Raw genomic sequence first — 69850 nt, forward strand, 5'->3', positions numbered from 1 at the left:
ATAGACGTGTGCCATGGAGTGCTATAAGTGTGCAGGTTTTCTCTCCAATCAACCACCACAGCAGCGATTCCACTATTTAACACACCTTCAGCCAAAGAGGACTGACTCGTCAGTAACGTCACCTGATGAAGTGACTGGTTGGATCCTCTTCTCATATATGCTCCTCCCCGGTTCCTCCATCATTCAGAAACATACACAGAAAACTCAGTGGAAAATCTAAATCAAGGCTCAGCGTCTTCTTCCAGCTCAGACATGTAGCGAAGATTCAGCCCTTTCTCTCATTTCACAACCTGGGGAAGAAATCATACATGCCTTCATCTCTTCCCGCATAGACCGTACCACCTTGTACACAGGTGTCAATCATTCTTCCTTGACCCGCCTTCAGCTTATTCAAAATGCTGCGGCCAGACTTCCGAGTAGCACCAGGAAGAGCGGCCTCATCCCTCCTGCGTTGCCTCTCTCCACGGAAATCCCAGTTAGTTTTATAATTGATTTTAAATTACAGTTTGTTTAAAGAATTGCATGGGCTAGTCCCGTCCTACATTTTCTGACCTCCCCTGCTCTCTTTTCACCTCTTGCTCACTTAGCTCCCCCTGCCAAATGATTTTATGTGTTGGCTAAGGCTGAAGGGAAGTTTTGCTGCTGCTGCTGCTGCTGCTGCTCCACAGCTGTGGAATAAACCACCTCTCTCCATTAGGCCTGCCCTTACCCTTGTCACCTTCAAATCTTGCTCAAGAGCCCATCTGCATCCCCTTGCATTTTAGTCCACCTGAGGTGCTCTATCGTTGTAATGTTTTCCTTGTAACTGTGCTTTGTTACCTTTTCTCTTATTTAGACAGCTATTGATACTGCACAGCATTCTGCGCTCTGTGTTCATTTCAGGTTGTGCAGCACTTTTGTCAAAGTTGGTTATTTTTCCTCCAGGGGCTCCGGTTTCCTCCCACAGTCCAAAGACATGTAGGTCAGGTGAATTGGCCATACTAAATTGTCCTTAGGTGTGAATGTGTGTGTGTGTGTGTGTGTGTGTGTGTCAGCCCGGTGATGGACTGGCGGCCTGTCCAGGGTGTCCCTCCCACCTGCCGCCCAATGACTCCTGGGATGGGCTTCAGCATCCCCTCGACCCCGAGTAAGGATAAGCAGCTTGGATATTTTTTAAATGTGCTAGATAAATAGGCTCGACTTGGTTGGAAGGAAAACCTGTAAACCCAGGACACCCCGTGCCTATAACGACACGTTATGATAGAAGCTCGTTGTAAGGTAAGAGTCTGGGTGTCATCCTGGACAGCACATTATCTTTTGAAGCTCACATCAACCATGTTACTCAGTCTGCATACTTCCACCTACGCAATATTAATTGTCTTCGTCCGTCACTTACACCTAACAGCACCGCCATACTCATTCACACCCTGGTTACGTCCTGTATTGACTACTGCAATGCTATGCTCTTTGGTCTTCCCCTCAAGTGTCTTCATAAACTTCAGTTGGTCCAGAATTCAGCTGCCCGTCTCATTACTAGAACTCCTTCCACAGATCACATCACTCCTGTTCTTCAGCAACTCCACTGGCTCCCTGTTAAATACCGTATTGACTTCAAGATCCTGCTCCTCACCTTTAAGGCCGTTAATAACCTAGCTCCTTCATATCTTTCTGAACTCCTTCATATCCGCACGCCCTCCCGCACTCTCAGATCCTCTTCTGCTCTCCAACTCACTACACCATCGGCCCGCTTGACTACCATGGGGTCTAGAGCCTTCAGTCGTTCTGCCCCCCAGCTGTGGACCTCTCTCCCACAAGACATTCGCAACACTGGCTCTCTTTCAACCTTCACATCCCATCTCAAGACATACCTTTTCAAACTGGCATATTCAGTCTGATCCACGCTTCACTGAGTTTTGTGCAGATGAGGATTTTATACTTATCTGTTGTGTTAACTTTCTATTGTCTACCCTGCTTTGTTTTGATTTTATGCTGTCTGATACAGTGCTGCTTGTTTTTTTTAACTGTGTTCTGTAAGGTGTCCACAAATAAAATGTATTATTATTATCATTATCATTATTATAATAATAATTATTATTATTATTACTATATTACATGTTTGCAAACAAGCCTCATATCAATGCCAAGTTGAACTCTTCACCACGACTGTCCCGAGTGAACGTGGCGTCGCGTGTGAAGCTGCAGCCTCTGTCCGCCGCGCAGCATCACTGGCCGCTGACCACAGCATCCTCTCCCTCTGACGTCACGGCAGCTGCATCAGCTGTCAAGGCCCGAGACCCGAAAAGCCTCTCGGCTGCCAGTATCCGCCGCTGCCCAGGGGAGAACGGAGATAACAGGACTCGCATGACTTAGACATTCCCTGCAAATCTCCGCAATGGCGACGCAAGAGGTTCAACCAAACGAGACTCTGGCTCATCTCAAGACGGAGTCGGAGACGCTGAAGAGCAAACTGGAGGAGGAGAGAGCGAAGCTGCACGACGTCGAGCGTGAGTGCGGGAAACGGGGAGAGGGGAGAGGGAGAGGGAGAGGGAGAGGGAGGCCCGGGCCCGGAAATCGCCGGGATTGAATGCGGACGATAAACAACCACAACGTTACGGCCTCGAGCGTTTACTGTTGTGATACCAGGATAGCTAATAATAATATTAATATTAATGATAACGATAATCGAATGACCGGAGACGCGAATCCCCCGCGGTAGAAAAGATGCAAATGGCCTCGGCTCGGATGCGACAACATGAGGCGACTTCTTATGGGTGTTTACTTGCCCCCCTCCCCCCCGCCATCCATTATTACCCCCCTCCCCCCTCATCTCTTTTGCCCGGTGAAGGCAGATATCTGGCGTTTGATGCGATTGCAGTGGGAATTACAAATATTGACTCGTAAAGCGTCGGTCATGTTTAGACGCTGCTAGATGCCAGTTTATAGAGATGACAGATTATGAACTACTGCCCCCCCCCCGTTAAAGCTCCCATGTGTGCAGCTGTCTTAACATGGGACTGGCTTGATGTGTTGCAGTCCATCAGGTGGCGGAGAAGGTGGAGAACCTGGGCCAGTTTGTCATGAAAACCCGGAGAACCCTGAAGGGCCATGGGAACAAGGTGCTCTGCATGGACTGGTGTAAGGACAAAAGGAGAATCGTAAGCTCCTCACAGGTGAGACATTTACCCCAGCTGACCTTATTCATGGTTCAGAGACCATGTTTCCCCCTTTGCAGCTCAATTGCGTAGCACGTTTGTGCCCTTGGATCGAGGGTAATATGGGTGCATGCTAGTTACGCCTTCTAATTTTTTGTTTTCAGGACGGAAAAGTAATTGTGTGGGATGCTTTCACTACCAACAAGGTATGTAACCCCAGGCTTACAGCCGCACCCGGTGAATAAGAGTTGTGTAAATGTTGTGGTTTTTCTTTATGCATCGCTATGCTTTGTGATTTTTGTCATTATCAGGAGCATGCCGTGACGATGCCTTGCACCTGGGTGATGGCCTGTGCCTATGCACCCTCTGGCTGTGCAGTGGCTTGTGGGTGAGTGTTTTTGCCTGACCGCCACTTGATATGTTATCCATTTTGGTTGTCCGACGCCGGCGTCAACGGCTTTACTTTCACAGGGGTCTGGACAACAAGTGCTCCGTGTACCCTCTCTCCCTCGACAAGAACGAGAACCTGGCTGCAAAGAAGAAGTCGGTCGCCATGCACACAAACTACTTATCAGCCTGCAGCTTCACTAACTCAGATATGCAGGTGAGTGAGACCAGCCAGACACCAACGATATTACACAGCAGCCAAAAAAAAAGAAGGAAGTTCTGCTTTGTTTTGGGAAGATAATGCATTGTATGTGTCCTATCTGTTTTTGTCAGCGTTTAAGGTGAGTGGAAACACAGCTGCCTCTCTTTTCAGGGTTAATAATTTTCTGTCTTATTCCCCAGTAATGGGAAATTAAAACGTTCTGTACTGTGTTGACAATTACCAACAACCACTTTTTTTTTTATATATATATCTCAGGTCAAATAATTTTGCAACAGCAAAACCCAATCCATTTATTCAGCCTTAGTGTATGCTGACTTTGTCTGAAGCTCGACACGGTACACGGTTTGATCCTCGGCTTCATCGTTTGTGTTACAGATCCTGACATCTAGCGGAGATGGAACTTGTGCATTGTGGGATGTTGAGAGTGGGCAACTCCTGCAGAGTTTCCATGGCCACGCAGCAGACGTACTCTGTCTGGACCTGGCTCCTTCTGAGACCGGAAACACATTTGTTTCAGGGGTGAGAATCTCTTTTCCACACCGCTAGTCATCACTTGTCATTGATCAACTTCAACAAAGTAGTGAAAATGTTGTATTTCATGAATGTCTGATTTATTATTGTGTAGGGTTGTGATAAGAAGGCCAACGTGTGGGACATGCGCTCTGGACAATGCATTCAGTCATTTGAAACTCATGAATCGGACATAAATAGTGTCAGGTAAGGTGACATCATGTCATGCACAGGTGACGTGTGAGTGTGTGTGTGTGTGTGTGTGGCTTTAGGAAATAGTATTCATCCCTCAAATCTTAGACCCTGTTTACACTTGGTTTTAAAATGCATTTTTTTGCGATCGGATCACAAGTGGACAGCACTAAATACAAGTGTAAACGACCACCAAAATGTTTTGCGAACCGGTTACTCAAACCACTTGCTGAGGTGGTCTGGGATGCATTTGACCACATATCTTTTGTAGTGTAAACGCTAATGCGTCCTGATGTGTCCCCAACAAGGACATAACAGGAAATCTTCTTCTTCTTCTTCGGAGTAATGAAATCTGATCACAAGTGGTCAGCAGGACACATTTGGAGATGCATGATAGACACAGGTGTAAACGGCGATGTGTCTCGCTGTCCACTTGTGATCCGATCGCCCAAAACGCATTTCAAAACCAAGTGTAAACAGGGTCTTAGTTAAATTGGATTATTTTCTACTCCAATAGGAGTAATTCTCTATAATGTCAAAATGAAATATAAAGTCTTGGGATGATTTTGGAACTATATAAAAATCCTGAACAGTACTTGATCCTTTAATGGTTGAACGGGGTTCGATCCCTTTATAATGTCTGACCAGACTAAAGATGAGCTCATGAGTTTTTTGACATGAAAGCAAAGCGCTATGTTTGGAGTAAACCACACATAGCCGACACCCAAGCAGCACCACCGCTACTGTTTAGCATGGTGGTTATCATGCTGTAGGGCTGCTTTACAGCAGGAGGGACTGGAAAACTTATTGCCATAAAGGGCAAGATGGATGCAGCCACAAAAAAAAAAGAAGGGGAAATCTTGCGGGGATCCTGTTTCAGTTTGCAGGAGATCACCACTTTGGGCAAGGATTCATGGTCCAAAAGGACACTGACCCAAAGCAAACAACAAAAACGAGAAAGGAACGGCTTTAAAAAAGTTAATATTTTGAAATGGACCAGCCAAAGCCCAGGCTTAAATCTCACTGAAAGCCTGTCCTTAAAATTGCTGCCCGCCAACACTCTCCATCTAATCTGTCAGAGCTGGAACAAATGTGCATGGGAAAATGGGCAACAATGGAGAACGTCTTAATGTGCAAAGTACATATAGACATGCCCAAGACTACTAACAGTAATTGTGGAAAAAGGCTCATCTACAAAGTATTTACTCTGGAGTGTGAATACCTCATAAACATGGTGAATTTATTGTATTAGTGAAGGGAGAAAAACACATTTTAATGCATTAAAATTTAGAAGATGAAAAGTGGTAAAGTTCAGATGGGGTGAATACTTTCTGAAGGCCTTGCATACAGTGTAGTTTTGAAGTGTGATGAGTATTATAGATTCTTATGGAGAGTTTGGAGAGCAGCAACAGTTAAACAGACAAGCAGGCAATGTAAGGAAGGCCATGACATTTGCTTAAGAGAAAGGATCTGTACAGCATAAGGTTGAGAGTACATTTATTTGAGTCAATGAGGGTTTTATTAGTGAAAAAAAATTATTGAGCAAGGTATAAGCTTATGGTTCTTGCTAATGTCTTATGCCTTTGAACAGCGTAGTATACTTTAGTCATGCAAACCTGTTGTTGACCTTAAGACCGGTCTCGATGTACAAGAGAAGAAGGACCCGAATTTGTGACGAGTCGCCTCCAAACACATTACATGTACACACAGTTCATAAAGATGAATGATTGGAAACATAGGCTAAGTGTATTAGATATCACTAAAGTATACCATAGCAGTTTGACTTATTATAAGACTGCAATTATGTGTGAAAACTATTCTGACGTTAGGTTACAGATATCCTTGTCTATTTATAGGTCGAAATTATTTACTGAACAATAACGTATTTTCTCCCTGTTAAAGATTTTTTTAGGGAGTTGTTCCTTATCCGATGAGAGGGTCTAACTAAGGACAGGATGTTGTGTTGCTGTAAAGCCCACTGAGGCTAATTTGTAATTTGTGATGTTGGGCTCTACAAATAAAATTGCCTTGACTTGACTTGGTACAAGCCCCTGTTAAAGTGATACTGTGGTGACCCACATCTATATAACTAGAGACATTCACCTAAGAGAGAATGCACTTCCGCTTCCGGTCCAGGGAGTTCAGTGTCGTTGTCGAATATATGACATGTAAAGTTGGAGCTAGTAAACTACCTCGACTACGTCTACTCTCACGTCTCCTGTCTCGTTGTTTTCTAACTCCACATTGGTGACCCCGACGTGATCGAACAACTAATACGAGTATGTTTGACAACGACGACGCCGGTGCTAACAACATGGCTATTGCTAACGCTAGCATTTACGCCGCTACTGTGAAGCTACCCGACTTTTGGCAGCATAATCCACGGCCGTGGTTTCAACATGTGGAAGCCCAGTTCCAGCTGAGAGGGATAACGCAGGATGCAACGCAGTACTTCCACGTAGTGGCGGCGTTAGACGCATCGACAACGGCGCGAGCAATGACGCTGTTGGAAGCTCCGCCAGCTGCTGGCAAGTACGATGCTATAAAGACATTCCTCCTGAAGCTATTTGAACTGTCGGAGCTGGAGAAGGCAGGCCGTTTACTGTCCCCGAATGGCCTCGGCGACGGCAAACCGTCTGATTTAATGGAAAAAATGCTGTCTGTGCTGGGATCGGCTGATCCGGCCTTTCTTTTCACACACATTTTTCTGAGGCAGCTCCCCGCACCTGTACGCACAGCACTGGCCAGTTCTCCTCTCACCGCCTCCAAGGACTACCGCTCTCTGGCTGCTGAAGCAGACAGGGTTTTCCTGGCCAACCGGCAACAGTTTGTGCATGCCCTGCTACCCCACCAGACCGCCCCACCACCACCTGTGTACGACTATATGGACACCGCGGCTGCGGTGACAGCCCGCCGCCAACCTGACGACGGGCTCTGTTATTACCATGCCAGGTTTGGGGCAAAAGCAAAACGGTGTCGCAAACCCTGCAGTTACAGGGTTCAGGGAAACGCCAAGGCCGGCGCTCGTTAACGGCTATGGGCGCCGGCCGTGACTGCAAGCTGTTGTTCATCAGAGACTCCTTGTCGGGCCGGCGGCTGCTGGTTGACTCTGGCGCCAACGCAGCATACTGCCAGCACAAGCTGTGGACACGATGACCGACAGTCACGGCCCCCAGATGGACGCCGCCAACGGCACGTCCATTCGGACGTACGGTATCAGACATGTGGACGTGTGTTTTGGCGGCCGACGTTTCGGCTGGGACTTTGTGATGGCTGCTGTATCCACCCCGCTCCTAGGTGCGGATTTCCTCTGTGCTTTCAACCTGCTGGTGGATGTTAAAAACTGTCGCGTGATTGATGCCGTCTCTTTTGCGTCATACCCCTGCACGCTTGGGGGCGCTGGAGCGCTGTGCCTCGCTAACACACTCTCCACCGGGGATCCATACCAACGCCTGCTCGCAAATTTCCCCGAGCTGACCACACCCACCTTCTCCTCGGCGGTGGCCAAGCACGGCGTGGAACATCATATCACCACAGTGGGCCCCCCAGTTTACGCCCGGGCCCGACGCCTCGACTCGGCCAAGCTTGCAATAGCCAGGGAGGAGTTTTCGACTATGGAGCGCCTCGGCATTGTCCGCCGTTCTGACAGCCCGTGGGCTTCCCCTCTTCACATGGTTACTAAGGCCAACGGGGGTTGGCGCCCGTGCGGGGACTACCGTCGCCTAAACAATGCCACGACCCCCGACCGGTACCCCATACCGCACATACAAGATTTCTCTACCCACCTGGCGGGCGCTGCCATCTATTCCAAAATCGACTTAGTGCGGGGGTATCACCAAGTGCCGGTCCACCCACTGGATGTCCCAAAAACGGCTGTCATCACACCCTTTGGGCTCTTTGAGTTTTTACGTATGCCTTTCGGCCTTAAAGGGGCGGCGCAGACGTTTCAGCGCCTTATGGATTCTGTGCTCCGTGACATGCCATTTTTGTTTGTGTACTTAGACGACATCCTCGTGGCCAGCGCGTCGGCGGAGGAACACATGACGCACCTCAGACAGCTGTTTGACAGGCTCAGCGAACACGACCTCATCATCAACCCAGCTAAGTGTCAGTTCGGGGAGTCGTCCATCACCTTCCTCGGGCACCACACCACTCCACAGGGGGCCGTTCCCCTCCCTGCCAGGGTTGAGGCTGTCACCATGTTCCCCCGCCCCCGCACTGTACAGTCGCTGCAGGAATTCCTGGGCATGGTGAACTTTTATAACCGTTTCCTGCCCCGTGCCGCCCACATCATGCGTCCCCTGTATGAGGCCCTGCGGGGTAAGAAGTCTAAGGACGAGCTGCACTGGTCTTCGGGGATGGACGAGGCTTTTGTGGCCGCCAAGACCGCGCTGGCCAACGCTGCGCTGCTAGCTCACCCGTCGCCTGCCGCCCCCATAGCCCTTACAACGGATGCCTCCGACTACGCCGTGGGGGCCGTGTGTGAGCAGTGGGTGGGGGGGGGGGCTGGCAGCCGTTGGCGTTCTTCAGTAAACAACTCCGTGAGAGCGAGCGCAAATACAGCACCTTTGATAGGGAACTACTGGGTCTCTTCCTCGCAACCAGACACTTTAGGTTCCTATTGGAGGGCCGACAGTTCACCGCTTTCGTGGACCACAAACCGCTGACGTTCTGTATGGCCAAAACCTCAGAACCGTGGTCTGGGCGTCAGCAGCGTCATCTCGCGGCGGTTTCCGAGTTTACCACGGACATACAACACGTGTCGGGCAAGGATAACTCCGTCGCCGACTGCCTTTCACGGGCGGTTGTTAACGCCGTTCACTTGGGACTCGACTACGCCGCTATGGCAGCGGACCAAGCCAAGGACGCGACCGTTCAAGACTACCGGTCGACCCCTACGGCGCTACGGCTGGAGGACGTGACGTTCGACGCGGCCAACACCACCCTCCTCTGTGACATCTCCACCGGTCAACCGCGCCCCCTGGTGCCTACTTCCTGGCGGCGCCGAGTTTTCGACACCGTCCACGGCCTTTCCCACCCGGGAGTGAAGGCCTCGACCAAATTGGTGAGCGTCAAGTTTGTTTGGCCTGGGCTCCGTAAGGATGTTAGAGCCTGGGCCGGCTCGTGTGTGGCGTGCCAACGCGCCAAGGTGCACCGCCATACCAAGGCCCCTTTGGCGCCGTTTGTGGTTCCAGAGAGGCGGTTTGACCACGTCAATGTTGACCTGGTGGGTCCCCTGCCCCCCTCCCGTGGTTATACGTTCCTCCTCACTATTGTGGACAGGGCCACCAGGTGGCCAGAGGCTATTCCCTTGTCCTCCACGACGGCAGCAGAGGTAGCACGGGCGTTCATCGGCTGCTGGGTGGCCCGTTTCGGCACACCGGGTGACATCACGAGCGACCGGGGCTCCCAGTTTACCTCGGAGCTCTGGACGGCGGTCGCTGAGCACCTGGGGATGAAGATCCACCGCACTACGGCGTACAACCCGCAGAGCAACGGACTTTGTGAGCGGTTCCATCGGGACATGAAAGCCGCTCTGCGGGCAAGCCTCACTGACTGCGACTGGATGGACCGGCTCCCATGGGTCATGCTCGGCCTGCGTTCGGCCCCGAAGGAAGACCTCCAGACCTCCTCCGCTGAGCTGGTGTATGGCCAGCCCCTGCGAGTTCCGGGGGAGTTTCTTCCGGATGCTACGACTCCCTGGTCGGCCGCCTCTCACCTCAGTGCGTCCCGGAGCGCTGCCGGTGCCTTCGCTCCCGTTCCGATGTCTCAACACTGCCTCCCCCGGTCCTACGTCCCCAAGGATCTGCCATCGGCGAGGTACGTCTTCATTAGGCACGACAGCCATCGGTCCCCGCTGCAGCCCCCATACGACGGGCCCTTCCGCGTCCTGGAGGCGGGGGATAAGAACTTTGTGGTGGACATGGGGGGCAGGCCGGAGCGGGTCGCTATAGACCGTCTCAAGCCTGCTCACTTGGACATTGGGGAGCCAATGCAATTGGCCCTACCCCCGCGGCGGGGACGCCCTCCTAGGTCGGCCCCGGCACCTGCCTCTGTTCCTGCTTCGGCCCCGCCTATGGCCCGGGTTTCGGCCCCATCTGTTTCCCCTCCTGTGAAGCGCAGCCGTTATGGCCGCAGGGTCCGCCCCCCGACTCGTCACTTGTTTTCCCCGTGACTTTGCACTATGTCATTGACTGTTCTGTTGTAGAGTCTATTTTTATGTTCATGAGTTGCGCTTTTGCTGTTTTGCATTGTTTTGTGTAGGTGAATTCTGGGGGGGCCTGTGTGGTGACCCACATCTATATAACTAGAGACATTCACCTAAGAGAGAATGCACTTCCGCTTCAGGGAGTTCAGTGTCGTTGTCGAATATATGACATGTAAAGTTGGAGCTAGTAAACTACCTCGACTACGTCTACTCTCACGTCTCCTGTCTCGTTGTTTTCTAACTCCACAATACTTGACATTGATGTTGACGGTGTTTTACATAGTTTCTTAATATGACCAAGTCGTCTTCTTTTTTTGTCGCCACCAGGTACTATCCCAGTGGAGATGCATTTGCATCAGGTTCAGATGATGCCACAGTAAGTAATGTGCAACGCTTTGCTGAGCTTTGCTTGGAGTGCTACGGATCATTATTCCAAACAACGATTTACATTCAAAACGGGCTGTCCAGCCATTAAGTTTCTTAATCGCGATTAATCGCCGACGTCCAATAGTTAATCGCGATTAATTGCGTTTTAACTCGCATGTTTAAAATTCCATTATTGTGTATTTCAAGGCAGTTTTTAAGTCGATATTGACAATGTAAAGCAATTCTGAGGTCTAAAATAGAGCTTTGGCCACGCGGTTGCCCGCTAGCTAGTCTGACGGACGTTAGCCGCACCTGTACGTTTAGCTTGTAAGTGACTCAGACTCGAACTACTTCCGGTTGACACAAAACCCACGTTACTTCCGCTTTGTCCTCTGAGCCGCCTGGGAGTCTTTTAAAGCGAGACGAGCCTTTCAAACGTCCAGCGGTGTTGTTCTTTAATCCGTCACCGCGGTCTCGCCGCGCATAGGTAACTAACTACACACTGCCACTCGAGTAGCCAATTAATGCCCCCTTTCCACTACATGGTACCGGCTCGACTCGACTCGCTTCTGTGTCGTTTTCCGTCACCGTACCAGTACCCCCTCAGTGTAGCCGGACGTCATAGCGAGGCCTGGTTTTCAATTTCAAAATGCACTTTTAAGGTAACTCCGCTTCGGCATTTAAAAATGCCGGGCGATACCCCATGTGCTCATCGATGACGCAAAATGACGCAATGACGCGTTTCTCTGACCAATCAGAGACCTGCATTGATTTTGGTGCCCGCTCCAGTCTTTTTGGACCCTCAACAAAGGTGGTACCAGAAAAGTGGTAACAGTTACCAAAATGCCGGTACGTTCCAGTAATGGAAAACAAAAAAGGGCGAGTTGAGTTGAGCCGGTACCATGTAGTGGAAAAAGGGCATAAGGGTGCGTCGAAGGGACAAAATGCGACTAAAAAAAAAGAAGCAAAACTGGCGCGTTATGTTCTGATATTTATCGCAAACGCGTTAATGCTGACAGCCCTAATCAAAACAATGCATTCAAACTCTAAAATGTTCTGTTTATCACAGTGCCGTCTTTATGACTTGAGGGCAGACAGAGAGGTGGCTATTTATTCCAAAGAAAGCATCATTTTTGGAGTCTCGAGTGTTGACTTCTCTCTCAGTGGTAAGACATATACACCTTCTCCAACATGGCTCAGTCGAACAGCAGTCAGCGCGACAATTTACTTCCTCCCGTTATATGTTACATGCTGCAAGTATGCTGTTAAGAAAAACACGTTTTTTGTTTTTTCCCCCAGGACGACTACTTTTTGGTGGCTACAATGATTACACAATAAATGTTTGGGACGTGCTGAAGGGGACACGGGTGTCTATTTTGTTTGGGCACGAGAACCGTGTCAGTACGCTGCGCGTGTCCCCCGACGGGACGGCCTTCTGCTCGGGTTCCTGGGACCACACTCTTCGAGTAAGAAATGCTCATTGTGACTTTTTATTGTGTAGACTAAAGTTTGCCACACACTATTTGAACTGGCTTTTGCAGTACTACTCTGGTAACAATCTCTGTTTCTTAATTCCAGATCTGGGCTTAATGGCGAAGATGCAGCGGAAGATTGAATGGTAGATAGAGTCAAGTAAAGAGATAATACAATTCGCTTGAGTGCAATCACAGAGACAGCGACTCATATTAAGATTGTATATAGAGCATAACAATGGCACTGGGCACTGTGTAGGCATATACCCCAGTCTCAGTCAGGGTAGATTTGTTGTAGGCAGTAATTAAACCAAATGTTAAACTCAATTGCAATATAAACCAAAAAAAAGCACTCTAGTGTTTAGAATGACTGAATGCAAGAGGCATATTGCAGACACAAATACAAATAGAGAATAGTATCAGTCTAGGATAGAAGAGGGGAAAAAAGTCCACTAAAAAGATGTTGGCGTAGTCATTTTTATATCTGCACTCCTGGTCACCACTCCAAAGAAAAACTGTTAGTGAAACTGATCAGCTCGCAATATTACCCTGTTGTGTAAGAAACAACTATATAGGAAAATGTAAAGTGAGTTGTTACATTTCCATCCATGTCAGCTCAAATTTGTTTTATATCTCATCTCTATTTTTTTTCAGCTGTGGAATCCACTAATTGCTTGATGTGCACATGCCATCACATCAGATGCCCTCACCCATGGTCCCCAAATAGTTTATCAAATACTGTGTAATATGTGAAAACTCGTTTTAAATCTTAGAATGTACTCCTTTTCATGCAGCTGTCTAATGGATGTAATTTCATATTTATTGAAATTATTTTATTGTAGTTTAGTGTACATACCAGTTATATAAGGGACAGTTTATCAAAATATCACATGCATAATAAAATGAGTTTGGGATATCACTTATGGTCTCTTTGCCTTTTTTGTGCTGAATGTCACAAATCCCCTTTTTGGATAAATGTCACTAATTATTTCAATCAACATTTGGTATTTATCAGAAGGGATATGTCCATGCATTTGCTGAAAGTTTGAAATAACATTTTGCATAGGAAAATAAGGAGAAAAGTAAAATTTTCCGGACCAGAGGTCCCTATCTAGTGCTATGTTAAGACCGCAAGACTCAAAACCAGTCTTTCGGACTGATGTCCACATTGCTGTTTACAAGTGATCAGGTGGCGTTTGTGTGCATCATCAACCTATCTGCATTGGTAGCTGTCGTAACGATGTAGGTGTGGATGCTAACGAGAACCACAACAGTAAACTGCAGACAATGAAGGATGGAGATGCGTCCTCCAGTTCTCCACGCCACAGCAATGTCTAGTCACGGTGCAGAACTCCTCCGTGGTATCATACAGCATCAGCAATGGAAGAGGTTGATGAATAAAGCCATGTTTCACGCCGCAGTCACGGCTGTCATCAGCGAGAGGTGGGGTGCCGTAATCATTGCGAGTTACATAAAGGACAGTGTGTTGCAGCCATTTCATATTAAGATCGAAGGTTGCCCCTACCGTTGGCCTGGGTGAATAACAGTTCACTTTCATTATGCGTGTGGAGCGGAAAGAAAAAAGATTTAAGCCGCACGCACGCACGCACGCACGCACGCACGCGCGAACACATCAACAAACATGCCAGAAAGTGTTTTGTTTCGAATGTTTATTTTGGTTTATTTGTTGATTTGAACCCGGATCCCCGCTGCTTTGGCTCGATTTCCCTCTTGATTTTGATGCGTCGATCATTATTACCAAACATACACATATTCCTGCCATGAAACCATCCACTTCGGTTTCATCATCGGAAAAATCTTCAACCAACCTCATCAAACCCCGAGTAGCCTATAAGCAATTATCTTGGCTTGAAGGCTGCTGGCGGAAAACAAGTAAAAGCCATAGATAGGCCTTACAGTTTGACGTCTGATCTGAGCGTCCACGCTTGAAACACATCCAGATATTCAATTTGAATAGCGTTTCCAATCACCTGTGAATGTTGTTTAAAATTGACTTGCTTAAATCGGTTTTTACTTGTTTTTTGTTGTTGTCCAGACTTGATACAAGCAAACCGATTCCAGACTGGCTATGCCAAAAATGAGTTTTGAGCTGCCTGTCTGAACATAGCCGACCACATTCCGAACGGTGGACCTCCTCGGTCCGCTACCCCTGCGTCCCAGTCTATCGGAATCAGAGAAGAAGAAGTTTGATAAATAAACGCGGAAGTGACGCCATTGGCCAGGCTGACTGCTGGATCAAAACAATGGCCGACTAACATGTAAATTTTTGGCATTAGTGTTTCCCATTAATTTCTCACGTGTATTAAGAAAACCTTGGGGCTATGGACAGATGATTTAGCATATTTATTTGTTAGAGAAGGAGCCGGCTGTCAAGGCAGCGCGTTTTGGTGCCACAATGAGCGATGTTGTTGAGAAGACCCTGACAGCTCTGCCGAGTCTTCTGTCGTTAGACACACAAGGCGGCTCTGGAAAGCTATCCTCCACTTCGAAATTAGGAAACCTCATCCGAGGCATAACGGAATTAACGTCCAAACATGTGAGTCTGTTTGCTTGAACTCACGGTCGGTTAGATGATTTTTAAAAATTTGGTGTTAATTTCAACTAGCTAGCTCCCCAAACTTGCCAAGCTAATTCAACCGAGTTGGCAACTCGAAGTCAGTACTGACGTCAGGAGGTATTGGTTGACTTGGTCATGTTACAGTTTACGTTTTCCACTAGTGCTTTGTTTATTGACATCGTCGTTCACGATTCTTTATCCAGGAGGAGGAAAAACTTATTCATCGTGAGATGGCTTCTATCAAAGAGCAAGTGTCCTCCCCAAACACCTCCATGGTAGGGTTCCATTCATGGTATCGTTTAGTCAATTAAGAGATTGCCATTTACGTTGAAATCTGAAGGTGATGATGTATAACGTTTTGACAATAGAGATCCTCCATCACACACTTAAAGAATTAACGCCTGTTCATGTGTTCCAATGTAATTCAGAGGCAGATGAAGGAGCTCATGGTGAGAGCCATCTACTGTGAAATGCTGGGATATGAAGCATCTTTCAGCTATATTCATGCTATCAAGCTGGCCCAGCAAGGCACCGTTCTGGAGAAAAGAGTGGGTATGTTCACTTGGATTCGATCATTTCTGCAATAAGTTTGTGTCTGCCTCCCATGGCATTGATGCAGCCTTTCGTCACTCTGTCCTGGGTTAAAAACAGGAACTTGTTTTGTTGACATTCATTAAAGGGACTGTAGAAAACTTTTCAACCCCCCCCCCCCCCCGCGTTTCCTAGTGTTTTTATTGTGTCGCAAAGACAACCAGATCGCTCTCCATATATTAGCAGCCTGGCTACTGTCCAAAGCAAGAAACAACCATAAGAATCCCAGTTTGAAACTTGATCATAGTGCTATGATAAAGACAGAGTAAAACATCCGGTACTGTTAATAAGTTGGCAGGTTGTGTTACTTACTGATCCAGTAGAAAGAATGCCAACTGAATGTCAGTTTGGAACCCTCTCAAGTCCCGAGTGTTGTATCGAACTCTGTTTCACTGTCGAGATCTGTTTCCCCCTAGCCAGATTTCAATACAACACCGGGATGCTTGATTAATTTAACCTCAACCTAGCCATAACCTTAACCTAACTTCAACTTAAACCTAAGCTTCGCCTAATGCTTACCTTAACCTAATCATAACCGATAGCTAACCTGTTTCTATGCGAACGCTTTCGTCTGGCAAGGGGGAAACAGATCTCAATGGGGAAACAGAGTTCGATGCAACACCAGAGCTCGCTCCATTGAGTGAATGCCTGACTGAGGTTCCCTCTTGTTTTACCTCTGTTCTATCACTCTCCCTCTTCACCTTCTTTGCCTCCTGCGTCAACTGGGTTCTTTTTCTCTTGCCGGGTAGAGTTACCGCTGTCACTTTGGTTGTTCCACAGTCTTTCATTTCCGCTACTTGGGAAAACAAAAGCACTATCCTCTTTCTATTTTGATTGTGCAATGGCTGATGCACTCCCTTTGTGCTGTAAATCGAGCCTTAATTTTCCCTACAAGATCGCACCCGGTGGCAGACAGTTCCCTATTAACCTGAAAGTGAGGTTTACAGGAAACCAATCTAAACACTGATGGTGTCATTATGCCATAGCTATTATATTATGCAATCAACATTTACTTCATAATTATGAGTTCAAGCAACAAAGTAGTCTACTTCTGCTTTAATGATTGTATCTGTTTGATTTCTAGGTTACCTGGCTGTGTCCTTGTTTTTGAATGAAAGTCATGAGTTGCTGCTCCTTCTTGTGAACACTGTATTGAAGGCAAGTGTCCATTTGGAAATGTTTTTCATCTTCAGTTTTAACATGGATAGTCAAGGGGCTGCCTAATACAAAAAGAGCAAAGTCTGTGTATCATGAGGCACCTACACTGCCATTTGTACTGTTTTGTGTAGTATTGCTTAATTATAGAACAGTTACACCTGTTGTAAGATGATGGGCTGTGATGCATGTCACTGAGTGCCAAAATCAGGCTAATGGCACGTGTTACCATTTACCTCATTGTAAAAGATAAGTCTTCAGTTTTTACATTCCATTTTATATTGTAAAAATAACCTGCCTGCTGCCCAATGACTGCTGGGATAGGCTCCAGCATCCCCGCGACCCTGAGAGCAGGATAAGCGGTTTGGATAATGGATGGATGGAACAGAGATATAAATATGTTGTAATTTAGTATGTCAGTATCCAACTATCTTAAAGAGGTGTTCTTACTTTTAGGGGGAAAAACACTAGGGATTGGTATTGTTAAGATTTTAACCGTACTACTGCTTTTACTGATACTGCTTATCGACCCGTGGATTAAACAATTATCTTGTCAGTTCTTTTTGTTAATTCTTAAAGAAAAAAACAAAAATAAATTAAGGACAGAATAAACTTTTCTTTATTTTCTCATGTCTGGACAGAGCGTTACTTTAAATCATTAACCCATGTTTGTATAATTTACTTAGCTCCGTGTGGGCTTTAGGCTGCTAGCATACATAACATACCTGAGATGAATGGGGCAGCAAGAGATGAACTACAAACTAGGCAGTGGAAAACTGCATTTCTTCGCCTGTATTTGATTCAGTTTCACTAAATGTTTTGAAAGATTAATTGTGTTTCCGCCCTCACATGGAAAAGACTTGTTGCACTTGTTGAAACGGGCGTTGTCATCATTGACTCTGGTGAGGTATAACCAGACTTTTGACTGTTTAGTTCTCTCCGCCATTGTCACTAAGAGCAGGTTCTGTGTGTGTGTGTGTGTGTGTGTGTGTGTGTGTGTGTGTGTGTGTGTGTGTGCGTGCGTGCGTGCGTGCGTGCGTGCGTGCGTGCGTGCGTGCGTGCATGTGTGTGCGCGTGCTTGCTCGCTTTTGTCTGAGAGAGAGGCAGAGAGAGCTTGCCCGCCCCTCGATTCGCACATGCGGTAGGCTCAGAGAGGGAGATCTCTCCTCTGGATGCATTGGGAATAGCGAAAGTGCATCACCGACGAATGTCTTAATTTTATTGCAAATTAGAAATAGAGTTGGTGAAATAAAAGGTGCAAGATAACATTTACGTAGCCTAAATAAATAAGAAATTCATTTTCTTAATTTCTCCAATACCGATAGCAGAACCATTAATGTCAGTTTATCAATACTATGGTCTTTATTAATTTAGCACCGGTGCCCATTTAATACCGGGTTTCAGTACCCATCCCTAGAAAGCACATGACAGTCAACACCCGCACACAATTTGGGGCATCATTATGTAGTTGACACGTGTGGGATCCAGCATGTTAGACAATGTGTGGGCTTCTGAGAAGCTGGGGCATGGTATTCTGTTACAGAACGGTCACCTTCAGCCACCCATACCACCGTCCTCTTGCTTTCCTCCTTTTTTTTTCCTATTTCAAAATGTGAGTGGGCAGAGGCAGACTAAAAACTTGTGTTCACTTGCCCCTTAACGCCTGCATCTAAATAATATAGAAATATTTTGGTTGATTAACAGAGAAATTGAAATTGTTACATAAAGCCAAACTACACTAATGGCGGTTCTCCAGCTGGGGTAGAGCAACAATAGTAATGTTTTCTGTCTTTACAGGATCTTCAGAGCACAAACCTTATTGAAGTGTGCATGGCGCTTACTGTTGTCAGTCAAATGTTCCCTAAAGATATGATACCTGCAATTCTTCCACTGGTTGAGGAGAAACTGACTCACCCAAAGTAAGAGTTGCTATGATGGAATGATCGATTTGCTTATTTGTTTATCTGTTTGTTTGTTTGTTTATTTAGTCATTTACATATTTATTCACGTGTTTGTTTGCCAGACGGCTAGATGTCTCTACAGTTTACCCATGCTCCTCTCTCTAACTTATTTGCAGAGAAATCATTCGGCGGAAAGCAGTCCTGGCACTTCATAAATTCTACCTTATTGCACCTAATCAAGTTCAACACATTCACAACAAGTTTCGGAAGGCTCTGTGTGACAAGGATCCCGGAGTTATGTCAGCTTCACTACACATTTACTTACAGATGATCAAGGTTGTCCTTTTTTAGGTCTTCTATTATAAACTTTTATGTTAAGGTTTAGGCGGCACGGTGGCGCAGTGGTTAGCACGGTCGCCTCACGGCAAGAAGGTCCTGGGTTCGAACCCCAGGGGTTGTCCAACCTTGGGGGTCATCCCGGGTTGTCCGCTGTGTGGATTTGCACGTTCTCCCCGTGTCTGCGTGGGTTTCCTCCGGGTGCTCCGGTTTCCTCCCACAGTCCAAAGACATGTAGGTCAGGTGAATCGGCCATACTAAATTGTCCCTAGGTGTGAATCTGTCGGCTCTGTGATGGACTGGTGGCCTGTCCAGGGTGTCTCCCCGCCTGCCACCCAATGACTGCTGGGATAGGCTCCAGCATCCCGCAACCCCGATTGGGATAAGCAGCTTGGATAATGGATGGATGTTATGGTTTATTCATAGGAGTGATAGTACTCTTTTCTAAAACTTAGTGTAGTCTAACAGTTGTGTTCCTTGTATCAGTGCGACCTTAGTTTTTGCTGTGCATCAGAAACCATTCATGTAACAGCTTCCATCTTTTCACCTTACAGGAGAACCCAGAGGGTTATAAGGACCTGACAGCAAGTTTTGTAACAATATTAAAACAGGTGATTGGAGGAAAGCTTCCCTTAGATTTTAACTACCACAGCGTTCCTGCTCCCTGGCTGCAAATCCGACTCCTCAGAATACTTTCCTTTCTAGGGAAAAATGACCAGAGGTAATTTTGAACTATATTATTAATCGACCAGCAGTATGTATACAGTATTCTTCAGTTGTGAGCCCAACGATATGCTATATTTTTTAGTCTTTGCAAGTTGATTTTCTGGGTCTTGTTTCCTGTTCACAGTACAAGTGAGATGATGTATGAAGTGCTTGATGAGTCTTTACGGAGAGCAGAGATGAATCACAACATAACTTACGGTATGTGGAATCTGTGATACATTTGGTTAGATCGATCCTCGACAAGTATTAAATGACTAATTCTCATTCTTTAATCAAAATCTCACTTTTTCTAGCAATATTATACGAATGTGTAAAAGCCATTTACACGATTCATCCAAGATCTGAACTTTTGGAAAGAGCTGCAAAGTGCATTGGCAACTTTGTTCTGTCTCCAAAAATCAATCTGAAATATCTAGGTAAGATTCAAATACTTCGTTCTATTTGTGTCACTGTTATGCCTTTGGTAAATAGTAATTTAGAAATGTACTACAGGAGTGCTGTTTCAATGTTTGATTGTAGGACTGAAGGCCCTCACCTATGTGGTCCAGCAGGATGCTAACCTTGCTCTACAACACCAAATGACCATTATTGAGAGTCTAGATCATTCTGACCTCATCATCAAGCGCGAGGTGAGGTGGGGGGGGGGTAGGAGCTCGGGTTTTGCTGTCCATGTAACCTTGACTCTGAAGTGACTTTCACGCCATCATTTGGTCTGCACTTCAAGAACATTTTGTTAATTTCCTACTTTTTTGTCAGGTGTGAATATTTCATGTGAACTCCTGTATGTGTCAGACTAGTTTGTTGGTTTTCACCAAAAATGAAGGGTCTTGAGCCACTTCGAATCAGGCCACTGTTCTTAGAATTTTACTTTTTTATGTGAAAGCTGTTTTAATAAGGTCTGAACCAATTTAAGGAAATAAAGACGTGATGTAGGTTTATGCCAGGATTTTTCTCGTTAGAGATTCAATACCTTGGGGCGTCCGGGTGGCGTAGCGTTCTATTCCGTTGCCTACCAACACGGGGATCGCCGGTTCGAGTCCCTGTGTTATCTCGGGCTTGGTCGGGTGTCCATACAGACATAATTGGCCGTGTCTGTGGGTGGGAAGCCGGATGTGGGTATGTGTCCTGGTCACTGCACTAGCGGCTCCTCTGGTTGGTTGGGGTGCCTGTTCAGGGGGGAGGGGGAACTGGGGGGAATAGTGTGATCCTCCCATGCGCTACGTCCCCCTGGCGAAACTCCTCACTGTCAGGTGAAAAGAAGCGGCTGGCGACTCCACATGTATCGGAGGAGGCGTGTGGTAGTCTGCAGCCCCTCCCGGATCAGCAGAGGGGGTGGAGCAGTGACCGGGACGGCTTGGAAGAGTGGAGTAGTTGGCCAAAATTCAATTGGGGAGAAAAAAAGGGGGGGGGAATAAAAAACAAAAAACAGAGAGATCTAATAACTTGAGCATCAGAACGAAAAAGGAATGATGGAGCATGGCTGGCCGTTAATGGCCACCTTGTCCATTTGGGTCCACAACTTATTCTACCAAACCTGTTCGCCGCTGTAGCCGGTTAGCAAGCAAAAGCAACAACAAACATCCTGCTTTCAACACAACACATTGTGCTCACATTGCGGTTTCCCCATTTTGGTTCAGATTTAACCTTCAGGTTTGCTTGTTGTTTGGACAAAATGAAATGAAGAGAATCTAATACATTTAAAGACATCGTAGCTTCTTTTTTCAACTTTTTAAAGATAGTTGGAAACACCCTTAAACTGGGTACTGTAAGACCTTGTACATTTGCTTTGCAGACTCTGGAGCTGCTCTTCCGGATCACAAATGCCCAAAATGTCACAGTCATTGTTGAGAAGATGCTGCAATTCCTCCACCTCAGTAAAGATGACTACACAACTATTGACCTGGTGGGGAAGGTGGCGGAACTAGCAGAGAAATATCCTTCTATGGTTCTGTCCTTTGGACCAGTTTGTCAAGCTGTGAAAAAGGATATAGCTTCTATGAACATATTGCTGTTATCATGTACCATCATGTCAAAGTCGTGATAACTGTCCTCATTATATTGCCTCATTCCTTTTTTTGTGTGCCTATATTTCCCACTCATTACTTGGTCTGTTGTTCCGATAAACAAAAATACATTTGCCCCAGACAATGGATGGTTCATTGAGACCATGAACACTGTGTTTTCACTGGGGGGAGACATGATGCAGCCTGACATCCCGAACAGTTTTCTAAGACTGTTGTCTGAGAGTAAGATAACCGCACACGCAATCTCTTCAGCAGTGATCCTGTAGGCTGACTATAGTTCATAGCTGTTTCGTTCTCCTTTTAAACTTATTAATTGTGATTATCATATTTTCTACAGGCTCTGACAATGTGGAGGAGGACTTGCAGCTGAGGGTTTTTGCTGTGGATTCATACGTGTCTTTGCTGCAAGGAGATCCTGGAAAACTGCCAGAGTGTTTCCTCCAAGTCATCAGCTGGGTGAGCCATGTCAAGTTTTGACTAGACGCCCATACAGTTGCATCATTTCTTCTTAAGGAAATCCACTATGCTGTCATTTTTTTTATCAGAGAAGTCCTCTCATGTCCCTTCTCTCCCAATGTACAGGTACTAGGTGAATACTCACATTTGAAGGCAGGACTCGAACCTGCCACGGTAATGAGACTCCTGGTCAGGCTGTTGGATAGGAGGCACACCAGCAGTGAAACAAAGAGCTGGGTCTTGATGGCCATGACCAAGCTGTGTGAGGGCCCTGCCTGTGTGTCTGTGGCCCAGGAGGTGTCTGAGAGATACAGTGGCTCCCTGGATACCATACTTAGGCAGAGGATCCACGAATTGCAGCACCTCAGCCAAGACTCACAGTTGCGGGTCAGCACACTGTCTCGAGACACTAGCTTGGAGCACCTGGAGGTAGGGCACAATGTCAGTAATTGTATCACTTATTCAGTTTCTGACAAATAAATACTGCAGAAATGAGGCATGTCGATATTTGAAACAATATTGAAATATGTCACTTGATTTAGAATTTCCGGTGCTTTTAAAAATTGTCTTGATGGTGATGGCGTGATCACTAATTTGCACTTTGTGATGGTAATTCTGCTTGACCCACTTTGCCATATGACCATTTCCATCAAAACTCATCCCAAGAGAAGTTAAAATTTGTTGTGATGATTTGCTTGAATTACTTTCTGCCGTGGTTAAGTGTACTTGGACCTGTGTAATGTGACAGGTGGATTCCTCTCTGTCATTTTTGGATGGATTTGTATCTGAGGCACTGGCTGCTGGGGCTGCTCCATACAAGCCTACTCATCAGCGGCAAGCAGAATTAGCCCAAACCAAAGGTAAACAAAATCACATTCAGTCTTTCTAAGGTTTAGCAAGATGGTCCACCTTTGTTTGAATTGTTCCAACACTTTTTCTTTTTCAGCTCTGAGCCTGGAGCCGTATGGTCTGTCTCTGCCAATCGGCATGTCCTCCTGTAGCATTGCAGACAGGCAGTCTCCTACACTGTTGTCCATGAGTTCAGGTTTATCAGGCAATAGCACCGAGCTCTCACAAAAAGGAGGGTACGTAGACACTAACTGCACATCAAGATTCATAACATTACCAATTACAGCTTTTTTGTTAGGATCACAATATTTTCAGAATGCTTAATTTATTTATTTGTAATACTGACCTAGTGAGTTATTTTTTTGAAGGTAGTTAAACATGTCATTCTTATTTTCTTTAGCTCTACCACTCTGAAACTTGATGGCATGAAGAGGGTATGGGGTAGGGAGGGCTATCTGGCCCAGAGAGAACCTGTGGATGAGACTGCCCAAGTTGAGGTTCCCAGTCCCCTGTGGTCACCCAGCCAGCTGGGTGGCGTTGATAACACGCACGAGCAGACTCCCAGCCTGACACCCACCCCAGAGTCTGAAAAAGAGAAACAGCAGCTGGCTTCATCACTATTTGTTGGCCTGGGCTCTCACAACGCTGTTAGTCTGGTGAGCTCTTCAAATTCTGTTAATTTGACTTACCTGCGTCTGCCAGATGTGAATAATGTACTGCGTCAATTTCATTCTAATCTCTTGTTGGCCTTTACCAACAGATGGGAAAAACAGAACCAATGCCCGGGCGATTCAGAAGAAAAGCCAGAGGTCAGGATATGTCCTCGGGTGCCAGTGAGCAACCACTTAACCATCCAACTGCCCTTGTCAATGCTGCTCATAGCACTGTGGATAGCCTGCTTTGTAACAGCCTAGTATACTCAACCACCACCTCAAACATGGAGGTTTCCACACCCAAACAAAGCCCCACACTCTCTCAGAGTCTTATTACTGATAACGGAACCTGTGATGTAGAGGGAGATTCAACAGAAGATACTGTTAAGGGAAGCGCCCCCTCTCTCATCAGGGACAATGGAATGATGACTGTCGATCCCATTATACACACAGACCCAGGAAAACCCAAGGACTTAGGGTACAACTCCCACATGCCTGCAGAGTTGCATGGGCTGTCCTGCTCAGAAATCGTTCCCCTCTGCTCCAACCAAAGCCTGACTCTCTCAGCATGTCATATCCAGAGGGAGGATGCCTTACTGCTCGTCATTTTCATTGCCAACTCCTCTGACTTAGATGTTCAACAGGTGCTGCTGCAGATGACTTCTGGAGAACTTGAGGTATTGTTTGGTGCAGAATGTTTTAATTTACTTCGATAGTTCAGTCATCCTATCGCACTCTCAGGGCTGTTGCTGCCATGGTTCAATGGCAGTAAAGCCAAATTCAGGTCGGTCAGGCAAGCAGGTAGGCAATCAGACCCTCGTCACAGTTTTCAAACTTCATCGCAGTTTCCAGCAGCAGAGAAAATCATTTCTATAATGTCGTCTGTTGAGCATGTATAATATATGCAAGGAAGAAAATGTTTCATTATTTTAATTGGAATGAGCAACTTGGTCTGTCTTAAACTGTAAATGTCAACATCTGAGGAAAATTTTTTGGGCTTTTCTTTGGCTGTATACAATTGGAAATGTATGTTATTTACTAAAAGGTTGGGCCTTTTGGTCACAATTCACAAAATTCTCTGGCCTGGACCTAGTATGTCTGTTACTGACACTTTTACATGGAATGTTGAAATAATGTTACTCAGCTTTATGCAATGTATGTAATATGCTTTGTTATCTTTGTAACATTTTATTATATCAGATTGAATGTCAGCGTTCTACAAATCCACCGAGAGAATTCACACCATTGCCAGAAAAACACAATTCGACAGTAGTGACGCTACACTTGTCTGGGTTTCCTTTCTTTCCCAGGTGGCCTGTATGTCTGACAGTCAACTAGATGTGGTGAGGAGCCACGGTGTATCGGTGTGCCAGTACTCGCTGTTCATGAAGAGACCCTCGGTTCATGTGGAAGTGGCTGGAGAGGTATCCTACCAGCTGCCCGACAGGGGACCTCAGACAACACAATTCTCGTACAGACTCTCTCTCGTCAACTTTGTCAGGTATGCTGTTTTCTGTCATCTTTATTTTGTTGACCAGGGTCTTGCAGGCTCAGATTGGATTGGTTGCTTGCTCTGCTCTCACATCACCTTGTTACTGTGCTTGAGCAGGGCTCTGGCTGTGTCCACAGAGGAGTATGGGACAATGTGGCTGGCTTACTCCCATGATACCAGACAGAACCTGGCACTCATAAATGATAGTGAAGATCCTCTCACAGCTACTTTGAGTGTGCTAAGGGAAAAACTCCATCTTCATGTTGTGGACATCATTGGTGAATAGACTTCTATTCTCTTTATGTTTCTGGCTCACTTTTTCTACTGAGCTTAGCCTGAATTCAATTCAAGTTGGCTCAACTGGCTGAATCACATTATCTCCTTATGTCCATTAATTGCTGTATTTTGTTTTATAAAATGTGTAGTGACATTATACATGCCTATTTCAAAATGCAGTGAAATTTACAAGTATGGAAAGTTTATGGCATAGGGGTCTTTATATGTTGCTTGTTATTAGCAGAGCAAATGTGTATTTCTAAGCCTTTATGTTATAGATTCCAAGTAAATAATCTGTTTGTTTTCCTCTATAGGATCAGAGGGTATCATAGCATGCCAGCTCCTACAGGGTCAGCCGTGTCTGATGCACTGCCGTGTCCATGCAGGCTCGCTGGCCGTGTGGCTGCGCTCCCCAGTCTCCGAGCTGCCCGACTGCCTGCTCTACCATTGTCAGAGGGCCTTACAAGAGCATTGAACTGTCATCACATCACTTACACTGAAACCCACTGACAACTAGACCACTAGACCGGCTGATAGCTGAAGAGGAAGGTACACAAGACATGCCTGATCGCAATGACTGAAAACAGTATTGAACAAAACATTGCAGGTTGCAATATTTATCTTATCCACTGAATGATTCACCGTTGGTTGTCTCTGTCACTATACGTTATTTATCTTGTTTTTTTTTATGCAGGAATGATGTTTTTATTCCTTTTCAATGGGTGGATGGACGGGTTATACTTTACATAATCACAAGCTCATCAAGCCTTGGATGGAGTAGTCTCAGGGGCATGTGTAATGTGTGTTTTATTCTTTACTGGCTGTGCAGTGTTTTAAAGTCACACTAACAAACACAAAGATGTCTTAAAATGGTGAGTGGACTCTGTAATGGCTCATATACTTTAAAGGATGAAAGAGCTTTACTAGGCGAAGTACATAGTTATTTATGAACTATTGCTTCTAGTCTCAAAGCGGAGTATCATTAACGGTATCAGTGAAATGTATTTCCTTTGTCCCATTACTGTTCCATGTGCGTTTACAGACATTTACTTGTTTATGACATCACCGGATGCAAGAGATCCTATTTTATGACATCATTGGAAAATGAATTTTCAAAACGATGAAGAATGCCACTATGTGTGCAGCTGTTCCTTGGGTAATTCAACCAACAATTTCTGATTTTGCAGTAATATTGTCACAACAAAGCTCATTTGGATGTAATGTTTTAGAGATTATTTTAATCAGCGAAGTAGATCTCTGGTTAGTTGAAGCCCGACCAGGTCTTTGGTGTACAGTCATATAGCATCTCATTTTTCTTCCACAGCAATACTAATTGAAATGCAATTAAATATGTAAATTCATACTGATTGGTATTGCTGTTGAAGGGAACTGGCAACGTGGCAATATTTGTGGAAAGCTAAGGAAGAGGTTAGCATTTAAGATGAATAACAACGATATCTACTGAAACCAAAGCAGTATCAAATCAATATTTAGATTTAATTACTGCTCGCCTCACAGCAAGAAGGTCCTGGGTTCGAGCCCCGGGGTAGTCCAACCTTGGGGGTCGTCACGGGTCGTCCTCTGTGTGGAGTTTGCATGTTCTCCCCGTGTCTGTGTGGGTTTCCTCTGGGGGCTCCAGTTTCCTTCCACAGTCCAAAGACATGTAGGTCAGGTGACTCGGCCGTACCAAATTGTCCCTAGGTATGAATGTGTGTGTGTGTGTGTGTGTGTGTGTGTGTGTGGGCCCTGTGTGATGGCCTGGTGGCCTGTCCAGGGTGTCTTCCCGCCTGCCGGTCAATGACTGCTGGGATAGGCTTCAGCATCCCCGCGACCCTGAGAGCAGGATAAGCGGTGCGGATGATGGATGGATTAAAAAGCAAGTTTGAATTGCTTTTATCACATTGAAGAACACACAGCAACATTACCAGCCTTAGTCAGCTGCTTTCAAAGGAGTCCCTCTTGGTTTTTGTTAGTGTTGTTTATTTCAACCACGGGGTGCAGCAGTTTAACTCTTGTGCTTCTGGTCTGTGATGGGGTCAGCTGTGTATTGGCTGTTCATAGCCTGTGGAGCACTGGTGGTCATTTTAATATTCTTCATGTTTTGATGATGACACCATTGTCTATGTAACCTAATTATCTATGCATTCATTCATCTGGCTCACAGATTCAGAGAGGTGGATTCCAGTGGTCTTCAATTCTATTTTTGTATGCAGTAATGCAGTATTTCGAGCATATTTATTGGATATATATTCTTACAGAATAAATATTTTGGATAGATTTCGTTGTGAGAATATCGTAAAGAACATTCACGGAGCTTCACATGCTTCAGGTGTCCTGTGCCAGATTCTGTTTACAAATTGTGGAACTCATCCGGAAATGTCTAATCCAACTTTAAGGGAAGTTTGTCTTTTGTTTTTGTTTTCTTTCTGCTTGACTGCTGAACAACATGAAGCACAGCATGAAACTAAAGACCGGGCTGAAAAACAAATTGAACCAAACGCCTTACGTTCTAATGCCAAAATGGCGTATTTAAGTTGTACCTATGGTACAGAAAGGATCAGTGTTCTCTTAGAGTGCTTGTCATTCTATACTGCTAACTTGTAAATAAACGTGACACGTGTACACTTAACTTGCTTTTGACTGGCTGACCATTCGTTCAAGAGGGGCTGTGTAACCCTGTAATATCTGTGACGAAGATGTGTTGGACTTCAGGCAAAGGGTGAATTAATTCAATAAAGACTTTTTTTTATGCTTGATTATTGATAGTCTATTTTTTTAAATCATTGATTATTAATTATATTTTTTGAAGCGGATACAATAACTGCTACTTGATGCATGAACTGAAATTCTAGAACATCCTTTACATCGAACACAAAATGTCCCATACTGCACCATCCATCCACCCATTATCCTCACCGCTTATCCTGCTCTCAGGGTCGCGGGGATGCTGGAGCCTATCCCATCTATCACTGGGTGGCAGGCAGGGGGACACCCTGGACAGGCCACCTGGCCATCACACAGGGCCTACACACACACACACACACACACACACACACACACACACACATTCATACCTAGGGACAATTTAGTACAGCCAATTTACCTGACCTCATGTCTTTGGACTGTGGGAGGAAACCAGGAGCACCCGGAGGAAACCCACACAGACACGGGGAGAAAATGCAAACTCCACACAGAGGACGACCCGGGACGACCCCCAACGTTGGACTATCCCCGGGGCTCAAACCCAGGACCTTCTTGCTTTGAGGCGACCACGCTAACCACTGCGCCACCATGCCGCCCCAATACTACACCAGTGCATTGACAATGTTTCATACAGATAGCTGGTAAGGCAAAGAGCAATGTAAATAAGGATTACAAGCTTTATTTTGGCATGGTTCATGGTTATTCTGTTGAAGTGGTTATGGCCGACTCACCATTAAAGAGCAAGATGTGTTTAGTAATCACGTCATTCTATAGTGACACCTTTCAATTGCCGTCGCTGTGGTCTCCATAATGAGTTTTCACTGAGTGGTATGAAGAACAGTGTGAACCGTGTGCCACAGACGTCTCAGTCCCCAGAACACAATCCTATTTAACACACATGTAACATGATGGAGTTGCACCAGAGACTGAAGCTGTATGTCCAGAATGGTGTCGCATCTCTGCAAATCAAGACATTTTTGATATACAGTGGGCTCAAGAAGTATTGGCACCCCTGACTGGCAATGCTCTAGAAATATATATGTATAAAAGTAATAGCATAACTGACATAAGATCAAAATGCCAACATGTGAGAAATACTGTACTGATGTTTCAATGGAACCAACCAAAATCATGAATTTATTTCATTAAAATCAATTTCCTCAAAATCAAGGTTTCACAATTAATGGTACCCCTAAAAGTTATTGTAAATAAAATCTACCAAAGTTAAGCTGGACATAAAATTTCACTTATTGAAATTCATCTGTCTCTTTTTTTTGAATAAATTTATTTCTAGTTTTTCCCCCCCGATTAACCCAATGGCATATGGCCGGAACTTTTGTTGAATAACTCCCCTGGCTCATGTTTCCATAGGAAGGAGATAGTCGTAACACCAGCTTCCTTCAAGCTAATGTCGGCTGCTCTCGCTATTTTACACGCTGAAACCTCGCATGGATTGCATCACCTTCAGGCTGCAAAGGAGGCGTAGGAAGAACGCTTTCAGTTGCTTGGCTGCAGGCGCCCGGGTGGGCCAGAGGGGTCGCTGGAGAAGGACGAGCCCCCGATCACTATACCGATCTACACCCACTATCCCTCGGGTAAGGGGGGCCTAATGAACGCTTTACCCCGTGGACGCTCTGGCCGTGACCGGTTACGGCGAGTCTGGGATACGTACCTCATGACCAGTCACATGACGAGCGGGTCGCAAGAACGGCGGTTTATTCCGCTCGGCCACCAGAGCGGCCTAAGTTCATCTAAGTCTTAAGGAACTAAATTGTGTCGTTCCATCACTTCCTGTTTCACTAGCATCATGCAAAATCCCTTTGTCATGCAGCGCCATGAAGCCAACCAAAGAACGGACTCTTCAAAAGAGACGGATGGTCGTAGACCTTCATACATCTGGTAATGGCTACATGAAAATACACAAACGACTGAATATACCACTGAGCACTGTCAGGGCAATTACTACAAATATTTAAAAAAAAATATGGAACAGTTGAAAACTTGCCAGAAAGAGGACGCAAATGCATTTTGTACCCCAGGATAGTGGGGAGGATGGCGAGAGAATCAAAAAAAGTCCCCAAGAATCACTGTAGAAGAATTGCAGGCCTTGGTGGCATCTTGGGGTCACAAGGTTTCAAAAGGCCCCATCATACACAGCCTCCTTAGCCACAGGCCCATTGGAAGGGTTGCAAGAAGAAAGTCTTTGCTGACCTCCAGACACAGACACAAGCACGTGGAGCTTGCCAAACATCATTTGAATTATGACTGGACAAAGGTGCTGTGGTCAGAAGAGACCAAAATTGAACGTTTTTAAAATTGAACAGGGAGCTGAGCCAGGAGGCAAAGCTCTCAATTTACCAGTCAATCTTCGTTCCAGCCCTCACCTATGGTCATGAGCTTTGGGTAGTGACCGAAAGGGTGAGATCGCGGATGCAAGCTGCTGAAATGAGTTTCCTCCGTAGGGTGTCTGGGCTCAGCCTTAGAGATAAGGTGAGGAGCTCGGACATCCGGAGGGAGCTGGGAGTAGAGCCGCTGCTCCTTCACATCGAAAGGAGCCAGTTGAGATGGTTCGGGCATCTGATTAGGATGCCTCCTGGGTGCCTCCCTTTGGAGGTTTACTGGGCGCGGCCAACTGGGAGGAGACTCCGGGGTAGACCCAGAACTCGCTGGAGGGACTGCATGTCCAATCTGGCCTGGGAACGCCTTGGGATCCTCCAGGAGGAGCTGGAGGGCGTTGCTGGGGAGAGGGACATCTGGAGGGCCGTACTTAGCTTGCTTCCACCGCAACCCCACCCCAGAAAAGCGGCTGAAGATGAGATGAGATGAGACGATTTTGGAGGAATTTACTTTTTATTAACAAATGTACGATTTTGATTGGTTCAATCGGCTCATTAATAAACTACATTATTTTTCATTTTTCATCTTAATGACATTGTTTGTTTTTTTTTACATTTTTAGTGCATTGCCAGTCAAGAGTGCCAGTAATTCTTGAGCCCACTGTAAATGCTAGTCATATCAGATGGCATTTTCCTGTAGAAATGTTTGATAACAAGCTTCAGCTTATACAAAGCCTATAGATGGTGCTAATATACATCGATAACACTGCCTTTGTCTCTCAGAGCTGTTTGCGGTGCTCTGGGGATGAATCGCATGGCAAGGCTGTGCTCATACTCCGCCGGCTGCTGGGACAGGTTGTTGGTCTGCTGGATGCCGCTAAGCACGCAGCCATGACGAGGGCACACCACGAAGCGAGACAGCATCGTAACTAAGATGGCTTTCATCATGACCATGGCGATGTGCTTGCCCACACAGGAACGAGGTCCAGAACCAAACGGCTGGAAGTAACGACTGGGCACCTGCCAGAGAAGAGGAGGTAAAGAATGACTTGTGCTCCTCCAGACTCTACTATGTATGTGCATATTTGAATAATATCTATCATACTTACTAGTTTGTCAAAGTTTTCCAGGCTGAATTCGTTGGGTTTAGGAAAGAATTCAGTCTTATGCATGAGACCAACGTTGAGGATGATGTTGGTCCCTTTTTTAACGTTGAGTCCGTTGATCTCGTCGTCCTCCAGAGCTTTACGCATTGTGAAGTCAACCACGGGGTGAAACCTCATCGACTCGTTGATAAAGCACTCCAGCACTCTCAGGTTTTGATAGTCAATATTTTCTGCGTCTTTCTCACCTGGCAACGTGGAGGCAACTTGTATGATTGTTGGAACAGCTATTCATCTATGCTGAAGAGTCAAGCTTTAGTTTGTACAGCAGTGGTAATTCTGCCGAGAGTCACCTAAGTAGGTGTTCATTTCCTCCATGATCTGTAGCTCTACTTCGGGGTTCTGCTTCAGCAGCATGAGCATGAAAAACAGACTGATGGACAGCGTGTCAGGGGCGGCAATCACCATCTCCAGCACACACTGCCTGACATTGTCGCCTGTGAGTTCACCGTGGTGCTTTTTAACAAGGGATGAAACACACTCAGGGTTACGAACAGGATGCACCGTTAGTGTAGTTTATACTCATGGGTAGAGGCATACCTGAGCAAAGAGCAGCTCTGTGGTGAAATCAAGATCGTCATCAAGCTTCTCAGACTGACTGATAATCCTTCTTTTCTTCTCAATGAGGTTTTCCATTGCGTCCTGTAACTCCTGTCTGCTGACACAAAACCAACATGTCAACACCGAGAGAAGAAATCAGAAACTTATAATCAGTTTACTGTAGCGTGCAAAAGTCTTACGCCGCTTTCTTATGCTTATTGCACAGCCATCCACATTTGAAGAAGAGATCCGGCTTGATCAGAACTGTTTGCCAGGTCTGAAAGTAGTTTTGGATCTTCATGAGCAGACCCTTCTCTGAATTGGGGAAAAGCAGAAGATGAATGCAGCTGCAAAGTTTCAGTACCAGAGCTGGGAACATTTACCAACAGAAAACACACACAGTTTTGTCCGGCAGCAGAGCATGAGCAACATCTCTGACCGTTAACAGGCACCCTGAGGAACAGCCGGTTTGAGATGTCCACCACTATACACCTCAGCAGGTTGAGAACGTCCACATGGCCGGACGGGTCAGTCATCTCCTGCAGACTGTCCAGGTGCTTGGTTGTGGCGCTCACACAAACACCCACTGTTCTTTTTAGACCAGGACCTGTGAGCGCTTACAAAGTCAATAAATAAATAAATAATAACAATACCATGGTCAATACAATACAATTCAAGCCAGATCTGGCATTTATGTCACTGTTAAATGTCCTATTTGTTATTTGTCTGTGATTTTTAGCAGTGTTTTAGTTGCACAGTAGCAGTATTGGGGGAATTAGAAGTGAGTCATTATTACAATGGCAAGAAACTGGAAAGTATTAAAGAGGTGTGTGCAGTCAATGTGAGTTACTGCTGACTCACCACATAGTTTCCTTGTGTACAATCATCTTTTTCCCATTTTTATAAGACATCTCTCTCTATCCGTCCATCTATCTTTTTTCCATCTTTTATAAGACATCTCTCTCTATCCATCCATCTTTTTTCCATCTTTTATAAGACATCTCTCTCTATCCAGCCATCTTTTTTCCATCTTTTATAAGACATCTATCCATCCATCTATCTTTTTTCATCTTTTATAAGACACCTCTCGATACCCATCCATCTTTTATACGACATCTCTCTATCCATCATCTATCTTTTTTCCATCTTTTGTAAGACCTCTCTCTCTCTCTCGCTCTCTCTCTCTCCATCTATCTATGATGTGATCTTACCTTTCATAAAATACATTCTCCCTTTTTTCCAGAGTGGGACGTCACTGTTGAAAATTACACCCCTCCCCTCCATCCCAATGCACTCCAGCCCTTGTTTGCTCCCAAACCTGGCTGTGTAGTGAGCACTCTTCAGGACATGGTAGATGGCAGACGACCTGCAAAAGAAGCCTCTCATTGACTTCAGCAGGTATCTCATTTCTGAATAAACTGCAAGCTATGCAAATGTGTGGAGGGAGTGTAGAGAATTATTTTGGCGGGACGCACTTGCTGAGAATAAGTGTTTCCTTGCCGCTAATCCAGACACGGACAGTGCTTCCATATTTGTTGTTGTAGTAGTTGCTCGCTGTTCCTATCCCAGTCCAGGCGAATCTAGCATAGGAAAGAATAGGGCCAAGACCTGCCAAGTAGTGAGGACCTGGATAAGACAAGTTTAAGAAAACAACTTTATTCCATTCAGGGAAGTTACCTGAACGAATGTGCCCTTCTTCAGCGACACCCTCGCTGGCATTCAAACTTAAAACTCACCCGTTTAAAACCACGGTCCTCTTGGGTTGGCCATTACTTCCCCTTTTCCCCTGAGTTTGATATATTCTCTGCAACACTGCACTTTATTGCCTCTTATTTCGCCTGTATATAGTCAATCCTTGTGTATATATATCTGAAGATTGTTGTGTTGTTATTCAATGTTAAGTACACTGAGACAGCCACAAAACCGAAGTCAGATTCCGTGTGTGTGTGTGTGTGTGTGTGTGTGTGAGTGTGTGTATTATAATATCAAATATAATACCAATCAGGGTCACGGGATGCTGGAGCCTATCCCAGCAGTTATTGGGCAGCAGGTGGAGAGACACCCTGGACAGGCTGCCAGGCCATCACAGGGCCGACACATTCACACCTAGGGACATTTCAGTACGGCCGATTCCCCTGACCTACATGTCTTTGGACTGTGGGAGGAAACCAGAGCACCCAGAGGAAACCCACACAGACACGGGGAGAACATGCAAATTCCACACAGAGGATGACCTGGGATGACCCCCCAAGGTTGGACAACCCCGCGGTTCAAACCCAGGACCTTCTTACTATGAGGCAACCGCACCTCTCACGACCCCAATTGGGATAAGCGGCTTGGATAACGGATAGATGGATGGATGGATATAATACCATAATGATGGCCCCATTTTCGTTATCATCATGTGTGTACAAATAAAGCCTTACTGTAGATGCAGTCTTTTACAGTATGGTGGCCATTCCCATAATGCCCTGTGTCTGACATGGAGCCACACCATCTATTCCATGCTGTATGACAGCCACTGGTGAGTTATGACAACGAAACAAAGTGAAGTCTCTCACCTGGTATATAAGCTGCACTAGCTCTTCTCCAGGTGAGCAAAAGCAGAAGACCGAGCAGTAAAAGCAGTAGGGCAGTGGTTCCACACACAGTGTCCACCATGGCAGGGCTCATGGTGAAGGAGTCTTTGGGGACACATCCGTCTCTTTAGAACCCTGCAACCTGGAACACACCTGAGCGAGAGCACTGCGTCATCATCCCAGAGAAAGACAGCGTCTCCTATTGCTCATGAAAAGTAAGTGTCTTTTTTGGCCCATAGTCGCATCAGGCTCATTCATTAGTCAAAACATAAAGGGAGAAGAACATTAAACTCTGCGCGGTCTTGCCTTTTCACCCCCGCTGGGGTGACCTTGTCCTTCAGTATTTGGATGAAATGTCATGTTGGCATTGTGAAACCAAAACACAGCCACACAAAGCTTTTCGAGATGATCTGTTTTTGGTACCATGAAAGCTGTGTGGTAAAGGTTCAGTAGTTAAATTCCACATCTCGGATCAAGACGGGAACACCGGCCTCGCTTTTCTTTGACCCTTCAATTTTATTAAGAATGTCTTTTTTTTTTGCAGCTGAAAGATGATCGTATCTTCCCTAACCATCAAATCCACCATGAATAATTTGTACCTTTATAAGCTCATTATGATTATGATTATTATTATTATTATCAATATTACTATTGCAACATTTCATATCAACAAGCCAGGGTAAGCTTAAGTAAGAATTAAGTTTTAATTCTTCATTATTATGATTATTATTATTATTATTATTATTATCTCAACATTTCATATCAACAAGCCAGGTTAAGCTTTAGTAAGAATTAAGTTTTAATTCTTCTTTTTCTTCTTCTTCTTTTTCTTCTTCTTCTTCTTCTTCTTCTTATTATTATCATCATAGTTATTATCTCAACATTTCATATCAACAAGCCAGGTTAAGCTTTAGTAAGAGTTAAGTTTTAATTCTTCATAGATAAACCAGCAAAGGATTTCACTTACTTTCCTTGTCCTTGACTGCTTTCTACCACCCAGAATGCCGTTTGTGTGGCACATAGGAGCTGCTCTGCTCACACAACTGCTTTTAAAGATGATCGGCACTCTTTCAGTTAATAAATCACAATGATTCAAAGGAGTCCTTGGAAAAGTGTTCGCTCAGCCAGTTGCTAAGGAACACCACCAATTTGGCATCACAAGGGCCATCGCATGGCAGGGAATTAAAAGGGGGACAATGGGGCATGGTTAAACCAAAAAGCAGCCAAAATTGAAAAAAAGAAAGGAAAAAAACCCTTTTTATAATGGGAATGCAAAAACCTCAGGTCTGTCACCAATTATTTTCATTCATCTTTTGTGACAGGCTTAGTTCGTAGCTCAAAAGAAATAAAACCACAATGTCCAACTATGAAGAGGCTGCTCATGAGGAAATTAATTAGCCGGGTCGGGCCGACCCATGTCAAAGCCAGCAGGGCTTTACCCGGCAATTCAATGACGGCACTAGACTCGGGCATGTAAAATGCAATGCAATTGATCAAAATTAGTTTAATCTATATTATGTTCAATGACTATGCATGACTGATATGATGATACAATATGGGAAAAAAATTAGATTTAAATTTGGGACGATTTGGTGCTCAATGCCGAAATTGCAACGATAATATAGAAGAGGTCACTCCCGTTCACCCCCACAGGCTAGCGGGTACATTGTTTGTCAAGATTTTTGCTGCACTTGGTGGGTCTGCAATCACAAAAAAGGGGGAAAAAAAGAAAATGTTTTTTCCATGTTGTCATGGAGTCTAAGCTCAAGCAATGAAATCATCTCAAGTCTTTATTCCTACTAGTGCTCACTATCTATCTATCTGAATAGTGAATGTAGATTTTTTTTTTACACATAAAGAAAACATTGTAAAAAAACTAACAGGTTTTGAGAACGTCACCAAACTTAAAAGTACATTTAGGGCCTGTATGCCTGATGGAGCCTGTGCACCTATGCAACATCTTTATATGCACCAGTACAGCTATGCAACATCTTCATATGCACCAGTACAGCTATGCAATATCTTCATATGCACCAGTACAGCTATGCAACATCTTCATATGCACCAGTACAGCTATGCAACATCTTTATATGCACCAGTACAGCTATGCAACATCTTCATATGCACCAGTACAGCTATGCAACATCTTCATATGCACCAGTACAGCTATGCAACATCTTCATATGCACCAGTACAGCTATGCAACATCTTCATATGCACCAGTACAGCTATGCAACATCTTCATATGCACCAGTACAGCTATGCAACATCTTCATATGCACCAGTACAGCTATACAACATCTTCATATGCACCAGTACAGCTATGCAACATCTTCATATGCACCAGTACAGCTATGCAACATCTTCATATGTGTAGCAAAATGTTTTATATTTTTGAGGTTTTAACTTAAAACATTTCCTCCCCAGACCCAGGTATGATGGAATACAAGGAAAGAATGTCTTTATGCATGCTCAAGAAGCCAGGTAAGGAAATCACAGAAAGGCGAATCGGTTCATCTGGACACAATGTTGTGTCGAGATGAACCGATTGGCCAAGGAAAGAATAGCAAAAAGAAAATAACTGACATCAAAATGTTTTACTAGGGCTGCAGCCAAATTTTTTAGTACAATGAGTCATTTTATTTCCATAATCCAAAAATACAAAAAGTATCTGCCGATGAAACCCATCAAATGAGCATGGCACACAGTGTTCTGTAGTTCTGGCAACTTCCTTCTCTTCCCCGGTACACATCGTTTATCTTGTTTTTGCATTGGCAAAACTAACGACACTGTGCAGCTCCCTTTTCCCCCTATCTATCCACAGCTTCCTTCCCTTTTTTGTGCTGAGCTACTGCGTCATAACCTTTTAAAGAAGCAAGATCCTTTCCCTTTACAAACACAATGCAGTCTCTATGGCAGATTAATACAAACAGATGTCAGCATGTTTGTATAGAAATGTAAACGTATGAAAATGCACATAAATGTGCACATTCTCTTTCTTCGTTCCTTTGGGATCGTCCCTGATTCCAGGTCGCAACACATCTTACCCGTCAATGTTTTTGATTTTACAGATTTGACTTACAGAGCAAAAGACCCACCACCCTGATATCATAACCTGACATCTTTTTCACAGTACAAAAACACATATTTCAGGGGACTGTGGCGATATTGGTGCCAAACGTTGACGATAACATGATGGTTGTCAAGCTAAACCATGTCACATTTTATGTGGTATCTGTCTTAAAACTGCTGACCCTATCATTAAAACTCGAAATGCTTTCATTGCCTATGGGACACTGGATATAATTGATATCGAAGAAAAGAAAGATCATATGCAGTTGATGTAGAGAAAGAGGACTTAGTGGATCCAGCTTCTGATTAAAGGTCTGCTTGTGGCATCTTGGCTATGTTATCATACGACTCGCCAGTCCAGCTTCTGTACATGTGGGATAACAGCAGTGAGAAAATGTGCCAAGATTATTTAACACCGATTTAAAGAAAGACCACAGTTAATTAAATGGGATATATCTCTAATATAACGTGGTCTCTGGGGGTTTCAAAAAACAATCCTATTATTTGTGTTTTTCCCTTTTGATAATGAACTGCTTTCCCTTTGCAACTATATCAGCTCTGACCCCCAGCAAATCTTCTGGCTTAGTTTCTAGTGGACTTTGGCAGGATGGTTGGTCGAGGGAGGCAGCAATACCGAAATGGTGTTATAGTGAAGGAAGGAAGCAGTTTTTAGTGAAAGCATTACATCAGGTATGTATTTCCTCCCCCGCATCTTTGCACTTTATTTTACATACATTCATCTATAGTAGACTCATTCCAAGCTGAGAAGTGCTTTACCCAGCCAGAGAGGGGCGGCAGACGCGGCCTTGCTTGATGCAGAGAAGGCCTTTGGCCATGCTGAATGGCCTTATCTGTTTGAGGTGCTTACCCTCTTTGGCTTTGGGGATACATTTTGTAAATGGGTTATATTGCTTTGCACTGGGCTCACTGCAGATGTTTTGACCAATAATGTGGTCTCAAAACCTTTTAACGTCTCTAGAGGTTGCCCGCAAGGGGGTCCTTTATCACCCCTGCTATTTATTCTTGCAGTAGAACCAGTTGCTATGGAGGTGAGGACGCGTAGGGACATTTGTGGAATTCGTGAAGGTCGTTTAGAGCATGGAATAGCACTCTTCTTTTTTCTTTTTTTTCTTTGGATTTAAAAAAAAACTTTTTTGGTTTTTCCCCCTCCTTTTTCTCCCCACTTGTATCCGGCCAATCACACCTCTCCCCCGAGCTGCCCTGGACACCGCCCGCCCCCCCCCGCCAATCTGGGGGAGGGCTGCAGACCGCCATATGCTTCCTCTGATACATGTGGAGTCAGCAGCCGCTTCTTTTCACCTGACAGTGAGGAGCCCCGCCAGGGGGATATAGCACGTGGAAGGATCACACCATTCCTCCCAACTCCCCCTGCCCCCCGAACAGGCACCCCGACCGACCAGAGGAGGCGCTAATGCAGCAACCAGGACACACACCCACATCCGGCTTCCCACCCGCAGACACGGCCAACTGTGTCTGCAGAGATGCCTGACCAAGCCGGAGGTAACACGGGGATTCGAACCGCCGATCCCCGTGTTGGTAGGCAACAGAGTATATCGCCATGCCACCCGGATGCCAGAATAGCACTCTTTGCCGATGATGTAATCGTGAGTGACTGTTTCCTTGGCTTCTGCCCCAATGCCTGCTGGGACAGGCTCTAGCTCCTCCAGACCCTGAATTGGATTAAGTGGATATAAATAATAAATAGATGGATATTTATTTTGGGCTGCATGGTGGCGTGGTGGTTAGCGCAGTCGCCTCACAACAAGAAGTCCCCAGGTTCCAGCCCTGGGGTAGTCCAACCTTGGAGGTCGTCCCAGGTCGTCCTCTGTGTGGAGTTTGCATGTTCTCCCCGTGTCTGCGTGGGTTTCCTGTGGGTGCTCCGGTTTCCTCCCACAGTCCAAAGAAGGTCAGGTGACTCGGCCGTACCAAATTGTCCCTAGGTGTGAATGTGTCGGCCCTGTGATGGACTGGTGGCCTGTCCAGGGTGTCTCCCCGCCTGCCGCCCAATGACTGCTGGGATAGGCTCCAGCATGCCCATGACCCTGAGCAGGATAAGCGGTTTGGATAATAATGTTCTATCCCTGCACTCCTTGCTCTTATTAAAACATTTGGAAAAATATCTGGATACAAAGTTAATCATTCAAAATCCTCTGTAATGTTACTTAATGACTTCGAGAGGAAAAATAGCCATGTTTATGCTTCTATTTTCAATCCAATGAGCTCGCTCGTTGTGAGCCCACTGCAGTGGGGTGTCGAGGCTTTGCTGGCTGCTCACTGTGCAGGCTCTGCACTCTACTTGGCATCACTGGGGATGCTAAAAGGAAAGCCATCAAGTCTTCCATGGAGGCTCCAGATGGCTTTGGATCAGAAAGAGGGATCTGTGGGCCAACGCTGCTGGGACACAAGCCAGGGCCTGATCAACCCTGGCTGGGTTGTCGGAGAGGGGGTGTATGCTGTTGAAAGACCCGAGGACCTCAGAAAACATCGCTGATGATGTGTCCCAGTGCATCCTAGGTGTTATCTTCCAGTCATGACCCATTCCGGAAGCCACCAGCTCATTGAACATCTTTACCCGTCTCCATGATTAGCAGGATACATAGTCTAAAAATTAACGTACTCCCTAAATTTCTCTATTTGTTCCAGAATATGGGAACAAGGGGATGAGTTATGGGAAGGGGAACAGGGTGGAAAATGTTTTCTGTGTTTTATATAATTGTTATTCATTGTATAATCTGATGTGATTTGCAAACTGAAAACCAATAAATGTATTGTTAGAAGAAAAGAATTTAACGATCTAAGAGATGTGCAACTTTCAACACGCATATCATTGTGCCTCCTTGAGTCTTTAACGCATTCAGACTTTGTTATGGATTTATTTTCCTGTAAGCGGTGTTTGAGTGGTGACATCTAGTGATAAACTCGTAAACACTTTCACCGTTTTACTGTGAAAATAAATAAAGCTAACGAACCTAAAACAAAAGCTAAACCTTGAAGACGAAACCTTTCTGATCGTAGCAGCAAGGGACGTAGTATACGGGTTGCACGCCTGCCGCTCAGTCAGCAGTGGTAGTTGTGGTGTGTGTGTGTGTGTGTGTGTGTGTGTGTGTGTGTGTGTGTGCGTGTTGGTAGTAATTAATATCATCTGCACCTGCTTGTGACTCGGTATTTGTTTGTAACAGAGAGGGGGGTGAGTTGTCCAGTTTTGCCACAATATCTAATCAGAGCATCTTGTAACATAAAAACGTGTGTGTGTGTGTGTGTGTGTGTGTGTGTGTGTGTGTGTGCGTGCTTACAATAAACAATATAACGCAGTTACAGACTCATGCTTGATTGGAGCGGTTAATTGTTACATTTCGGTAGTCGTTACGACACTAATCAATCCACCTTTTTAGTATATTGAGTCCAAACATCCATCAATCCATTATCCAAACCGCTTATCCTGACTCAGGGCTGTGGGGATGCTGGAGCCTATCCCAGCAGTCACCGGGCGGCAGGCGGGGAGACACCCTGGACAGGCCGCCAGGCCATCACAGGGCACACACACACACACACACACACACACACACACACACACACACACACACACACACACACACACACACACACACACACACACCTAGGGACAATTTAGTATGGCCGATTCACCTGACCTACATGTCTTTGGACTGTGGGAGGAAACCGGAGCCCCCGGAGGAAACCCACACAGACACAGGGGAGAACATGCAAACTCCACACAGAGGACGACCCGGGACCACCCCCAAGGTTGAACTACCCCGGGGCTCGAACCCAGGACTTTCGTTGCTGTGAGGCGACCACGCTAACCACTGCGCCACCGTGCCGCTGAGTTCAAACAATCTGTAAAATGATATGTTTGCCAACAGATGTTCATCTTGTAGTGTAATTTTTCTCAGGTCAAAGGTTAAACTTCTTTATGAAGCATCTTTATATAGGGTAGATTGAGAGAAACCGAGTTTTTTTTTGGATTAGCTTGAAGATTTAATTTTCCTGACTGTGGCCTCTCAGAATGTGATCTGGGAATTATGATGTATGGAGCCACAAAACGCTTTCGGGGACTGTGTGTTGTGCTGGTGACTAATGTAACGGAGTTAAAAAATGCACTTAATTAAATTCTTTATTTCCAATTAGTATTTTTGAATTTATTTATCATTTAATGATTCTGTCAAGTACTTGTGAATGTTATCTTATTGAGTTATTATCTTAATTTACGGTTATTAATATTCCTTGCAGAAATGATGTTGGCTCCCGTCACTCCTTCTGTACCTCCTACGCTTCCGTAGCTGCCGCCTTCTCCTCACAGATGAGGAGCAGAGGTGCAGAAGAGATACAAAAAAATGTGTTGTGTTTGTCTTCTGCAGGAGCAAATAAATGCTGTAAAACGACCCCCTTGCGAAGTCACTTTTCATGCCCTGCCCACATCCGTCACACTAACGCACAGTAATTGTTTTGCATCAATTATATACAGCAGAGTCACCGTCTGTTTCATTAGGCGAGTAAGTTTGAAAATAAATTATTGTGACACGCCGAGCTTGCTCCCACGAAACATAAATAGGTAGTATGTTTTTAACAATATTGCAGATGAAACAAACATGGAAATACCGGGTCTCCTCTGTTCAGTTGGTCTGTCCACACTTGAAAGTAAAGTCAATATAAGAAAACACGTTTAAATAAATAAATATGTGGGCTTTCAGATATACATCTAGGAATCATTATCCCGAGTAAGTTGTACTAATATAGTACAAGTTGCACATACGCATTGCTTTTATGCTAGCCATATGGCCTGTAACTATCACAACATTACAGATTTTAGGACATCTACAGGACTCACTTGTAGGTCATGCTCAAGTGGTCATGAAATGACCTCAAAAACCATGATAAATACACCATAACATAAGGAACAGAAGGGCAATAAACTCTGAGAGGAGAGCATCTGGTTCACCTCACATAGCTTTTATTCAGTTTTTAACATTATGTTTCATGGAAGAAATAAACTATGACAGAGGCGTACATACTGTCACACATGTGCGCAGCTAAGCAGACACAATGTCCACAAAACAAGAGGTTATGAACTAAGATGCAGCGGGGGAAGTCTGTTCATTTCTGCTGCCGGAATGTTAATCTGTTGCAAATAACATCAGATTATACAATGAATAACAATTATATAAAACACAGCAAACATTTCCCCACCCTGTTCTCCCTCCCATAACTCATCCCTATCAACTGAGGAGAGACATCAAAGAAAAAAAAAGGGGGGGAAATTAATGAAAAGTAAATAGATGAATAAGTAAGTAACGGGCAGCAATAGGCGAACATAAATCGTCATGCGCCATGGGTTTGGCGGGTCCGTTTTGTTTTGTTTCCTTCTCTTTAATGCACTGATCAGAACCAGCACTCTTCTACACAACGAAAATAAAGGCTTTCATCATCATCATCATCATCATCATCATCTTCTTCTTTGCTAGAGTTAAATAATGCAACATGTTAAGTTCAGTAAAGTTACAGGTTAAGCAATATAAAAGCAAGACAGCTTTTCTTACTATTCTGCCAGAATTTAGCATGATGACCCTAGATTTTCAGCCCTGTGATAGCCTGGCAGCCTGTCCAGGGTGTCTTCCCGCCTGCCACCTAATGACTGCTGGGATAGGCTCCAGCATCCCTACGACCCTGAGAGCAGGATAAGCGGTTTGGATAATGGATGTCCGGCAGCCTTCCTCGCCATCTGATCCAGTTCACCACCAGGTGGTGATCAGTTGACGGCTCTGCTCCTCTCTTCATCCGAGTGTCCAAACATACGGCCGCAGATCTGATGATACGACCACAAAGTCTGTCATCGATCTTCGGCCTAAGGTGTTCTGGTACCAAGTACACTTATGAACTACCTTATGTTCGAACATGGTGTTTGTTATGGCCAATCCACGACTCACATAGAAGTACAGTAACAAGGCACCGCTCAGGGAGGCCATTCCTCCCAATCACACCCCTCCAGGTTTCTCCATCATTGCCCACGTGAGTGATGAAGTCCCCCAGCAGAAGTTTAGAGTCCCCAGATGGAACCCTATCCATGACACCACCCAGAGATGCCAAGAAGGCCGGAGGCGACCCTCTCATTCCCTGGGGAGAACTCCAATACAGTGACGCTCAACCAGGGACTTGTGAGTATCCTCACACACACCCGGTGCCTGTCACCTTGGCCAACTCCAGAAAAGTAATGAGTCCAGCCCCTCTCTAGGAATTTGGTACCAGAGCCCTTGCTATGTGTGGGGGTGAGCCCAACTATATCTAGTTGGTACCGCTCCACCCCCTGCACCAGGTCAGGCTCCTTCCCTGCCAGAGAGGTAACATTCCATGTCCTGAGGACCAGTCTGTGATGCCAGAAGCCGGCACGCCCCGGTTCATGCCTTTGCCCACCACCTGGCCTGTATTACGCCCTACCACGGAGTGTAAATCTTTTTATTATCTTAGCAAAATGTTGTATTCACAAAAGTAAATTCTACAACAGAAAACCTTTATTTGAAAATGTTATAAATGAAATGCAACAATACATAAGAACCATTCAGCACTCTGCAAACCCCAAACCCATAAATATTCTGGATATCTGTAAATTATAATTGTCTGAATTGCTGAACCTTTTTTCATTGTACTGTTTATTTCCCCTTTAACCCTTAGCATATGTGTCTACCGATGTTAGTACTGTTCATTCTTGCAATAAATAACGATAACAGATAATTGATTGATTGGCTTGTCATGCAATTCGGATATGGTTGTTAATTGGCTAGGCAGGGAGTTGTTATTTTTTAGGGAGAAATAGTTTCCTTAATGCAAACTATCGCTGTTTGGTGCTTCATTTTGCATTACAGCGTTATGCCTTCCATTACCAAATTGTATGACTTAATTTTACTTGTAGCCTTAAAAGTATTTCCGTCTGATTTTTTGAATGCGCCACAAAATGACGAGAAAAAAAACAACCGGAAATACACCAAAATACTAGGATCCGTTGAACGCACCGCAAGTCCTCACAGCGCGTCCTTATCCTTATGGGGGGGCTGCGAACTAGTTAGATCTTAAATATCTGGATAGGTATCTAATAATAGGTCTCTCCACATTTACACCCTTCCATACTGGTCCGAATTGCCGAGACAAACTTTGCAATCGCCATGTTTTAGGCAGTGGTACAAGCAAGAGCCCGAGGCGGCCCAGTGGCTGTGGATGTGTTTGGAAAGCGCTCAGTGCGCCTCTGTACGTAAGTACGTAATAGGGCCGGAGCATGGGGCCAGAGGCGAAGGCTAACATAACTAGCCAGCTAGTTTAGCCGACCTATTTCATAGCAGTTAACGTTACATCACTTGGGTCTACCCACCTATGTAACAGCAACAGAGGGGCTAGTGGCGGCTAATTCGGCTAATTCACCTAAATAAGCGCATACTGCGTCGTGACATTGGTATGACACGGCGGGGCAGTTAACTAGACCAAGTTAACGGCAGTGAATGGTATAGTGACTTAGCGAATTTGTTGTTTGGAAGGCGCTGTCAAGACGTGTTTGGTTTCACTGGGCCCCGTAAGTAATGCTAGCTTGTTCCGTGTAGCCGTGTATTGTGAAATTAGTCGAGCCTCTGGCTAGCCCGCTTAGCATAGCTTACAGCGTAACCGCTGTCTTGCCTTGCTCGGCAGAGAGCAGGTAGCCGAGCGGCTACCAGCAGCTTAGCAACTCCGCGTTCTGACGGGGCTGTTTGTCGTGTTCACCCCGCCTTATGTCGGATGTTAGCGGAGTCAACATCAACCTTGTCCTTGCTTACTTAACTAGCCTGTTTAATATGCTGAGTGTTAGACATGGCGTTAAACAGTAGCGGATCCTGGTGACAAGTACGTCTGTTGATTTATTAAAGTTAATTTGCTTGCAAAAAAAAGGAAAAAAAAGTGTTTATCCAGCCTAGCGCACGCCTCCCGTGGCCATGTTTTGCCCAGCTAGCCGCTAGCAAGTTAGACTCGCCAATATGAATTCTTGACATTCCGTCACTAGTTTATTTTTGTGTGTGTTTGTGTTACTTTTTCAGGTTGTTGAGTTTTGGCGTTATGTCCTGCCCGTGTACTTCGGCTTTGAGATTAATTTTGAATTCTACTCAACGAGGTAAAAAAAAAAATCACTTGCCAGCTGGCAACAACTACATGACATGGTGATACGTTAAGCCAGATAGCTAAGCTAGGTCTCCGATTGTTATGACATTCCCACTATCATCATGACAAGTCCACAGCTGATTGCAAATTCACAAGTCTCAGACGTTATTTAAGTTACGTCAGGCTTTCCACAGAGCGAGGGACACATAAAAGTTATCGATAACTGCTAAGGTGAAACCTCTCTCGGTGCATAATTGATCATTTCAATACTTGCGTCTCAAATTTAATGCGACAGTGCACTGGAAACGTTGTAACCTACAGCAATATGACATCATTTCAAGGCCAACTGCTTGTCTTCTAGCTATTAGCCGGGAAAGTGCTTCTGGGAAATGTTCATTTCACATCCTGAACAGCAGATTCCTGCTGACTTCTAACTCTGTCACACAGTTGTGTTTTACCCTTTACTTTTAATTTGCCCAACCATTTTCTTGTTGAATTCTGTGAAGTTGATAACCTGTTTTGTCGGCTAAATGTTGCAAATGCAATTTGGCTTTAATTGCTAGTTGAATTGAAAAACTTAATTATGAAACCTCTGTCTGGTTAGTGCTTTGTCGGGATATTTTTGTGTTTGAGAGGTAGAAAATAAAAACTTTTGAATAAGAATTGTAGTATCATGTCCATATAAAGATTTCCCTGAAGAAATACTGTTCCTCTTGCAGGTTTGTCATGTTCCCGGATTCAGTTGTTTTCTTTGAGTAGACATGGGTCCCGTGAAACTCATCTACCTCCCAGGGTCCGGGTGAGGTCCTTCTCAGAAACAGCTGTCTGCTATTCCTCAAAAGATGGGACAACAAAAGATGGTGGAAACGATGGTGGAAAGGTACTTTTGTAGAGGAGCCAAAGTTATTTGTTGTATGCGAGACCATTTTGGATGCACATAAAATAATAACGGCGAAACGTTGCTAATGTAGTTATTTTTTTACTTTGCACATCAATATAGAAAAGCATCAGTGAGGGGAAGAGGCTGTCTGGCTCTGGAGGATCTGGCAAAGGGGGAAGCCAACTCCGCTGCCCGAAATGTGGAGACCCCTGTACACATGTAGAGACGTTTGTATGTGAGTAGCTCTTTTGAATTTGGACATTCCATTTACGTTTGCGTCAAACAGAATTTAAAAATAATTTTACAGTTGGTTTGAATGCACTGACATGCCGTAGAGAAAGAGTTTGAGGCAAAATATGATCAAATGGGTAAGATAATTGGAAATAGTTAATATCTTTTCTGTCATTTAGATTTTTCCTGACACTTTGAATCTGGGAGCCAAGCAGTTTGAACAAATGCTGAAATTGTGTATTTACTTTTTTGACCAGGGTCTGTTTCAGCTGTTTTCTTTCCAAAGCTGACTTTGAACACCCAGTTTGTTTTTTTGCTTTTTCGTAGCATCAACACGATTCGTCAAATGTGAGAAATGCCATCATTTTTTTGTGGTTCTCTCTGAAACTGACTCTAAGAAAGGGTTAAACAAAGAGCCGGAATCGGCTGCTGAGGCTGTGAAACTGGCATTTGCACAGAAGCCTCCCCCTCCTCCTAAGAAGGTAAGACGGCTAAACACGAAACCACCATGCAACAAACAAACATAGACTTACATACCATGAAACTTGCTGTCACTTTTGTCAAAAATGACTTTTATTATGTATGAACTGACATTTATTTCAGATTTATGCATACCTTGACAAATATGTTGTTGGCCAGTCATATGCAAAGAAGGTGTTAGCAGTTGCTGTGTACAATCATTACAAACGCATCTACAACAACATCCCTGCTGGGAGTAGACAGCAGGTGGAGGTGGAGAAACAAGCTTCGCTAACACCACGAGGTCAGTATTACTGTGGCTTAAATTCCTAGGTTGGATTTCTACAGTCTCTGGCATGAATTTGCAGTCTACAATACACACTCACCTTAAGAGAAAAAAAGTTTGGTTGGCATGGGGTTTCAATATATGTCCCTATACCATGGTTGCATATCTTGTAACGGTTTGTAGAATATTTCTTCACACTTTTGGATTTGGCCTTTCAGAGAAAGATTTTGTTTGGGAGTTACCACTCAAAATAAAAAAAAATCCTCAACCATGTCCCATTGAGGTCAAACAAAATCTATAGCTGTAAAATACTACATAAATCAGTGAGATAGATGTGAGTTAATCAATTTCATGCCTGTTTTACCAGATATTAATGTAGCCCTGATTTTTTTTTAAAAAGAAAAGAAGAAACGATCCTTAAATAACAAAAGCATAATTATATTATGACCATTGCCTTTTTTAGTTTGCAAATGTCTACAATTTTGGACAATAAACCCCAACCTCATTAATGATTTTACAAGGTTAAACCCCTCCCAGACGGTAAACTAAAAGGTGTTTAAAATACAAACTAAACTACGACATCATCCATATGACAGTATTTGCATTGTTTTAATATAACTCAAACGAACTAGTTTAGTGTGTATATCATCATGTTGTGAAATGTCAGTGAAAACAATTATAAATGTTGTTTTTACCTTCCAAGTAAGAATAATGTATGCAATAACATTGAGGTATTTTTTTTATTTTTAACCATTATGTCATCGTATTGGTAATATACTAAATATTGCTTGTTACAATTGACAGCTATTGTGATCGGTGTTTGTTATACAACCTGCGTTAACGGTTTTGTACTCACCCATGATAAAGCAAAAGTGTTCTCGAGATTGTTAATGTTTGTTAAATCAAAACAACAAAATAGTGGAGTTTATAGATGAAGGCCCTAGATTCCCAATGGTATAGATTATGGTGTCAAGAGCCAACTTTTATAAAAATATGCACCAACAATTAATGCGAGTCAGTCTAACCAAACTCAAAGCATAACCTGTCTGCATGATTTGGCATTTGTTCAGTGACTATCAACAGTTTTTCAGGATGGCGTTGTTAATGTAAAGGTAATGACAGTGTGGATTTTTTTTTAAGAACTTTCATCCCTTCCATATAGAACTAGAGATGAGAAGACGGGAGGATGAGTACAGATTCACAAGTAAGTGACTGGTCCTCCTTACTCTTGTCTTGATATCGTTGGCTTTTTGAAAGTCATGGCATAAGTGTTTTATGTGAAAATGTAATGTCAACAGTTGCACAAATGCCAAAATTTACAGACTGGTTAGGCTCTTTGCTTGTTTATAAATTGCTGCCTCAGGTAAAATCACACATCGAAAAGATCATCGCTGCTTTAATTCTACCCCTTTCAAGGGAACTGCTTGACACCAAATTCAAACATTAACAATGATTGAGTTGAAAAGCCTTGAGTTACATTTGAGTCAGCTGATCACCCTTTTACCATGAACTATAGCAAACATACAGCAGGTCCTACCTGTTATTCATTTATTGACCAAACAATAAGATCGCCTAGTGACCTAGATTCACTTATCTGCACTTTTTCTATTTCAGTCCAGACCTCTTCACTTAGTAACTCCACACTGGTGCTGAGCAGGGCACATGTATTTTTAGACTGTACTTAGAAGTATTGCTACCCGCGATTTGGGAAATTATTTTGCTGTTTAAATTCTGCTACAGCTTAGCGTATCTTATGCAAAAAACAAATCGGCTTGACCCTTACGCCTATCAGTGTTTTCATAATCAGTTTCTCTATGTAATCAACCATAAAGATAAACCTATGACTTTGTCATTGCAGAGCTGCTGCAAATTGCAGGGATCAGTCCTCATGGCAATGCATTGGGAGCTTCCATGCAACAGCAGGCTAGCCCACAGACACCCCAGGAGAGGAGGGGGGGTGATGTTCTTGACTCCACCCACGCAGATATCAAACTGGAAAAGAGCAACATTGTACTTCTGGGCCCGACTGGATCAGGTTAGTGTTATATAAAAATTATTCCATACTCAACTATTCCATAGTGCCACTTGCTGGTTTGTGAGAATTGAAATCTAAAGTTCTACTTAAAGTGAATGTTTAACTGTTTAATTAACCAAACTCAAATAATTAAGATGTTTTATGTCTTTTATATTGTTTTCTTTTCTCTTTTATAGGAAAGACATTATTGGCGCAGACACTGGCCAAATGTCTTGATGTTCCCTTTGCCATTTGTGACTGCACCACATTAACTCAAGCTGGATATGTGGGAGAAGACATTGAGTCTGTTATTGCCAAACTGCTGCAAGATGCCAACTATTCAGTGGAGAAAGCACAGCAAGGTGGGTGGCAAGGAAAAAAAATCATGTTCAGATCATGCAGTATTTTTTATTAACTTAATTTTATCAGAGCCAGATAACAACTAATAAATGTCTGAGGTCAAAGGAGAACAGAAGAGACAGGAAGTCAAACCCAAGCAACTGACTTCCTGTCTCTTCTGTCCTCCTTTGGCCTCAGACAGGTCCCCACCCCACCCACACACAAAGCGGGCAATACTCTTGATCTGAACTTGACACGGAACTGCTCCGCAGCAAATCTGACTGTCACCCCCCTACATGTGTCAATTCATGGCCTCCTTACTGGAACATCCTCACTTTCCTCCACAAAGGGTCTCCTTCTGCCGAAACTTGCGGTCTCTTACACCGACCCAGCTCTTCAATGAGGTCTTCGCTTCTGTGCCTCCTCATAACGAATTCTCTTCGCTTCCTGTCAACAAGGCTACAGACACACTCTGTTCCTCACTAGCCTCCTCTCTTAACAATCTCTGCCCTCTAGCATCCAAACCTGCTCATAATGCCCCCCCTCTAGTCCATGGCTCACTGAGGTCATCAAGGAGCAAAGGTAAGGGCTCAGAGTGGCAGACGGAAAATGGCATAAAGCCAGAGTCCACTGACCTCAGTGACTATCAGCGTCTCCTACTGTCATTCTCCTCCAGCTTAAAAACTAAGACCACTTACTATCGGAACAAGATCTGTAGCACCACTGATGCTCGAAAAATGTTTTTTTGCTTTTAACTCACTCCCCAATCCACCTCCTCCTCCTCCTCTTCCTCCGACCTCCACTCTGTGCACTTCTGACATGTTCACCTCATACATTACTGATAAGGCTTCTGCCATCAGTAACCAGTTATCTGAGCCTGAACAACTCCATCTTCCGCTGTCAGCTAACAGTGCCTCACTCACCTCATTCTTCTCCTGACCGCGGAAGAAGTCTCCAAGCTTCTGCTGGACTGTTGTCCTACTATCTGTCTGCTGGATCCGATACCATCCAACCTCCTACAGACCATTTCCCCCGCAGTCACACACATCATCAACTCCTCGCTTACAATGGGTGTGTTCCCCACTGCATTTAAGCAAGCTTGGGTCACCCCACTGCTCAAAAAACCTGCACTCAACCCAGCCCAGGTTGAAAACTACAGACCGGTTTCACTCCTACCTTTTCTTTCAAAAATACTTGAGCGCATGGTCTTTAACCAAGTCGCTGAATTCCTCTCTGAGAACAATCTGTATGATCTGAATCAGTCTGGCTTTAAGTGGGGTCACTCTACCAAGACTGCACTTCTGTCAGTAATAGAATCACTGCATTTGGCTAGAGCTGCTGGTCAGTCCTCAGCTTTATTGCTGCTAGATCTGTCAGCTGTCTTTGACATGGTTAACCACCAAATCCTCCTCGCCACACTCACTGAGCTTGGTATCTCAGGATCTGCCCTCCGCTGGTTCAAGTCCTACCTCTCAGGGAGATCTTTTAGAGTGTCTTGGAGGGGAGGAGTGTCCAGACCGCATGGCTTATCCACAGGGGTACCTCAAGGGTCAGTGCTCAGTCCTCTCCTCTTCTCAGTATACACCACCTCACTTGGTGTAATCATCCGCTTCCATGGTTTCTCATATCATTGCTATGCTGATGATACCCAGCTCTTCCTATCATTCCCGCCAGATGACCTCACAATCTCGGCACGGATATCGTCATGCCTTGCTGATATCTCTGCATGGATGAAAGAACGCCACCTTCAGTTTAACCTGTCCAAGACTGAGCTCCTTGTCATCCCAGCCAGTCCATCCTTACACAACAGATCAATATCCAGCTCGGATCAACCCAGCTGATGCCCACAATGTCTGCCCGAAACCTGGGTGTCATGATTGATGACCAACTAACCTTTAAGGTTCACGTGGCCTCGATTGCTTGGTCGTGCCAATTTGCCCTGTACAACATCAGGAAAATTAGACCCTATCTGTCTGAGCATGCAACACAACTCCTGGTGCAGGCTCTTGTTATATCACGCATTGACTACTGCAACTCCTTACTGGCAGGTCTCCTGCATGCACTTCCAAACCTCTGCAGATCACCCAGAACATAGCGGCCTGTCTGGTCTTCAACCAACCTAAAACAGCACATGTCACTCCCCTGTTCATATCCCTCCACTGGCTCCCAGTTTTCTGCCCGCATCAAATTCAAAACCTTAATGCTCACTTACAAAACGGCAACAAAAATGGCTCTGGCCTACCTGAACCCCCTCATTCAGGTCTACACTCAGTTCCGCTCACTACGCTCTGCCAATGAAAGATGCCTGGCATTTCCGCCACAACAGGGCCCTAAGTCACTAGCTAGACTCTTCTCTTCTGTAGTTCCCCGATGGTGGAACGAGTTACCAAACTCCATTCAATCTGCTGACTCCCTCTCCATCTTTAAGAAGAAGCTAAAGACCCAGCTCTTTCACGAATACCTCCACACCTGATGGTATTAAAAAAAAAAAAAAAGAAAAAGAAAAATCGCTTCTATGTACCTTTGCCTTTGTGCACTGCCTGTTGACACCTATGTTCTATCGGACTTGAACCTAGTTTTTTTTTTTTTTTGGACACTCGTGTTGTCGCCTCCTGACTAGATCCTTGCTTGTGTTGTATTAACGCTCAGATGTATGTTGCTTTGGATAAAAGTGAATGAAATGAAATTGTAATTGTAGGATGAGATTGCTTTTTTTTTTCAAATGACTAAATGTACAAATGGATATCCAATGGGGACTGGTTGCCGTTAACATTGACCAGAATCAAGCCACCTTTTCTTCATCATTTTCTATTCTCATCATATTTGTAGACATTTCTTTTCACTAAAGCTTTTAATTAGATTTTGAATACCATTGCATTCTGACTGATCTGTACATTCTTCGTACAGGTATAGTGTTTCTGGATGAGGTAGACAAGATCGGCAGTGTCCCTGGAATCCATCAGCTGAGAGATGTCGGAGGAGAAGGAGTCCAGCAGGTCAGTATTCAACTTATGTCACTAAGAAAACATCTCTCCTGGACTTGGTTTGTACACATCTGGCTTTTGTTGAAGTTAATCAGCCCAGTGGATTTCACCAGCATTCTGACCCTTAAAAACACAACAAAGGCTTTGTTTATTTCATTGTAGTGCTTTGTTTTTATTCCCCCTTGCCTTATCAAATAATTGTACTGGACCTAAACTATTGTTGAACTCTCATGTTTCCCTCTCTTCTTTCTTTCTTTTTGTCCCCTCTGTTCCCTGTTTCATTTGTTAGGGATTGCTCAAACTCTTGGAGGGCACAATTGTCAATGTTCCTGAGAAAAACTCCAGAAAGCTGAGAGGGGAAACGGTGCAGGTGGACACAACAAACATCCTTTTTGTTGCGTCCGGTGCCTTCAACGGACTTGACAGAATTATTAGCAGAAGAAAGAATGAAAAGGTGTTTTTTAAATTGAAAAATCATATTGGATTGTTAAGCTGTATGTCGGCACTTGGTGAAACTTTCCGTATTTTCTATTTCCAATCCTAATATTTCATTACTTTGCAGTATTTGGGCTTCGGAACGCCCTCCAACTTGGGGAAAGGGCGCCGTGCGGCAGCTGCAGCAGACTTGGCCAACACCAGCGGTGAGACGGACACAGTGGCAGAGATTGAGGAGAAGGACAGGCTGCTGAGGCATGTGGAGGCCAGGGATCTGATTGAGTTTGGAATGATCCCAGAGTTTGTTGGTCGTCTCCCTGTGGTAGTACCCTTACACAGCTTGGACGAAGACACCCTGGTGCGAATCCTGACTGAGCCACGTAATGCTGTGGTACCCCAGTACCAGGCTCTCTTTAGCATGGACAAAGTAAGGCCACTGCTTTAGTGGATACCACAGTGTTGAAACTCATAAAGTAACACACCAGAATGAATGAAACCAAGGCAGCCTTTGGTTTGGATGTAAAAACATAACACTTTTTCTATTTTAAAACGTAATTTTTTTGTGCCAGGGTTACGGATGGCATCTGTAACTGTCTGCTTAGTTTAATCTCTCAGATAATAGTGGTAATATGTATAAAATTTTGTTGCAGTGTGACCTCAATGTGACTCCAGATGCTTTGAGGGCTATTGCTAGATTGGCTCTTGAGAGAAAAACCGGAGCTCGAGGGCTCAGATCAATCATGGTACGTATGTTTTTGATTTGTAATTTGTGATACTGGGCTATACAAATAAAATTGACTTGACTGTCGCACAACTTAATGTGCTTTTTTTTCTCTCTCCTGTTAACTCACTTGGCAAAATGAATATCTGTCATTGACAGGAAAAACTGCTTCTTGAGCCAATGTTTGAAGTGCCTCACTCTGACATTATGGCTGTTGAGTTGAACAAAGATGTTGTCCAAGGCAAATCAGAGCCACGATACATCAGGTCTGTACTTGGCATATTGCACAATATGGTCATGTCTATTTCATGTCGGAGATCAGATTCCTGAAAGCCTAGAGATCAGGAAACCTGAACTGGTGTTTCTACTTGAATTTCAGAGCGCCGAATAAGGAGTCTGCAGAAGAGGAATATGACTCGGGCATTGAGGAGGAGAACTGGCCTCGACAAGCAGACGCTGCCAACAACTGAGCCACCTGTAACTCATTTCAGCAAGTCCTTACAGCCAGTGCAATCCAACACCCATTAGATTACCTAGAACCTTTTGAATACCAACTCTAAGCAGCACCAGACACCCCAACTACCACACTGTGGAGGAAATACTAAAGGCCTGTGGTTCTCACTAAGGACTGTTTTGATTATCAACAAAGTTATGAGTGTATAACAACCCATTGGTCCCATTTATCTGATATATGGGGATTCTGTAAAGGTATTCAAATTGTGGACCTTATAGAATACTTTCAATCTCTGGGGGATTCTTAACATTTTTATCCATCTAAATATAATGCAGTTTTATTCTACAAAGGATTAGTAGCTAGGAAATTTTGTTCTATTTTGTGGTGATAGGGTTAATGGCAAGGGAAGCAAATGGACATTATTATGGGATCATAATACACTTGAAAACACGGGGCATTTATAAATGCTCAGATGTAGTGTTTTCATGTTACATACCACAAGTGATGCCTTCTGTTATAAGGGCATGATATTCCATGAGCACATCAATATTTTGATGTTTTCCTCTTAACCATTTTAATAATGGTGCTCACGATAAAATCGAGCTGTAAATGTGATGCAACACGGCCTAGGTAGCGTTTGTAAGCAGTTTGTATGACGCGATAAACCTGTAATTGGGATAACGTATCTTAATGATGTAATTTACTGACACCAGCACACTACACAGAGCAGGTAACGGTAATAGTCTTTGAGACAGCCAGACTGGTTATTTTTGTTCAGTGTTTTCTGTTCTAGCCCACCCTCTTTTGGGGAATTTGTGTGTGCATATCCAAAGACCTCTGAATCACATGACCAGAACGACACTTTTTTTTTTTTTAGCCTGCTTGGCCCGTCTGAAATCTCACCTCACCTTTTGTGATGTAATTTTATGTTAGTAAATGGTATTTCAATAGACACGACTGTAATCGAGCATTTACTTCAAACGTATTCGTCGGATGGAACCCGTGCCGCTGTCCTCTAAAATGCTCTATGTGCTATCGGATGAGATGAAACTAGGTTTGTTTACCCCTCACTTTAAGTTCCCTTTGCTTTCAAGTTAAGCTTTTCTTAAAAGTTTTAAGAGGTCGATTTTAGAAGCTGGTGGCTCCACAGTTGTGATTCATACATTTATTGACATGATTGTTCAAATAATATAAATAAAATGTATCTCTGTACAGAATATTTGGTTTCCCTTTTACCTTTGCTCGTGGACTTGTGTGCTTTTGATATACCTCGCGCTCTGGCCTAACACGGTGCAGTCACACTTCACCCCAGTTACGTCACGGCTACAATGGTGAAACTTGTTTCAGTGCAGTGTACACTTGGCTCCAACAAATACACTGCATACAAACAACCATGGAACGGCCGCACACAACAAAGGGATATCACAAAGTTGCATCATGTCATTATGCGTCCCTATATAAGCAGCTAATGACTCTGTTTTCCCAATACCTCAGCGTTTCCCTAATCCCGTCCAACTCCTGAGCTGGCCCTGTTATTGTTGGGGATGGGAAGATGCACTACATACAAAATATAAATGCCAACGTGCAAGGTGCTGTTGCCTTGGAAAAGAAGGAAAAGTTGCATAAATGGTAGCCATGCATTCAATGATCTCATGACTTTGGTTGGATATGTCCTAAAACTGATTTGTCCTCTTTATGCCTTTCCTTTTAAGCCTCTTGTTTTTATACCAATAACTTGGCGATGTATTATGTTAAAGTACTGTTAGTGGGTGTATCTACCAAAGCAGTCTGCTGTGTTACTGGTTTTCTTAAGATATTATAGGTGAACAACTCCTGGGATGATGACAGGGGCTTAGTAGTGATGAGAATTATCCTGTGTGATCGTGTCTGTGTATTAGTCATTCCCTGCACACGTGCCGTTGTTTCCCAAGGCTTTGGACCTGCGAGGAGGTACTGTGAGAGAGAGAGGTGAGCGCTCATAAACATGGGTCAGGTCTGACCCAAAGCTCTTTATGATTACATTAAGAGTTGCCTACCGTTTATTTACATTCCTTATTGCCTTTCCATGTATGTAGATGATTGATTCACTTTGAGCTACAGTTTTTATTATTTGTCAAGAGACGATGTGCTAGCTGGACTCTGAGGTAGATTACTTCCAAAACTTCCTTTTTTTCATCTGATGCAAGCTTTTTATTGATTTGTTTTGGCTGCAGTTTGGTGACAATGAACAGTCTAGATGACATCCCATTCCAGACCCCACTGGGCTCACTGGAGGAGCCCATGAGGGAGTTTGTGACGGGTCCAGACATCGCCGTGCCAGACTGCCGCCGGATATTGCAAGAAACTGAGGTCAGACATCTGAAAACACAACAGATTGTTTTCTCATCTGAAAATCTTTCAAGTAAACCACCCAACATATTGTCATTATCTCGATTACATTTTGTGTATGCGAGGTCCCTACCACTGTCATGTGTTTTTCTCTCTTTAATGCAGGAGGTTGTTGGGTGGAGTTAAAGGGCCGTCGACCTAAATGCTTTGCATTCATTGCATTTTGTGTACAATCCACTGCTTGTATTTGGGTTTTTTTATGCTACTTCAGCTTATTTTTGTGGTTGCTTTTGCAGTATGAATTCAACCTTGAGAACTGGGTCTTGACTCGGCTCCATGGTGGTTATCGTAAACCACAACTGCAGGCACAATGTCGGACCCCTACATGCGGTGGTTCTCCCTCCTGCCCTCCTTACTGGCTGTTGTTCAGCAGTCCCCAGGAGAGTCGCTGGGCCAGTCGTAGGAGCAGCGACCTCTGGGCCTCTACCCGTCGTCCCCGCAGCCACAGCCTGAGCTCTGTGGACACCCACCGCCTGTACCATCGCTCCATTAAGTTCCCTATCTCTGACTCTGAGGATGAAGCTGGCTATTCGGAGGATGATGAAGGCTCCTCCAATGATGATGCACGTGTCTGCAAGAGCAGAGAGCGCCCAAAGAGCACCGCATCAAAAGACCTGTTAACCAGAGTCAAAGCCCTCCACCTTGGGCTGCCTGCTCACTGTGGTAAGCCTGTTTCTCCTCGAAACCTCACCGGCCCCAAAGCTACTTTGTCCGCTTTCCCAAACCGCAGGGGAGCGCTCTCTGCACTGGAGCAGTCTCAGCCCAGCAGTCCTCTTTGCCAGAGTCAGAGGCACAGCAAGAGGCGGCAACGCTCACTTGGCTCCGTGAGCAAAAGACATTCACAAAGCACAAAGCCGGTCTGCCAGTCTCCATCTAAGCTGCAGCAGCCACGACCCTCATCTGCAGGACCTGTTGTCAGAAACCACCGGCAGAAGGTAAACTTATTTCGATTTTTAAGTAGTTTCTGACCATGGTGTTTAGCCTACACTTTTTAGATGCAAAGCACCTCATGACCCTGGCTTCTAATGCCCACTCACAAACTGCCATGTTTAGCTGTACCAAGTGTGTGTGTGTGTGTGTGTGTGTGTGTGTGTGTGTGTGTGTGTGTGTGTGTTTTGCTGAAAATTGGGATTCAGATGCGCTTACATTGGCTCTGTTGAACTGGCATCAAAAGCATCTTTACTGAACGATATTATCTGGAGCAACAGCTTAACAATGTATGATGTAAATCAGTGGTTTTCAAAGTGTGAGGCCCATCTCCCCTGGGGGGCAGCAAAGAGTTTCGGGGGATGCGTGGGGGGAAAAAAAGCAGGGAGATACAAGAACATGTCTAAACCCAGCAGAAAGTATGCCGATGTATATTAAAAAACTGGGATTTTCTTAGAGAGGGTTTTCTGCCTTGACCCTGATTAAAAGGAAGTACTGGTTGAGGCTGCAGGTGGAGGGCGACCTGCGCTTGTTCCTGTCATCAGTACAGCCCCCAGATAGCAAAATTGCTGTGGCTCGGACCCGTCCCACACCGACACTTTGATCCAGCCCACATACCACATGGAATGATGGCACTTGGGCGGTCCGCTCCTGTTTGCAAGATCTGGGCCAGAACCCAGCCATAGCAATGCCGCATGTGCCACATATTTGCCAAAGGTGGCCCATATTTGTTTTGTGATATTTGGGCCATATTCACCATTTACCACATGGGCCACTTCAGGGTCACATCCAGATTACATGCTGCCAAGAGCACCGCATCTTTGCCAAAAAAGGCCCACGTTTGATTTGGCCTATTTGGGCCATATTTGCTATTATACATGTGAGCCACTTCAGGCTCACATCCATTTTGTCAGGGCCAGAAGAAGACCATCAGTGCTGCACTATTGCCTGAAGTGGCCCACATCCAGATGCTATCTGGGCCCCGCATCCACCGCCTGTGTGCAGCCAAGACACAGACTCACTACTCCCATAAGGTAGAGAAGGCTGTGTAGGCTATCCATGGTAGGGTTAACAAGACTAGGTCAAATCCTAGTAGATGGCTGGATCGTATATGGTCAATGTTAAAAATTGTTGCCACAGGGATAGTCAGTGGTAGTGTCTATAATGTGAGTTCCTGGATATTAAATGTTTATCTGCAATTTTCTGTAGTGGTCCCAGTGATATTTGTTGTTAAAGTGTACTGAATCATATGGCATGGTTGCGTTGTTATAAATGAAGTTGCACAAGAACTAAATTAATTGTAAGTACACCTATTCTAATTATCTGTTAACTCCCCCTCCTCTTTCATCTGTTTCTATCTGCGGATGTCTCTCGTTTTTTGTTTTTCTAAGACTCGCTCTGTATTGACAGGTGAATTTACAGAGAATGGATTGCGGCTGCTGATGGCACCGTGAATTGTGCCTCACCTGCAACCGCTATCTGCCCCGTCTCAAGGTCCAGTTCACAAAAGATATTCTGTTATTGTGATACAGCACAAACACGCCCATGAAATTTTGCAGCTGAGTGCAATGTGCCAGTGTTTTGCATCGATTGCAATTATCCATGTGGCAAAGTATAAATGGTGGCTTTGCGCCAAGAATACAGAGGCAGGTTCAATGTCATCCTTGGTAATAATAATAATATTGGATTACGTTTATGTAGCGCTTTATCTAGACAAAGCGCTTCACAGTGGAGGGTGTCATCAGGTATACAGCAAGGCAACCTGCTATCTGCTAATGATTTGGGTCTCAGTTAAATCAACAAGTGTTTTTCTCCTTAGCAATATCCGCTCACGAGCACACCTGACTACAATCACTGGTGCCGTGATCACTGGAAAGTCTGGCCCAGATAGCATCCGGATGTGGGCTACTTCAGGCAATAATGCGGCACTGATGGCCTTCTTCTGACCCTGCCAAAATGGATGTGAGCCTGAAGTGGCCCACGTGTATAATAGCAAATATGACCCAAATATGCCAAATCAAATGTGGGCCTTTTTTTGGCAAAGATGCGGTGCTCTCAGCAACATGTAATCTGGATGTGACCCTGAAGTGGTCTGTGTAGTAAATGGTGAATATGGCCCAAATATCACAAAACAAATATGGGCCACCTTTGGCAAATATGTGGCACATGCGGCTTTGCTATGGCTTGGTTCTGGCCCAGATCTTGCAAACAGGAATAGACCGCCAAGATGCCATCGTGGCACACGGTAAGTGGGCAGGATGAAAGTGTCGGGTGTGGGACGGGTTCGGGCCACAGCAATTTTGCTATCTGGGGGGGTCAATTACCACCAGCTCTCTCAAGACGCTTATGATTTTCAGTCTGCGTGTGGCTATTAGAGGTGGTCTTTGTGAGTTGGACTTTTTTTTGTTTTGTTTTGCAGTGAGGCTCATTTGCATAGAAAGGGGCCAATTTTGCACCAAATGTATGTATCTCACCTAATTTAAATGCATGCAAAAAGCACCGGAGCACCGAGATGCTATTTGCTTGACAGCGCAGTTAGGGGTGCCTTTCAACCTTTGCGGGTTCTTTGAGAGTTACATGGTTTCTTTTTTTCTTGTTTGTTCAGGTTTAGAAGCCGCTAAAGCCGCACAATCCTTTTGTGAATTCGCCAGTGAGTGTTTTGTCAGTGATTATTTGTCGTGAACGTGTATGTGCATGTGTGTGTGGCATGTGTGTGTGAGAGAGTTTGATAGTGCTCGTGAGAAGGTTTGATAGCGTGTGCAAGTGTAGCTGAGAATTATGAGAATTATGGCCTACGTGGCCTCTCACCAGATGATGTAGGTCATAATTCTCATCATGGCCGACACTGCATGATGAAAGGCCATGTATTATGAATTATGGCCTACACGGCCTTAAGAGAGGTTGTGTAGGCCATAGTTCTCAGCTACACTTTCACACACTATTTAGCCCTGTGATGGTCTGGTGGCCTGCCCAGGGTGTCTACCCGCCTGCAGCCCAATGACTGCTGGGATAGGATCCAGCATGCCCGCGACCCTGAGTAAGGATAAGCGGTTTGGATAATGGATGAATGAATGAATGTTATTTGGGGTGCTTTAACTGTGTGCTCTCCCTCGTGCCTCTCGGCGCTCGGCCGACCAATTGTGTATCTTCAGTGATGTTGTAGATCACCTGATCTAGCGGCCCAATTGTGTCAAACTAATCACTCAGTCAGTCACTCTAAACATGATCACTCACTCAGTCAAGCTACTGTGGTCACTCAGTCGGCGACATTCGCGTTTGTAGAGAGTATTTTTCCCAGAGCGTGTTACCTAGCAGGTCAGGTTAAGCCCTTACACATGGTGTCTGGAAGCAGCATTTCGCATCAATGGGTTACACGTTTTCTGTTCTGTTTTGTTAAAAAGTGACAGATATGTGTTCAAGTTTCTTTTTTTCTACTTCAGAAACATCCACAAATAAGACATTGACCTATATGTTATTTTTCACCACTTTTATTAATTTTTATTAAAATATAGGAGATTGTATTAGGACTGAGTGTTCAAAATAAACATTTTCAAACCCTTTATGGTTGCAACCCTTTATTTTAAAACAGTGTATTCTTGTTCTTATTGTTATTATCGTGCCTTTTATTAAAATAGGGGAGGCCCTGGTGATTTTATGGCCTCTGAAGGGAGGCTCACTTTCTCACACTTTGAAAATCCCTGATGTAAATAATATGTCATATGTCATATTAGCTACTCAGTTGGAAACATGTAGTCGATACTAGGCTCACTTCCAATTACAAACTTTACACAACTGTTAACTTGGAATTCTATTATATTATATTATTTACGGTTTTCATCCCTGCGCCTCTCTAGAGGAGAGTGGTTCTCCATGTGAGCGGGACGCATGCGCAGAGTGAGTAAGTGCAGTTGAAAAGTGTGCATGGTAGCTATACGAAGAGTGAATAAAAGCGAGTAAAAAGAAATGAACGTCGTGTTTATTTAAGTAGAAGTTAGCATTGGTAGCAGAGGATGGTTGGCAGATGGCTGCAAACTACAAAGTACCGCCGAAGTTTGACGAGACCAGGCCATACGAGTGTTGGAAGAATGAAATCAATGTATGGACGCGGGTCACTGAACTTGACAAGAAGAAGCAGGCGCTGGCGGTTGCGTTGGGGCTGGAAGGGCGAGCCAGAGAAACCGCCATGGAGATACCCGCGGAACAATTGGACAGTGATAACGGTATGGCGACATTATTAGTGAAACTGGACGGTGTGTTTCCGAAAGAGGAAAAGGACAGAGCATACGAAGCGTATTCTCATTTTGATGGCATAACAAAAGGCAGTTCAGTTTCAATGGCAGACTACATCATTGACTGTGAACAGCGATACAACCGGATGAAAAAGTATAACATGACGCTCCCAGATGCTGTGTTGGCCTTGAAACTGTTGGACACAGCTCGTCTCGACGAGGGAAGACGACAGCCTCGTCACATGGAATACAACTAAACCAAGACGCAGCGCTCTTCACAGAACAGCGACAAGGAAAAGGCAAACGAAACACGACGTTTCAAAGTGGACAACAAAAGCACCCATTGCCAGGTGCCAACCCCTTGGATAAGTTTGGTAAGTGGTCAAGATGTGCGGTCTGCCAAAGCGCTTTTCATTGGGCTAAGGACTGCCCCCACAAGAAAAGCGACCAAGTAAGATTAACTGAAGATGAAAATGTAGAGGAGGTTAACATCATGTTATTTGCTAAATCTCCCACGTCTGACACTGAGATGTTTCCGACTGAATCATTAGGATCGGCTATCATAGACACTGCTTGCACTCGTACAGTATGTGGGGAGAAATGGCTTGACAGTTATGTTAATGATCTCACTGAGGTGCAAGTAAACAAGATGATGGAAACCCAGTTGTAGACCATTTCGATTTGGGGATGGGAATTTAGTGTTTTCCACCAGAAAAGTGAAGCTACCTGCTAAAATAGGACAAACAAAATGTCACATTGAAACTGAAGTGGTCAAAGCTGACATTCCACTGCTGCTCAGTAAGACGTCCCTGAAGAAGGCAGGAGCTGTTTTAGACATGGAGAATGACAGAGCTGTGATGTTTAAGCAACCTGTACCACTTGAATTCACTAGCTCAGGATACTACTGTGTGGACATAAGAGACAAAGATAACACAAGAAGTCAAATCAGAGACGTGGTACTTGCAGCTACAGATGGAGAGACTCAAACTGAAGATGATGAGGCCCTGACAGTGACAGAGAGCATGACCCCAGATGAGAAATGCAAAGTCCTTCTCAAGCTTCACAAACAGTTTGGCCACGCCTCAGCAGACAGGCTACAGAGGCTTATTCAAAGCTCAAGGAATAAAGACAAAGAATGCCTCACTATTTTGCAGCAAATAGTACATAAATGTGACATATGCCAGAGGTACAGCAAGACCAAGCCAAAGCCAGCTGTGGGTCTGCCTCTAGCTACGAACTACAATGAAATGGTGGCATTGGACCTGCATGAGTTAGAACCTGGTGTATGGTACCTACATATCAGACCATTTCACACGTTTCAGCGCAGGAAATATTGTGAAGACAAAGAAATTCTCAGAAATTGTCAACTCTTTCATTCACACATGGATAAGCGTCCATGGTCCCCCACGGAGATTATACAGTGATAATGGTGGAGAATTCAACAATGAGGAGTTCAGAGACATGGCTGAGAACTTCAACATTGAGACGAGGACAACAGCAGGATAGAGTCTATGGAGCAACGGTCTACTGGAGAGGCACAATCAGACTCTCACAGACATCATCCAGAAGGTGAAACGAGAAAATGGATGTGACTGGCAAACAGCCCTAGACTGGGCCCTCATGGCTAAAAACTGTATGCATAATGTTCCTGGTTATAGTCCATATCAACTTGTATTTGGTCAGAACCCTAACCTCCCCTCTGTATTAGTTGATAAGCCGCCTGCACTAGAGGGCACTACAGTGAGTGAGGGTAGGAGAACACATATCAGCTTTGCATACTTCTAGGAAAGCTTTCACTGAAGCTGAATGTTCAGAAAGGATTAGGAGAGCACTGCGTAAGCAGCTCAGATCCACTGATGAAAAATATGAGACAGGAGACAAAGTCTACTACAAACGAGCTGACAGCACAGAATGGAAGGGACCAGGGGTAGTTATTGGTCAGGATGGAGCTGTTGTATTTGTTAGGCATGGTGGTATCCTTGTTTAGTGTGCACCACTCAAGGCTTAATAAGGTACAAACACAAGAACAAGAAAAGCAAACTGGTGATGCTAGCGGTGAAACAAAAGATGAGAAAGACATCAAAAACAGAATAACAAAAAGTGAACAGGACACAGGCACAGATGCTGTAAACAGTTACAGGCAGCTCAGATAATGAGCAGGACACAAACTGCGACAACGAACAGGACAGCGACAGAGAGGTAAATACTGAAGGAGCAGTACTCCCAGTACTGAGTCAAACCCAAACTAATGTGACACAAACGGTAATGGAGCAGAATGTCTGTGGTAACCCCGTTTCTTCTACAGGTATAAAGTTAAAAACAGGACAGACTGTAACCTTTACGAAAAGTGATGAATGTGTTCCATACAGAGTCAAAGTTTTAGGCAGAGCAGGCAAAGCCACAGGACGGCACAAAAATTGGTATAACCTGCAACATATTGAACCTGATGGCAGTTATGGACAAAAGGAGGCAGTTGACATGTCACGTGTTGATAGTCTCAACATTGAACCAAAAGTCAGGGAAACTGATGTTCTTATAACAAAAGACATCTCATTTGACACAGCTAAACAGGATGAAATAAAGAACTGGTGCAATAATGATGTTTTTCAGGAAGTTGAGGATGCAGGCCAAAAGTGTGTCTCTGCCAGATGGGTCTGTAGTGTTAAAGAAACTGATAAGGGTATTGTGCCTGAAGCCAGACTGGTAGCCACGGGTTTTGAAGAATTTAATACCCAAGAGCTACAGAAAGATTCCCCAAGCTGTGCCTCGGAATCTCTAAGGTTACTGTTAACAGTAATTTGTCAAAATAAGTGGCAAGTCCATTCAATGGACATCAAATCTGCATTTTTGCAGGGCATGAAACTATCTAGGGATGTTCATGTCCGTCCTCCCCCAGAGGCAAGCAGTGAAGGGGTGTTCTGGAAACTTAAGAAATGTGTATACGGTCTTGCTGATGCATCATTGTATTGGTACAACAAAGTGAAGGAGATCACTTTACCACACGTGGTAAAGTGTCACAGGTGGATCCTGCAGTCTTTTATTGGTTAGATGAGCAGTGTAAGGTGACAGGAGTACTTGCATGCCATGTAGATGATTTTCTTTGGGCAGGCTCACAAAACTTTTCGACTCGTGTGATTCCTCAGCTGAAGTCAATGTTCCATGTGGGACGGGAGGAACATGATAATTTCTCCTACGTAGGAATGGATTTTGTTACCGTTAATGGTGTAATACAGGTACATCAGCACAGCTCATTGAAAACCTGCAACCTATTCACATGCAACCAGCACGTGCTGTACAAAAGGATGCTCCCTTTACTGAAACAGAAAAGGAGCAGCTTAGGTCAAACATAGGACAGATCCTTTGGGTTGCAAAGCAGACCAGACCTGATGTTATGTTTGATTCTTGTGGTTTAGCATCCAATCTGAAAAATGCCACAGTACAATCTATTCATGATGCAAATAAGGTGATTCGTAAACTCAGAACTGGAAAGGTGACACTCAAATTTCAATATTTGGGAAATAACAATGCTTTGAACTTGACTGTTTTCAGTGATGCCTCTCTGGGAAACCTCCCAGATGGAGGCTCACAAGGGGGGACACTGATCACCCTCACAGGAGAAGGAGGGAAGTTCCCTCCTCTCTGTTGGCAGTCTAAGAGGATTAGACATGTGGTGTGAAGCACCCTTGCCGGAGAGACTCTTGCTATGTCAGATGGAATAGACAGAGCAGTTTTCCTGGCCACTCTCTTTTCTGAGCTCACTACCGGCACTGCTGGACTGAATGCTCCCCCGTTGGTCTGTGTGACTGACAACCACTCCCTGTTCGATGCCCTTAAGTCAACAAAACAGGTCACAGAGAAGAGGCTTCGGTTAGACATAGGTGGCATCAAAGAGCTCATACAAAGCAAAAAAATTAAGAAGGTACTCTGGTGCCTTTGAAAGCACTCAGTGAAGGACTGTGGGATATAAACTAGAGGTTGTGTTAAAAAAAAAGGGGGGGGTGAAAATGTTTGATTGTTTACAATGTTTACAAATTGTTCACAATTGTTGTTTAAAATGTATGTTTACAAATGTTTACAATTCACAATTTAAAAGTGATGGCCTACTGTTCAGGTTCTTAAGAGGTTTATTTTGTGAAAATAATTTTGAGTACCCACTGACGGCACTTTTCTGTTCTTAGGCACTTTAATTTAAAAAAAAAAAGGGAGAATAGGGAGATTGTTAACTTGGAATTATATTATATTATTTACGGTTTTCATCCCTGCGCCTGTAGAGGAGAGTGGTTCTCCTCCATGTGGGCGGGACGCATGCGCAGAGTAAGTGCAGTTGAAAAGTGCATGGTGCTAGTGGCTGCACGAAGAGTGAATAAAAGTGAGTAAAAAGAAACGAGCGTCGTGTTAATTTAAGTAGAAGTTAACACAACGACCCCGCGTCATTCTGTTCTGCGTTCATGGCCAAACACCCACAACAGTCTTCGTCTCTTTGACACCATGTATCCCTATTAGAAATATCTTCTTTTGCGGGTGTCCAGATAGCGCGGCGGTCTATTCCACTGCCTACCAACACGGGGCCCTCCGGTTCAAATCCCCGTGTTACCTCCGGCTTGGTCGGGCGTCCCTACAGACACAATTGGCTGTGTCTGCGGGTGGGAAGCCGGATGTGGGTATATGTCCTGGCCACTGCACTAGCGCCTCCTCTGGCCGGTCGGGGTGCCCGGGGAGGGGGAACTTGGGGGGGAATAGCGTGATCCTCCCACGCACTACATCTCCCTGCCTCAATATTAGGGGAAAAAAAACAAAGGAGAGAGATGTTTTGTTGTTCATAACCCAAAATGCTTGTCCACTCTTTACTTCGAAGGCTCTGCGGCCTGGTGGCTCCCACAAGGTCTTCTTTGATCTGTCTGTGGAGCTGCTATCAGCGCTCAGCCAGGAGGAGAGGGAACTGCTCGAAGCCATCACCGAGAGGGGCTACTCGTTACGCACGGCCATAGTGGCCCTGCAGAAGACAGGCTATCGTAACCCAGAGAAGGTGAGCGCTCTGTATGCTCAGCCGTAAACGGAGAACAACGCCAGTGTCAAAGCAGGGGACACCTTTACTTGTCTTGTTTCCGCCTCCCGACAGATCCTGACTTACTTGGTCGCGAGCAACCGTCTGTGTGAACTGGGTTATGACGAGGCACAGGTGGAGGAGGCTCTGGAGATGTTTCAGAACTGCGAGAGCAAGGTGAGTGCTAACAAGAACCATACCGACAGATTTTGACAACACCCCCCCCCCCACACACACACCACACACTTTTTTTTAATTATCACTAATTAATCTTTTTGTACTCAGGCTGCTGAGTTCTTGCGCCTTCTGAAACAATTTAATGAGATGGGATTCCAGCAGAGTGCAATCAAAGAGGTCCTGCTCATCCATGAAAACCACCGTGAGAAGGCTCTTGAGGAGCTCATGACACACACGGCGTAGCCACAACCGCTTCCTTGTCGAACTCCACAGGGAGGATTCCTTAATGTAGCTGAAGCGTGGCAGATGTCACTAGTCTAGATGCCTTTCCAACCAGTTGTTATTGCTGTGAGACCTGAAATGAAAACCTGCTGAATGGTTTTTTCCCCCCACTCTTATTTTGATATTGCAAGTTGCACACTTGTAACGCTGAACGGGAAATGATTTATGTCAATACGAAATGAATATTTGAGGATTTCTGGCTGTTGGTCCGGCAAAATAAACAGTTCTGAGACCTCACAGACTCTGGAAACTTAAGATAGGCATTCATCAGTATTTTTGACTTTTAACAGATAACCATTAGTTGTGGCCCTGCTTTACAACAGCAGTGTGTCTGTTAGAGAATGTGCACAAACTGCTGGGGGACCTCCAATACACACTTCTATTTAGGAAAACCCAATTTATTAGGGCCCGAGCACCGGAGGACCCAAGGGCCCTATTATTTCTGTAAAGATTATTGTTATTATGTTGTTGTTGTTCAAAGGTTGAATCAGTTCATCTGGCTATAACGTTTCTTGACAGATACGTTTCATCACTCAACTAAGTGACCTCTTCAGTGTAAACTGACTGCAGGTATCCCCACCCTTTATAAACCACACAGTGGCATAACAGCCGACACCAACGATCAGTTTCATATGCAAATATGGGTGTGACCATTAACTAGAGTTACAATGGCCATGTGTACTATTCACAGAAGATTTGTGAATGTTTGCAATCACAGTGTTGTAAGACGGTGACAGATGTACTCTTAGCCCCCCCCCCCTCAGTTCAGGGATGGTCGTTCCCTCTTCACATAGATGGACTCTTTGACTCCCCACTGTCAAACCAGCGTTCCTCCCTATCAAGGATGTGCACCTCCTCATCTTTGAAAGAGTGGCCACTGGCCTGTAGATGGTGGGTGTAGACTGCTGAGTACATCTACACCCATGATCCAATCCAGATGACCTGATATGTCTACACCCACACCCATGATCCAATCCAGATGAACTGATATGTCTACACCCACACCCATGATCCAGTCCAGATGAACTGATTCAACCTTCTTTGATTTTCTTACCTGGATTGTTGAGCATGCATCAAGACATGTTGTTATCATCCAAGTACTGGCCGTTTTTGAGGTTGCCCATTTGTGAAAACACAATGAAATTTGGTACACACATCACTGCTTGTGACGGTTATTCAGGAACAGAGGTTTGGCCCTGGGACTCCATAGCGCCCCCATATGTCATTGAGGCTTGTGTAGTTTCACCCAGTGATTTTCAAAGTGTGAGGCCTGCCTCCCCTAGGGGTCGCCAAAGAATTCCAGGGGAGGTGTGGGGAAAAAAAGCAGGGAAATACAAGAAAATGTCGCAGAAAGTATCAATGAATGAATGTATATTTAAAATTGGGGTTTCTGATTAAAAGCAAGTCCCGGTCGAGGCTGCTGGTGGAGGGCGACCTGCGTTTGTTCCTGTCATCAGTACAGCCCCGCATCCACCATCTGTGTGCAGTCAAGACGCAAACTCACTGCTCCCATAAGATAGAGAAGACTAGGCTAACCTGGGTAGGGTGAAACAGAGTGAACAATGTGTATTTTTCCCAGAGCACGTTTTAAACTTTACTCAACAGGTCAGGATAAGCCCTTACGTATGGTGTCAGAAGTAGCATTGTGCACCAGTGGGTTGTGTACATTTTCATGTCCTCTGTTCTGTTTTGTTAAAGGATGATGGATATGTGTTCAATTCTTTTTCTACTTCAGGAACATGCACAAATAGACATTGACCTATATACTAAACCACTTTTATAGATTTTTATTAAAATGTAGGAGATTGTATTTGGACTGAGTATTCAAAATAAACATTTTCAAACCCTTTATGGTTGCAACCCTTTATTTTGAAAGAGTGGATTATTATTCCTTTTATTTAAATGGGGGGGGGCTCGTTGACTTGATGTT

General features: G+C 44.6%; 5 protein-coding genes across 12 annotated transcripts; 4 read left to right on the forward strand and 1 right to left on the reverse strand.

The window, feature by feature from the left end:
* The first annotated feature begins 2153 nt into the window (after nt 1-2153).
* gnb5a (guanine nucleotide binding protein (G protein), beta 5a) lies at nt 2154-13396 on the forward strand. Of its 3 annotated transcripts, none has more exons than XM_056281417.1 (12): nt 2154-2483; nt 3013-3149; nt 3296-3337; nt 3443-3519; nt 3603-3735; nt 4117-4260; nt 4367-4458; nt 10979-11027; nt 12087-12183; nt 12317-12483; nt 12596-12649; nt 13144-13396. In XM_056281417.1, exons 1-11 carry the CDS (start codon nt 2372-2374, stop codon nt 12605-12607), a joined length of 1062 nt encoding a protein of 353 aa, XP_056137392.1. In that variant the 5' UTR covers nt 2154-2371; the 3' UTR covers nt 12608-12649; nt 13144-13396. The 3 variants fall into 3 exon arrangements, with proteins under 3 accessions (XP_056137392.1, XP_056137391.1, XP_056137390.1); XM_056281416.1 differs by having other exon boundaries at nt 12596-12635; XM_056281415.1 differs by having other exon boundaries at nt 12596-13396.
* Nucleotides 13397-14838: 1442 nt separating this feature from the next.
* On the forward strand, nt 14839-26208 carry ap4e1 (adaptor related protein complex 4 subunit epsilon 1). Its single transcript, XM_056281841.1, has 21 exons — nt 14839-15046; nt 15271-15342; nt 15496-15619; nt 16743-16816; nt 18611-18732; nt 18891-19050; nt 19605-19771; nt 19901-19974; nt 20070-20192; nt 20296-20405; nt 21569-21708; nt 21910-22022; nt 22138-22256; nt 22383-22685; nt 23005-23116; nt 23203-23341; nt 23506-23761; nt 23866-24435; nt 25069-25259; nt 25368-25528; nt 25841-26208. Exons 1-21 carry the CDS (start codon nt 14906-14908, stop codon nt 25999-26001), a joined length of 3432 nt encoding a protein of 1143 aa, XP_056137816.1. The 5' UTR covers nt 14839-14905; the 3' UTR covers nt 26002-26208.
* Nucleotides 26209-26210: 2 nt separating this feature from the next.
* LOC130114089 (aromatase) lies at nt 26211-34956 on the reverse strand. The gene is made up of 10 exons (XM_056281840.1): nt 34830-34956; nt 33744-33894; nt 33480-33634; nt 32708-32884; nt 32469-32583; nt 32269-32383; nt 32022-32184; nt 31675-31916; nt 31359-31585; nt 26211-27292 (listed from the first exon to the last, which is right to left on the reverse strand). The coding sequence occupies exons 1-10, from the start codon at nt 34939-34941 to the stop codon at nt 27094-27096; spliced, it is 1656 nt and encodes a 551-aa protein (XP_056137815.1). The 5' UTR covers nt 34942-34956; the 3' UTR covers nt 26211-27093.
* A 10003-nt stretch (nt 34957-44959) lies between these two features.
* Nucleotides 44960-56089, forward strand: clpxb (caseinolytic mitochondrial matrix peptidase chaperone subunit Xb). 6 transcript variants are annotated; one of them, XM_056281524.1, is made up of 15 exons: nt 44960-45202; nt 46010-46083; nt 46790-46950; nt 47071-47185; nt 47509-47663; nt 47785-47944; nt 49089-49130; nt 49785-49961; nt 50138-50302; nt 53187-53275; nt 53553-53717; nt 53826-54125; nt 54349-54441; nt 54579-54685; nt 54799-56089. In XM_056281524.1, the coding sequence occupies exons 1-15, from the start codon at nt 45165-45167 to the stop codon at nt 54887-54889; spliced, it is 1932 nt and encodes a 643-aa protein (XP_056137499.1). In that variant the 5' UTR covers nt 44960-45164; the 3' UTR covers nt 54890-56089. The 6 variants fall into 6 exon arrangements, with proteins under 6 accessions (XP_056137499.1, XP_056137501.1, XP_056137503.1 ...); XM_056281526.1 differs by having other exon boundaries at nt 44960-45198; XM_056281528.1 differs by having other exon boundaries at nt 44960-45194.
* Nucleotides 56090-57096: 1007 nt separating this feature from the next.
* Nucleotides 57097-67881, forward strand: ubap1lb (ubiquitin associated protein 1-like b). The gene is made up of 5 exons (XM_056282641.1): nt 57097-57222; nt 57498-58196; nt 67273-67443; nt 67537-67638; nt 67747-67881. The coding sequence occupies exons 1-5, from the start codon at nt 57097-57099 to the stop codon at nt 67879-67881; spliced, it is 1233 nt and encodes a 410-aa protein (XP_056138616.1).
* The last annotated feature ends 1969 nt before the right edge of the window (nt 67882-69850 follow it).

The sequence above is a fragment of the Lampris incognitus genome, chromosome 6 (genome assembly GCF_029633865.1).
Source record: "Lampris incognitus isolate fLamInc1 chromosome 6, fLamInc1.hap2, whole genome shotgun sequence".
In the NCBI taxonomy this organism is placed as follows: domain Eukaryota; kingdom Metazoa; phylum Chordata; class Actinopteri; order Lampriformes; family Lampridae; genus Lampris; species Lampris incognitus.

What these genes read in the sequence shown, in the direction of transcription:
- ap4e1 (XM_056281841.1), top strand. Translation starts at nt 14,906, where the DNA reads ATGAGCGATGTTGTTGAGAAGACCCTGACAGCTCTGCCGAGTCTTCTG. An exon ending in CGGAATTAACGTCCAAACAT is followed by an intron (nt 15,047 to 15,270) that starts GTGAGTCTGTTT and finishes TTCTTTATCCAG; the next exon opens with GAGGAGGAAAAACTTATTCA. An exon ending in GAGCTCTCACAAAAAGGAGG is followed by an intron (nt 23,342 to 23,505) that starts GTACGTAGACAC and finishes TATTTTCTTTAG; the next exon opens with CTCTACCACTCTGAAACTTG.
- LOC130114089 (XM_056281840.1), bottom strand. Translation starts at nt 34,941, where the DNA reads ATGAGCCCTGCCATGGTGGACACTGTGTGTGGAACCACTGCCCTACTG. An exon ending in GAAACACTTATTCTCAGCAA is followed by an intron (nt 33,635 to 33,743) that starts GTGCGTCCCGCC and finishes CTTCTTTTGCAG; the next exon opens with GTCGTCTGCCATCTACCATG. An exon ending in CCTCAGGGTGCCTGTTAACG is followed by an intron (nt 32,584 to 32,707) that starts GTCAGAGATGTT and finishes TCCCCAATTCAG; the next exon opens with AGAAGGGTCTGCTCATGAAG.
- gnb5a (XM_056281415.1), top strand. Translation starts at nt 2,372, where the DNA reads ATGGCGACGCAAGAGGTTCAACCAAACGAGACTCTGGCTCATCTCAAG. An exon ending in CAGGTTCAGATGATGCCACA is followed by an intron (nt 11,028 to 12,086) that starts GTAAGTAATGTG and finishes TGTTTATCACAG; the next exon opens with TGCCGTCTTTATGACTTGAG. An exon ending in TGTTGACTTCTCTCTCAGTG is followed by an intron (nt 12,184 to 12,316) that starts GTAAGACATATA and finishes TTTTTCCCCCAG; the next exon opens with GACGACTACTTTTTGGTGGC.
- ubap1lb (XM_056282641.1), top strand. Translation starts at nt 57,097, where the DNA reads ATGAACAGTCTAGATGACATCCCATTCCAGACCCCACTGGGCTCACTG. An exon ending in TCAGAAACCACCGGCAGAAG is followed by an intron (nt 58,197 to 67,272) that starts GTAAACTTATTT and finishes TTTACTTCGAAG; the next exon opens with GCTCTGCGGCCTGGTGGCTC. An exon ending in TTCAGAACTGCGAGAGCAAG is followed by an intron (nt 67,639 to 67,746) that starts GTGAGTGCTAAC and finishes TTTTGTACTCAG; the next exon opens with GCTGCTGAGTTCTTGCGCCT.
- clpxb (XM_056281524.1), top strand. Translation starts at nt 45,165, where the DNA reads ATGTGTTTGGAAAGCGCTCAGTGCGCCTCTGTACGTAA. An exon ending in GCAGAAGAAAGAATGAAAAG is followed by an intron (nt 53,718 to 53,825) that starts GTGTTTTTTAAA and finishes ATTACTTTGCAG; the next exon opens with TATTTGGGCTTCGGAACGCC. An exon ending in GAGGGCTCAGATCAATCATG is followed by an intron (nt 54,442 to 54,578) that starts GTACGTATGTTT and finishes TGTCATTGACAG; the next exon opens with GAAAAACTGCTTCTTGAGCC.